This window comes from Ciconia boyciana, chromosome 4 (genome assembly GCF_034638445.1).
Source record: "Ciconia boyciana chromosome 4, ASM3463844v1, whole genome shotgun sequence".
Lineage (NCBI taxonomy): Eukaryota > Metazoa > Chordata > Aves > Ciconiiformes > Ciconiidae > Ciconia > Ciconia boyciana.
The window spans coordinates 4,303,987-4,376,075 of NC_132937.1; the positions used below are offsets into that span (position 1 = coordinate 4,303,987).

Genomic DNA, 72,089 nt, shown 5'->3' on the forward strand with positions numbered 1-72,089 from the left:
TCAGGGTTTTGCAGGATCACTGACTATTTTTTTCTTCTTAGATATTGGCCAAAGATTTACAAGATGTAAAACTTCCAGGGCAATCTGTACTGATATGTCAATTATTTACTTATAGCTAGTTCCAACTCCCACACATGCAAAATCGATACTCTAGCATTATTGACTGCATTGGCTGATAAAGGTCACAAAGTTTCTCCTTATAAACTCCAATTTTGTAAGTCAAAAGTGGAATATTTGTGATATATCTTAGAAGAAGGAACTCAACTTTTATCCCCAGATCGCATCCAAGCAATCTAAAATATTCCCCGGCCACAAACTAAAAAACAGATGTGAGCCTTTTTAGGAGCTGTGTAGACCATGGATTGCTGCTTTTGGAGAATTATTAAAGCCACTCCTCAATAGTATACATCAGGATCAAGCAGGAATATGAAGCACTTTGCCCCAGACTAAGTGCACAAGCAGGCAAATTAATTGCCATAACCGAAGCCTGTAAACTAAGCACAGGTAAATCAGTTAACATCTACACAGACTTGTAATATGCCTTCAGAGTGTGCCATGCCACAGGAAAAAATTTGGAAACAGAGAGGTTTTATAACCTCAGTGGGAACACACATTTCGAACAAAGAACAAAAGAACTCTTACAAGCACTCCTGCAACCCAAAGAAATAGCTGTAATACATCAACCAGCTCACCTCAAACCCACCTTTCCCCATACCAGAGGAAATGCTCTCACTGATGCAGCTGCCAAAGCCAGAGAAAGACAACCCTTGACCCCAACCTCACAATTGACTGCAAAAAAAATAATTGAAAATCTGACCTCCATCCAATTACCAAATATTTTCAAAAATCTCCCTGATGATGAAATACAACAATGGAAAACTATGGGAGCTCAACTCGATGAAGCAGGAATATGGCGGGTAGGGGAGCACAACCTTCCACTACTACCAAGGCAATATTACCTCCCAATAGCTCACCTAGAACACAGCCAGGGCCACTTTGGAACAACTGATCTGGCTCAAACCATCTTGAAAAGCTGGGGGGCTCTGGGGATCTATGTTGCTGCTAAACAAATTACCTCAGCTTGCCCAACCTGCCAAGCATTTAATAACGATCATAAAGCCTCCCTCAAGGCCCAAGGAGGAAAACCTTGGGCGAACTATCCCTTTCAAAGAATACATATAGACTTTGCAGAATTACCACCATCCCAGGGCTATCAATATATACTTGTAATAATAGATCAACTTTCTAACTGGCCAGAAGCAACTCCATCAAGAAAAGCAGACACAGCCAGCATAGTCACATTTTTGCTGAAAGAAATCATTCCTAGATTCAGACTCCCTACTCAAATTGATTCAGACAGAGGAAGCCACCTCACAAATTATACAAAACATTACGAAAACCTTAGGCATACACCAACACTTCCACACTCCATACCACCCACAATCAGCTGGTAAAATAGCAAGAATGAACTCATCTTGAAAAACACTTATAGGGAAAATTTGTTCCGAGACCAACCTCAGATGGCCAGATGCTCTACCACTAGCTTTAATGCACATTCGGCGGTGACCGTTACAGTCTACCAGACTATCACCTTATGAAATACTCTTTGGATGATCTATGCCTATGGCCACCAATCTGACGCCCATATGAGCCTATTAGCCAGGGATAAACAAGTAACACAATATACCCTAAATATTCAACAAACTATAAACCAAAATCAGAATCAGGCCCAATTGGCACAGCCAATACTGCTAGAGGGAACATTACATACCTTTTCTCCAGGGGATAAAGTATAAATAAAAATACATAAATGGAAAAATGGTTTGTCTCCAAAATGGGAAGAACCCTATCTTGTATTACTAACCTTTTTTTCTGCAATAAAGGTGGAGGGTAAAGAATCCTGGATTCATCACTCCCATGTAAAAAGGGACCAGATGGCAGAAACTGATCCTACAACAGAAACACCTAATTTGTAAAAATATGCCTTCACAAATAAGTTATTCAGAACTGATTGGCCTTAGATTACATTTTAGCAGCACAAGGTGGAGTATGTGCCCTAATTAATACTAGCTGCTACTTTTATGTCAATCAAAATCAATAGACAGACAGATATTGAACAAATTAAAACTCATTTGCGAGTCCTACATGAAGTAGGACAAAAACTTTTGATGCTTTAAGTTGTCTAATGTAATGGTTTCCTAATATTGCTCATTGGGCACAAAAGCTTATAATGATCTTAATATTATTCGCTTTTGTTGTCTTTCATGTGAGTATTAAATGCAATACAACTTGCTTAGAAGAACAAACACTACCTGAGACTATGAGTTTTTACCTCAGGATCGACATGACCTGAAGACCCAACCTAAGCTGGCTTCCACTGGCTGAGAACACCCCATACTGACGATAAAACAATAGGAGATTTGCCTTAGGAAACCAGGCGTATAACCACAGCCAGATCAGCAATCAACCAGAATCCAGTATAAAACCACTCCACTTGCACGGGACATCGGTTTAAAACAATGAAGATTAACACACCAATGACCATACATCCACACCACCTGCATGGGACAAGCACGCACTGAACCTGCACGGGACAAGCACATACTGATTACGTGAGCAATAGTAACTGATTAGCCCACCCCTTAACATGAGTGATTTGATTGGGCTACACAACTGTATTGTAACATATATAAACCCTGCTTTCCTCTATATTGGGGTCCTTCATGCATTAGGCTGGGGCACCACTATGCACATAGCTAATATGAGAGAACAAATTCCCTTGGTAATTCTATGCTAAGCATCCTTGTCTCCCTCCTTGGCCAGCGAAGAACTGACTTTTACACACTCTTACCCCTCACCACTTGATCCTGCTCCTTTCTGCCTCTTAATGTGTCTATAAAAGCATTTGGGCAAGCATGGAAACAAGATCAGGAAACTGGACTTGGCTGAAAAACAACCCAGCAAAAAACTATTTCTTTTTCAGACAAATTAGTTCCTTGATCCAACTCATCATATGGCTGCACAAATGCTTGTGCCAGTGCCAAACAGGAGGTTTAAGCCTGTTTTGCTCTTAGCAAATTGCTTGTGGAACTATGCCCTGAGTTTGAGGTAATCTCATTCATAAAACACAAATTCAATTGCCACCTCTATGTGGATAACTCACAGATCTTCCTTTCCCAAACCTTTCTCCATCACCTTAGGCACCCCCCTACAGAGCACTGTGTAATTAAAACAATGTTAGTCTCTTAAATTGCATATTGCTTATGAAAGGACCAATTCTGTGTAACGCTTCTAGCACTGTGGAGTCTGGCCTCATGTCTAGACCTCCTAGGCACTATAAAAGTATATAGTAATATGAAACTCCCTTACAAATGGATTCTGGTATGAACTACAGGACATACCTAATTGAAGCACTATAGCCTTTGTATTTGCCTATTTAAAATATCTTATATTACTCCATATGCATCTGTTGTTATTGGTAGACTTGCAGGGGATCCCTGTAGCATCTAACTGAATATTTTAACGAGGCCCTCGAAAACATCCTTTCACCTTCAAAATAGGAACATTCAGTCTTTTCAGTGTTCATAATCTAAGCTGAGAATATTGATTAAAAGGGATGAGAGGCTTTTATTATAGAGTGTTACTTCAGTGTGCTGTATCCTTTGGTGTTTTATCCACTCTTTTTTTTTCCTCCAAGTTTTGGTTTATTGTACCTTTAAGGGGGGGCGGGGGAGGTGTACACGCCCAGAACACACAGTATATACGTGTTTTCTGGCTTAATTAGATTTGCTCGGTGAGATCTTATCAAGGAGCCTTTCTGCCTACGGTCACAGAAAGACGGTGAGAAAAACTGATCTTCTCCACAGTTGCCTCGGAGAACCTTACTCAGGTTCAGACGTGACAGAACAGCTGCTGACCACGGCGAGGAAAGGCTCTTACCCACCTAAGGATGGGCAGAGCCCGAGCACGCCCTATGCACGACTCTTCCCCTCCCCTCTCTCCCTTAGCAGCAACAGGAGCAAAGGAGAAAGTTCTTGTGCACCTACGCGCCACTTCCCTCTCCCTCCCCACAGACGCGCGTGCCCATATAGCTCTCTCTCCTCTCCTCTCCCCTCCCCTCCCCCATTCCCCAGCACTGGCGCACGCATATTTTCACCTGGATCATTAACGTTAGGATTCCAGGAAAAGAGGGAGGAAGTTATAGCCTCCTCTCAACCTCACTTCCGTATTATCATGCCGAGGAGACCAATCAGCCTATCCTCTTCTCCTTTTCCCATCTTTTTTTTTTTTCCTTAATTTTTTTTCCTCCCCTCCTCCTTTGTCTTATTGTGGAGTTGTTTTCGTGTTTGTGTTCTTGTTCTTTAGATAAGGGGAAAGGGGGAGATACAGATACGGTAGCAGTGGCCTCGCTGGTGATAATGAGGATTGGAGTTCAAGGCACTGGGAGAAGAGAAGAGCTGCAGGCATTGCAGCTCTCCCGAGTTCTTTTGGAGTAGTGACCAGATGCTTCCCCTCCTACTTTCCAGACTGTTCTCCCTTGATGGCTGTAGGCTCTTGCTTACCTCTTTGAGGGCTCCAATTAGGCTGAGCGGCTGTTGGAGAGGTCTTCAGCAACAGCCCTGATTGCAGGAAGCAGACTAAGAAGACTTAGTTCCTCCTGCCAGGGCTGGTGTGGAGCAGCAGTACTGAGACGAATCGTCTCCTCCCTGCAGTCAGGCAGGCCCCTTGGTGTCTCTGCTAGTGGTTATACTTGTTTTGCCTCGGGTCTGTGGTCAGAGTCCTCCATCCAGAGATCATCAACCACAGGATCAAGTGTCCCTGCTGCCTCCGCCTAGGTTTGAGTGCACTGAGAGCCCATTCCCCAGGAAGTCTCTAGCCATGTATTTTCTCAGCGGTTGGCCCAAGAGGCTGTTATGTCATTTGGAGTCCATGGAGCAACCCCTTCACATCCAGGCAGATTCCCAAAAGGCTTTCTTTGCAGTGTGTGGGATAATGGCTGAGGTGACTTAAAAATTAGAACTTATATTCCCACTTTTAGGTAAGGCACAGCATTGAAGAAGCTCCCCAGGTGGAATGCGGCTGACATGTAAGGAATCCATTCCATGGGAGTTCCCTAGGCCTGCAACCTTAGATGTTGGTAACGCCAGGGGAACTTGGTGTGCTGACTCTAAGAGGCGCTGCCCGGAGGGTGGAGCGGTGTGGAGATGCCGCGGCCAGGCTCTGCAATAATAGGGGAACTTAAAGGTGTCATGGAACTGATAAGCTGCATATTTACTACCCTGGGCCAACAGCCTGCCACGTTTTTGACGAAATGCTGTCCTTTTGGTGAACCTTGCTCATTATAACATCATTATAATACCAAAACACACCTCCATCCCAAAAGCTACCTGTCTCCAAGGTGCGACCACCCCTCACTGAGCTTGCGCACTGAATTTTCCTAGTTTATACCTTTAAAAGCGAAGCGAGAAAACTTTACACCAATCCTAAACAAAGGTATGTATGACTAGAGTCACTCAAGCTCCACCGAAAAGGTGAAAGATAGTATAAAATGGTTTAAGAGAAAGAGAATGTTAGGGAAGACACCATCGCGTACCACTCTGACGTTTGGGATCAGTCGACGGGCTGAGCCTCTCTTCCCCCCCATCGGGACGCCTTTGGGTAAGAGTCAAACACTTGGTTATATCAAGTGCCTCCGCGGAAAACTTAGAAATCTCTCTCTATATATAGAGTCACTTTATTATCTTTAACGCATTTGTGTCCGGCCGTGTTACTCATATTCTTGATATATGCATTGTGTCCGGCTGTGTTATTCATACTCATATTCTTGGTATTTGCATGTGCTTTGCAGACAGTGAATTTATCACTGGTAATCCAAAGAATCTGTGTGTCTGTTGCTCTAATAAACTGCACTCTTCACTGCTCTGGCCGTGACAGTTCCTTCAACACGACCAGACTGGGGGGTATAAAAATTAATGCTGTCGCCTTAGCGAAAGCCCTGAACTAATGAGTGGCTATACACACAGTCCTTAGAAAATAAACCGTTGACCAAGTCTGAGACTAGGACTGGACCTAGCCGCACCTAGACTCCTCTCTGAGAAGGAGTTTAGAAAGCAAGGGGGTCCTGTCTGAACCTTGTGACTCAATGGGAGGGTTCCCCCCCCCAGCCACTCCTCAAATTCCTATTTGTATGCGACAGTAACTCTTAACGCAACACAGTGTTATTCCCTTCTCAGCTCAGCATCTGGTACAGCAGAGTACACAGTAGGATCCTACTGTGAACCTTCAAACCCTAGCCTCCTGGCCAAACCTAGCTTTGCACCAACCTTTCTTCTTTAAAATGTATTTATTCATTTCTGTCTCAGAAAGGGTTGTAAAGACCTAGGGCTAAATCTTATTAAGTACTCTATTATTTGGGAATCTTTCTTGTGAGTTGGATCTATTAAGTGAAGCTGTTTATTGATAGCTTCATACTATCATGCAAGTATGTAAAAATAGTCTCCTTGTAGTGAGCACCTTTTACTACTGAAAAAAGACTTCTAAACAACTTCTTCCACTTTGATGTGAAATAGTACATCAGCATGTTATAAAGGATGTTTGATAATAATCCTTCTCTTGTAAGCATGTCACATATCTAACGGTTGTGCATTTTGTGCTCAGTGGTTTTTGCACCTAAAATTTAGAATCTAAGGGTCTCACCAAACCGAACTGGTTAGGAACCAAATCTTCAGTCAAGTGTGTATTTGTCATTACTTTCAAGACTCAGGCTTTATTCAATGGTAGATATATAATACAAAAATTCCCAAGTCTCTTTTAGTTGTGAACCTATTTAACTGATTTGTAGCTATGGACATAAGAGTTAACATGTAATGAAATTGACTTTGTCAGGCTCTTGCATTTGAAATTGCTGCTCTAGCAACATCTAACATAAGAATATTTATGTAACTTGTATAAATACCTTGCACTAACTGTGGTATTGGGTTGAACTTTTGATACTGGATTTTTCTAAATACTACCTAAGTTAGACCCTACATCTGTCTTTAAATAACTGTATCCAGGTAAGTTATAGTGTACATCTCAAATTGCAGGAGGAAAACAAAGAAAGTAATTTTAGAAAAATGATATTCAGAGGTATCAAATGGCAGTCATAGCCTTAAAATCTTGCTTTAAGTTATGCTGAAATGTAATCACTTTACATTGATATGTTGTGCTCTGCATAGCTATCCATTAGCTGTGGAGTTCTTGTGCAGTCTCCCCTACCCCTTCCAAATAAAAATGTTTAATTATGGTATATTACTCCAGGCTCTATGTTGTATGAACATCATCACAGGGTCTCTGATCTTTTTAAGTTAATGTGTGCTTAAATATATTGTGTAGATTAGTCTAGGATTCTGTACATCTAGACTCAAAAGGACCTCTGGAGATCATCTAGTCAAACCTGCTATTCAAATGAGTTCTCACAAGTGCCAAATAGAGAGGAATACTCGGCATCTGGAGTATAGCATCCAGTGTTGGGCTCCCCAGTACAAGACAGCTGCTAACATACTGGAGCGAGTTCAGTGGAGGGCTGCCAAGATGGTCAGGGTAGCACATGATTTGAGGACAGGCTGAAAAAAATGGGTTTGTTTATCCTTAAGAAGAGAAGGCTTGAGGGATCTTATTGCTGTCTTTCTATGCCTGATGGGAGGGTGTGGAGAAGACAGTCACACTCTTCTTGGAGGTGTGCAGCAAAAGGGTGAGGGGCAAAGGTCAGAAGTTGCAACAAGGGAAATTCTGATTAGGAGTAAGGAAACACATTTTTCCCCAAGGGGGGTCAAACACTGGAAGAGGTTGCCCAGGGAGGCTGTGGAGCCTCCATCCTCGGAGGTATTCAAACCTCAGCTGGGAAAGGCCCTGAGCAGCAACCTGATCTAGTTGATCCTGCATTGTGCAGGGGACTAGAGATTGCCAGAGGTCCCTTTTGGCCTATATAATTCTATGATTCTATAATTGCATCCCTTGACCTCCAGGCTATGCTCTTGCTAATACAGTCCGACTAATGTGGACTGTGCTAATGTGGACTTGGTAATGTGGTTGACTGCCTCTGCTGCAAAGATGCATTGCTGGCTTGTGTTCGACTTATTGCCCACTAGAACTCCAAGGTCCTTTTCTACAAAGCTGCTTTCTTGCCAGTTGGTCCCCCAGTCTGGGGGGGGGGATTGTTCCATCCCAGGTGCAGTTGGTCCCCCAACCTGTTGGGAGGAGGTGGAGTTGTTCCATCCCAGGTGCAGGCTTTGCACTTGCATTTGTTGAACTTCATGAGGTTTTTGTTAGTTCATTTCTCCAGACTGTCGGCCCCTCTGAATAGCAGCCCTGCCCTCTGGCATGTTTACTGCCCCCCCCAATTTGGTATTGTCCACAAACTTGTATAGTCTGTTCCATCATCCAGGTTGTTAATGAAGTCATTAAGCAGTATTGTCCCTAGTATTAGGGTCAATAATAGTGGCATGACACTTAGGCATGCCACTAGTAACTGACTGCCTGTTGGACTTTGTATTGCTGACTACAACCTTTTGAGCCCAGTAGTCCAGTCAGTTTTCCAGCCACTTTATTGTGTACTTAACCAAATTGATGAGACATGGACTGGCTATAAGAATATTATGGGAGACTATCAAATGCCTCACTGCAGTCAAGGTAAACAATATCCACTGCCCTTCGCTTGTCCACAGGTCCAGTCATCTCATTGCAGAGAGATATTGGGTTGGTCAGGCATGATTTGCCCTTGGTAAAGCCATGTTGGCTGCTCCCAATCACCTTCTTGTCCTTCATGTGTCCAGACATGGCTTCCAGGAGGATTTGCTCCATCACCTTTCCAGTGATTGAGGTGAGGCTAACTGTTCCCTGGATCTTCCCTCTTGAAGATGGGAGTGACACTTGCTTTCTTCTAGTCCTCAGGAACCTCCCCTGATCGCCATGACTTTTCAAAGATGATAAAGAGCAGCCTTGCAATGATGTCAGCCACTTCCTTCAGCATCCTCAGATACGTCCCATCAGGTCCCATGGACTTATGTATATCTAATTGGCTTAACTGATCCCTAACTTGATCTTTCTACTGTGGGTACTGCTTCACTCTCACAGACTCTGCTAGTAGCATCAGGGACCTTGGAAGCCTGAGGGAAAAACTTACCAGTGAAAACTGAGGCAAAAAGGGAAATGCCAAGTTCTCCACCTGAGGAGGAATAACCTTATGCAGCAGTATAGGCTGAGGGCTAACAGCTGAAAAGCAGTTTTGCAGAAAAGGACCTGGGGGTCCTGGTGGACACCAAGTTGAACATAAGCCAGCAATGTGCTGTTGTGGCAAAGAAGGCCAACAAGGAAGGCCTGCATTGCTAGCAGGTCGAAGGAGGTGATTCTTCCTCTCTACTCAGCACTGGTGAGACCATATCTGGAGTACTGTGTTCAGTTCTGGGCTCCCCAGTACAAGCAAGACATGGACATACTGGAGCGAGTCCAGCAAGGGGGCATCAAGATGATTAAGGGATTGGAGCATCTGACATAGGAGGAGAGGCTGAGAGAGCTGGGACTGTTTAGCCTGGAGAAGCGAAGGCTCAGGGGGGATCTTATCAATGTGTCTAAATACCTGATAGGAGGCTGTAGAGAAGATGGAGCCAGATTCTTCTCACTGGTGCCCAGTGACAGGGTGAGAGGTGGTGGGCACAAACTGAAACACAGGAAATTCCACTAAAAACATAAGAAAACTTTTTTTACTGTGCGGGTGGTCAAACACTGGAATAAGTTGCCTAGAGAAGTTGTGGAGTCTACATCCTTGTAGATATTCAGAATCTGACTTGTCATAGCCCTGAGCAACTTGCTCTAGTTGACCCTTCTTTGAGCAGGGATGTTGGACTAAATAATCTTGAGAGGTCCCTTCCTCAATTATTCTGTGATTCTATGAAAAAAGGCATAGAGTACCTCAACCTTTTCTGTGTCCTTTGTCTCTAGGTCCCCTGCTCCATTGAGCAGCAAGCCCATGTTTTCCTTGGCCTTCCTTTTGCTGCTAAATGCTTATAGAAGCCTTTCTTGTTGTCTTTCACATCCCTTGTTTGACTGGAGACTCATTTCTGTCAGTGAACAGTGCCTAATTAATCTCCTTTTCTGGGTAAATACATAAAAGAGGCCAGAGTTGTAGAATACTTCTCAAGATACATCCTATTTTCTAAAATGCAATTTACTATATGGTTAATCCTTGTGGAATAGATTCACTAATTTATAATTTTGGACTTGTTTCAAAACATTAACTTTGTATAATTGGTCAGAGATGGAACACTAGTAGAGTTCATAGTTGATGCAGGAAGTTGAGCAGACTTGTAGATAATTTAAAACCTTTCTGTATGACACTTGAATTTCATTGTTTAATAGGTGTTTTTGAGGAAAAGGCTGACTGACAGCTTAAGACTGACCTTAAGCTAAAAGATATATTACAGGGTGTCATCATGTCCCACCTGATATTCAGCCTTTAACAAAACCATAGTATCCAGTTTCTGTTAAGTTCGGAGTGTTAGTTTTCCTTTTTAAGGAAATCATGTTATATTTATTCATACAGGAGGAAGAAAAGCAGACATGCACTTTTTATCCACTTTTGAAAGTAGTACTTAAATAATATGTTGGATTTTTTTGGAGGAACTAGATTTCTGACATTCTGTAAGATGTTTTCATTTGTTAAAAGTATCTTCCTTGGAACGAAATTGGTTCAACATGACTGAAACTTTGCTTTGTTTCCTGAAGTCAACCTCTAGGCTAATTTCTTTCTTGAGGTTTGCTTGTGTCCTTGAAGTAAAAAAGACTCTTCCGGTTTGGTTTTGACAACTCTTGGTTTTTAAAGCTGTGTTTCTATGTTCATGTGTTGTCAGTGACGCATCAAATTTAAGATGTTTTCACCTATGCATGTCTGTTATGCTCAGGTTGCTGCTCTCTCTATCAATGTATTTTTTGTATGGCTGTGCTTTAAGAGGAATGCCCCTTCTGATTCTTTTTTCCAAATGGGTTACTTCATGGATCTGTTAAAGAAAGTAATGGTGTAATCAGATGAATTGGCACAACTGGGGTTGGAAGAAATGAAAACATTTTAAATTGGATCTTCCTCTGACAGGATGAGGAATTATAGCCTAACAGTAGCATGTAATGAATGGAGGTGTTTGAGTTCCTTTTGGTATTCTAAGATAGCAGCTCATATTCTAGACTCAGTGGAAAATTCTTTAATAGTGTTACATTAATAAGTTGAATAGTAGCTTTGCACTTCAAAACATTCTGGACCTTTCTGTCTTATGGAGTCCTGTAGAAAGTTTCCTGATGTTCTAAAGTAAGTTTGTTTGAGTTACTGCTTGTGTTTCACACTTCGGTGTGACTGAGATTTTCAGCCACAAAAAAGTAGATGCTGAATTTTTGTCACCAGGATAGTCCGACAGGTTGAGAAGGCTGATTATTGATACTTGCCTCTCATTATCCCGTTTCTGGTATTGGAACTTTTGCATACTTCCTGTAAATGGCATGAGCAAGCTAAAATAATACTGTTCAATGTTTTTTCTTTTTGAGCCAAACATCACATAAATTTTTACTGTCTATATAGCTGTCTGCTGAGAGAAACTAAAAATATAGTTTTAAAGAATCTTACCAACTTAAAATTACAATTTTAACTCAAGTGTATCATTAGGACGAAGTAGAATCAGTAGATGTTTAAGACTAGTAAATACAAGACAAGGTCATACTTCACTTGTGCTCTGTAAAAGCAGTCTCAGTGTGCCCTCTGTTTTGTCACTTTCCAAGTCTGACACTCACATAGACAAAAGGAAGAAATATTTTAAAAATAGAAGGCATTTGAAGAACCAGAATATTTGGCAGTAGTGGCTCAGTAGTTAAAACCAAATGCAACTGAGTTTTTTGGGGTTTGTTTTTTTAATTTACTGGTTAACAAATTGTGGTTGTAATTTCTTTTTGTGTAAATCCTCAGAAGACCAGTGTAAGGATTTGAAATTACAATTGAGATGTGCCACACAGAAAGACCTCCATTCTTTGACAGTTTTAGATGCGGTGACCTTGAGGACTAAGTTAATGATTTAGTATCATTCTTGAAAAAAAGATCGATATCGAGTATCAGCCTTTCTTGCTGCTTTCTGATATCTTTGAAGTGTGTGTTGTGCCCCCTGCCCCCAGTCTTTCAGGAGAAACTTATGATTTGGATACTTCAGAAGATTCCTTTATATCTAAAGCTAATGAAACTGATGTCATTGACAACAATAGAAAACTTTTACATGTTTTTATTTTGTTTACATGAGATGCTAATCAGTGTAATCCCTATTAACAAAACTTCTCATTGTAATACACATATGAAGCACTGTTAAATTACACAGTTCTATAATTCTATTAGTATCACTGTTTTTATTAGGCAGTGCTTTGCACATGCTCACTATGCAGGGTTTTCTTGTTGCAAGTATCTGTAAATAATGCAGGGCAGCTGCTACCAAACAAACATGTACTAAGCTAAACAAAAATTAAAACAAAGTAGGTAATAGTCACCTGGTCCTTAGGTAATTGCTTTTACAGCTAAACAAGCTACAACAAAGCTCCAGACAGGTGAAGACAAGTCCAGATGAAGCCTGAGAAGTCCTGAAGCCTGTGGTGTTAGCCATACATAAAGCCTGCGGCCTGTGTTAAGCAATGGCTACGCCATATTTAATGGGTCATAAGGCTCCACTCTGCCAGTCAAAACCAGTTTTGTAAGCTCTCTAGGGCCAAGAGAGGAGCTTGTCTGAAGTGTTCACTTTGATATATGTCCCTTAATGACCTCACGTGTTTACCAACAGATGGCTTATATATATAGCCCTTGTTTTTTTACCTTCCTGATTTTTGTGTCAATCTCATGTTGAATTAAACCAAAATATATTTGTATGCTAAACAAACAAATCTAAAGGAAAGTGTACATATCAAAATCCTGAATTATTGAATAATTTAAATTTCAGAATTAACACTGAATTAGTTATGAGTTGTATGACTATAGACTTAATTTTCAGGCTTTAGCTATTGCAGTACCAAACATGAGATGAATATGCTCTTTAAATCTTAGCACAGAAAATAATTAAATAGGAATAAACAGAGAACTATACTTTAATTAGAAAAAGGATCTCTGAAAGCTTGAATTCTGGCACTCTCCAAAGCAAGGTAATTTGTGAAACTGCTGCTCATAGTCCATGTAATATATGACTGAATAAGTATTTTTGATGCCATTTTGTCCTTAGTGCTTTTGATGCTTACAGTGGCTATAATTACAGAAAATACTAATGATGCTTTCACTGCGTACTAATCAAGCATTGTATGTTCACCTCAGAACTGTAAGCAGAATGACTTGCTGAATTACTCTGTGTACTATTCCTAGGTAGGACTGAATATAATTCCTGTCATGTTTTATTTGAAACTTGGTGCAAAACGGACAACAATTGAATCAAAAATGTGTTGATTACATCTAAAATATATATACAAAAATGAAATCTTGGCTTTGATATCTGTGTAGTTTGCATATCATGAATGATGTGGCACAAATAGCATCAGTGCAGACTACCATATCTTGCTTCCTACCACTGTGTGTTCTTCTGAGTTTTATAGTCCCAGAGATGCTAATTGTGAATTTTGACTCATACCCATCAGTCACTAGACTGAGAGAACCTTTTATTCCCTATATAAGCTATCAAACAGACTGTGGGTTTGACCTGAACCAGTAAACTACAAATGACTATAATCTTTACTTCCTACTTGAGCTATACCTTTGTCATTGCCTCTGCTGTTTGTGTTAAATCTTCAAGTCTTAATAAGTGGATAATGTTTCAAAAAGTAACAGCTGTGCTATTCCTACTACTGTAATGATATATTTCTAGTTCTGTAACTAAGGAAATAACAGGAGAAGTATCCATTAGACTGATGGGATTAAAAATTGTCATTTTAATATTCAGTAGTCCTTAGCTGTGTCTTTCACCTTAGAATAGAATAGAATAGTTCAGTTGGAAGGGACCTACAACAATCATCTAGTCCAACTGCCTGACCAATTCAGGGCTGACCAAAAGTTAAAGCATATTAATAAGGGCATTGTCCAAATGCCTCTTAAACACTGACAAGCATGGGGCATCGACCACCTCTCTAGGAAGCCTGTTCCAGTGTTTGACCACACTCTCGGTAAAGAAATGCTTCCTAATGTCCAGTCTAAACCTCCCTTGGCGCAGCTTTGAGCCATTCCCATGCGTCCTGTCACTGGATACCAGGGAGAAGAGCTCAGCACCTCCCTCTCCACTTCCCCTCCTCAGGAAGCTGTAGAGAGCAATGAGGTCGCCCCTCAGCCTCCTTTTCTCCAAACTAGACAAACCCAGAGTCTTTAGCCGCTCCTCATAGGACATGCCTTCCAGCCCTTTCACCAGCTTTGTTGCCCTCCTCTGGACGCATTCAAGGACCTTAATATCCATCTTAAATTGTGGGGCCCAGAACTGCACACAGTACTCAAGGTGAGGCTGCACCAATGCTAAATACAAAGGGATAATGACCTCTTTTGACCGGCTGGTTCTGCTGTGTTTAATGCACCCCAGGATGCGGTTTGCCCTCTTGGCTGCCAGGGCACACTGCTGACTCCTCATATTGAGCCTACTGTCAACCAGCACAACTGTCAACCTTCTCCAATATCAAATAAATGACCCTTGTAATACCCCTCAATTGTCTGCCTTCAGGAAAAAAACATCTGTAATTGTGAGGCTTGACTGTCCAATCAATTGCACATGAACAAGATTGTCAGTGTGAGATGTATGCACTGGTTAAACATTATGTACATCTACACTTCATTACATGGAATTCCTTTCATTTTCAATGACAGTATTTGTTTAATCCTATTGCTCATAATCCATGGGGCTGAGTGTCATTAAAGCTCTAAAGAACTGTTGCCATTCTTATTGGCAACTTTTTTTGACAATAGATTAACTGAGAAATTTCAGCTGGGAGAGAAATATATCTGTCCTGGTTTCGGCTAGGATAGGGTTAATTTTCCTCCTAGTAGACGGTATAGTGCTGTGTTTTGGATTTAGCATGAGAATAATGTTGATAACACACTGATGTTTTAGTTGTTGCTGAGCAGTGTTTATACTAAGTCAAGGACTTTTCAGCTTCCCATACTCTGCCAGTGAGGAGGTGCACAAGAAGCTGGGAGGAAGCATAGCCAGGACAGCTGACCCAAACTGGCCAAAGGGCTATTCCATACCATATGACATCATACTCAGTATATAAACTGGGGGGAGTTGGCCGGGGGGCAGCGATCGCTGCTTAGGGACTGGCTGGGTGTCGGTCGGCAGGTGGTGAGTGGTTGCACCAATTGGGTTTTTTTACTGGGTTTTGTTCCTCTCTCTCTCTCTTGTTGTTTTCCTTTTCATTATGATTTTTTTATTATTATTATTGTTATTATTATTATTACTATTTTATTTTAATTATTAAATTGTTCTTATCTCAGCCCATCAGTTTTCTTACTTTTGCTCTTCCGATTCTCTCCCCCATCCCACTGGAGGGGGGAGGGTGAGTGAGCGGCTGTGTGGTGCATAGTTGCCGGCCGGGGTTAAACCACGACAGTCCTTTTTGGTGCCCAACAGGGGGCTCGAAGGGTTTGAGACAATAACAGATTAACCAGAGTGTATTAAGGAATTTAGATCTGTTAATAGTTGCGGGTCACAATATTAATTCATCTGTTCTCAATATTAGTTTACCTGATCTGCACCATGCTCTTTTTTTTGCTGTACACATTAAAGATCGGTGTTGGTTTTTGCAGTTTGCTGTGCTCTGTAGTGATTGGTGATGTTTTGCCTGCAAGATTTGTTATTAAAACACTGGCCTTGAGCTTAATCTGGTATTTGGGCTTTGTACTGAAGCCATTACTGTACTTCAGGTACCACCTCGTGGAGATGATTAGGAGACATACTTCTTCCTCTGAGAGGTTTTTTATGGAGGAAATACAAAATGGCACCTTGGCTACCTTCTTCTATGATGTTTCCTCCTTCATTACCATAACTTTTCAGTATCTTGAACATCCTTGGGTAGTTAAGATCCTTCTATTGGTATTGCTTGGGAATATTGTTTTGGTTTTGCCTAAGGTTAATAAGCAATTTCAGAATATCATCCAGAGATCTGCCCCAAGGCCGGATAGTTATGAGTGGCAGGGTGTGTGGGATAGCATGGGCAAATGCCTAGGACGGTGGGCACCTCCAGTGTTTTGGAACTTCACCCCTGAACAAGTGCAGAACCCTGAAAAATTAGTAGAATATTTGGGGAAAGTATGTTGTCACCCTGGCAACTCCAGAGAGACACAAATCACTGCAATGTGCTGGGGCCTGGCCCATGCCTACTGAGCCCTGTTCAACACTATTCAGAACCCACAAGGGGAAGAGAAGGTCTCTGGATCTGACGACAAAACGACAGGCACTGCGGCTACTCCAACCCCGACAACAGGCGCTGCGGCTGATTCAGAGAACCAACTTGTGTCGATATCAGTCGCCCCTATACACAAGAAGAAATATTGGAAGCAGAAGTCAGATCGTTTAGTAAGGGATGAAGAAGCTTCTTCGAAGAGGGAGCAGGAGGAAGAAGTGGACGAGGCACACTACTCCGAAGCAGGGCCATAATGAGAACAGGAACAGGAAGAGAGGTGGCCGCTGCTCGGGGAGGAGAAAGAGGAAAAACTCATAAACGAGGTGGTAACCACTCGATCGCTATCCCTGAGTGAGCTGCGAGATATGCGAAAAGATTTCAGCCGTCATCCAGGCGACCACATTGTCACCTGGCTGCTCCAATACTGTGATAATGGGGCCAGTAGCCTGGAATTAGAGGGTAAGGAAGCCAAACAGCTGGGATCCCTTTCTAGGGAAGGGGGCATTGACAAAGCGATTGGAAAAGGGACACAAGCCCTCAGCCTCTGGAGGCGACTCCTGTCAGCTGTGAAGGAAAGGTATCCCTTCAAGGTCGATGTTATATATTGCCCAGGCAAGTGGACCACAGTGGAGAGAGGTATCCAGTACCTGAGGGAATTAGCCATGCTGGAGGTGATTTATGATGATCTGGACAAAAAGCAGCTATCCAAAGATCCAGATGAAGTCAAGAGGATAGATCCTACTCCCTACCTGTACGAACCAGTATCTCAGCCATTAGGAGTCAGCGTTCTTCTGCTCAAGAGGGAGGATATAGAGGGTACACACCACGGGGCACCCTATGGTTTTACCTGTGTGACCATGGAGAGGACATGAGGAAGTGGGATGGAAAACCTACCTCAAACCTAGAGGCGCAGGTACGTGAGTTACAAGGAAAAACAATCACCAAAGGGGGTTCTTCCAGGAAAATTGCTGCTCTGGTTTCCAGTGGACAGTTCCCCAGACAGAGTCAAAGGGCTGATCTTACTCCTGATTTTAATGAAGGAACTCCTGACTCGTATATACAAAAAGTGGGTAATGAATACTATGACCAGGACTAGAGAGGCCCTGCCTCCAGCCAGGTGGGGGAAAGGGACAACCGGGTTTACTGGACTGTGTGGATTCAATGGCCTGACACATCAGACCCACAGGAGCATAAGGCTCTAGTGGACACCGGTGCACAGTGTACCCTAATGCCATCAAGCTATAAAGGGGCACAACCCATCTGTATTTCTGGAGTGACAGGGGGATCCCAACAGCTAACTGTACTGGAGGCTGAAGTGAGCCTAACTGGGAATGAGTGGCAAAAGCACCCCATTGTGACTGGCCCAGAGGCTCCGTGCATCCTTGGCATAGACTACCTCAGGAGAGGGTATTTCAAGGACCCAAAAGGGTACCGGTGGGCTTTTGGTATAGCTGCCTTGGAGACGGAGGAAATTAAACAGCTGTCCACCCTGCCTGGTCTCTCAGAGGACCCTTCTGTTGTGGGGTTGCTGAGGGTTGAAGAACAACAGGTGCCGATTGCTACTACAACAGTGCACCAGCAGCAATATCATACCAACTGAGACTCCCTGATTCCCATCCATAAAGTGATTCATTGACTGGAGAGCCAAGGAGTGATCAGTAAGACTCGCTCACCCTTTAAAAGTCCCATATGGCCAGTGCAAAAGTCTAATGGAGAGTGGAGACTGACAGTAGACTATCGTGGCCTGAATGAAGTCACACCGCTGCTGAGTGCTGCCGTGCCAGACATGCTGGAACTGCAATACGACCTGGAGTCAAAAGCAGCCAAATTGTATGCCACAACTGATATTGCTAATGCATTTTTTCTCAATCCCTTTGGCAGCAGAGTGCAGGCCACAGAACAGAACATCTGCAATACATTGATGACATCATCGTGTGGGGCAATAGAGCAGAAAAAGTTTTTGAGAAAGGGAAGAAAATAGTCTAAACCCTTCTGAAGGCCAGTTTTGCCATAAAACAAAGTAAGGTCAAGGGACCTGCACAGGAGATCCAGTTTTTAGGAATAAAATGGCAAGATGGACATCGTCAGATCCCAATGGATGTGATCAACAAAATAACAGCCATGTCCCCACCAACTAGCAAAAAGCAAACACAAGCTTTCTTAGGCGTTGTGGGTTTTTGGAGAAGGCATATTCCAAATTACAGTCTGATCGTAAGCCCTCTCTATCAAGTGACCTGGAAGAAGAACAGTTTCAAATGGGGCCCTGAGCAACAACAAGCCTTTGAAAAAATTAAATGGGAGATAGTTCATGCAGTAGCCCTTGGGCCAGTCCAGGCAGGGCAGGATGTAAAGAATGTGCTCTACACCGCAGCCGGGGAGAATGGTCCTACCTGGAGCCTCTGGCAGAAAGCACCAGGGGAGACTTGAGGTCGACCCCTAGGGTTTTGGAGTTGGGGATACAGAGAATCCGAGGCCCGCTATACTCCAACTGAAAAAGATATATTGGCAGCATACCAAATATATGCTACAGCCCAGAACACTGTCCTGGGCCTTGAAAAGCAAGTCCTATGGCGACATGGCACCCCAGAAAGAATTGAGTCAGACAACGGGACTCATTTTTGAAAAAACCTCATAGACACCTGGGCCAAAGAGCATGGCATTGAGTGGGTATATCACATCCCCTATCATGCACCAGCCTCTGGGAAAATTGAACGATACAATGGACTGTTAAAGACTCTGCTGAGAGCAATGGGTGGTGGGATGTTCAAACAATACACATTTAGCAAAGGCCACCTGGTTAGTTAACATTAGAGGATCTGTGAATCAAGCTGGCTCTGCACAACCAAACCTTTTACGTACTGTAGAAGGGGATAAAGTCCCTGTAGTGCACATAAAAAATATGCTGGGGAAGACAGTCTGGGTTACTCCTGCCTCGGGCAAAGGCAAGCCCATTCATGGGATTGCTTTTGCTCAAGGACCTGGGTGCACTTGGTGGGTAATGCGAAAGGATGGGGAAGTCAGTTGTGTACCTCAGGGGGATTTGATTTTGGGTGAGAATAGCCAATGAACTAAATGGTATGATGTTAATTGCTATATAATACTGTATGTCATCACTTTTATGGTTACTATACACCATATCAATGGTATTGCAGTAAGAATCACCCAGATTAATGAAGAATGACCTTTGATGAAACCGAGCAAAGTGCAGCAGAGATGGAACCAGAACTGGCTTCAGCATGCAACAGTCCAACACCACACACCATCTCTCCTGCCCAGAAGGACTATTATGACAGATGGAGCCCAAAGTCATGGACTAAATGAACTCAATGGACATTTTAGAGGAATGGCCCATAGACCAAGGGAATGATATCTGTGTGTATATGTCAAAAGACAGGAAAAGTGGTGGTGATTAACTGAAATATAGTGGAAAGGGTGGAACCTGGGCATGACATAGATGGTATAGAATAAGGGGTGGATACTGTCCTGGTTTCGGCTGGGATAGAGTTAATTTTCCTCCTAGTAGCTGGTATAGTGCTGTGTTTTGGATTTAGCATGAGAATAATGTTGATAAGACACTGATGTTTTAGTTGTTGCTAAGTAATGTTTACACTGCTCAAGGACTTTTCAGCTTCCCATAGTCTGCCAGTGCGGAGGCGCACAAGAAGCTGGGAGGGGGCACAGCCAAGATAGTTGATCCAAACTGGCCAAAGGGCTATTCCATACCATATGGCATCATGCTCAGTATATAAACTGGGGGGAGTTGGCCAGGGAGGAGCGATCGCTGCTCGGGTACTGGCTGAGTGTCGGTCAGCAGGTGGTAAATGGTTGCATCACTTGTTTTTCCAGGATTTTGTTCTTCTCTCTTTCTTGTTGTTTTCCTTTTCATTACATTTATTATTATCATTATTTTATTTTATTTCAATTATTAAACTGTTCTTATCTCAACCCATGAGTTTTATTACTTGTGCTCTTCAGTTTCTCTCCCCCATCCCACCAGGGGTGGGGGGAGGGTGAGCGAGCGGCTGTGTGGTGCTTTGTTGCTGGCTGGGATTAAACCATGACAGTATCTAATGCTTCAGGTGTACTAAATAATTTTAATGTACTTTTAGAAGTTCTCCACTATAGCTTATACTGAATTTGGTATGTTTTGGAGCATTTTTTTGAGCGGCATATGGAGTGTTTGTTGGACAGCTACTATGTTTCACCTCACTTGATAATGAACTTTTTGCTGGTTTAAGACTTTAAATTAAAGCTGTGATATTTTTATAAATATTTCTAGTGTTGGAAATTGTCTTACCACCAACAATATCTGCTTTAATGACAGCAGTGGCATTTTATGGTCTCTATCAGCATGTCCTTTTGTTGATCCATACTAATAATTTTTTCCATTCCTTAAGCTTGCATGTTTTTCTTATTTTTTCTCATCTCATGTTGTTTCCTTTATTCAAACTTTGCATTTCATTACTTTATAACCCTACAAATTTTCATCCTTAACAGTTGAAGACAGGCCTTTAATGATAAAAAAAAAAGCATAGTATCACCAAGTTAATCTGTGGTGATCTTTTATTCTGTTTTCTCCCATCTTGCGTGCATTACCTGGACTGTAAGCTAATTAGAGTGGTGTCAATATCACTGCAGCCTAATTCACTGTTGTGGTATTTCTCCTTGTCCTGTAAAACTAAGTAGAAAATCATTTAGGCTATTCATTTGTTTGTGATGGAAATTACCTTCCAATTCTGAATGAGATTAAGTGCCAATGTCTAAAATACAGAAATGATAGTGAGTGAGAATACTAATCTTAGAATTCTGACAGACAGCTATGTCCCTGCAAGCCCCTGTGTTAACATTCCAGTAAAAAACTACATGGCACTGTGTTCTCAGCTGCTAATATTTCCTTTTTTTAATTATTTGCTCTCAGTAAATGTATATCAGCTTAAGTCCATTCTTCCTATAGATAACAACTGTAAAAAGGCAAGTTCCAGGTGTTTGATGTTTGACAGCCCTAATTAAATGGAAATAATTCTTTGGCAAGTTCATCAGTAGTAGTAAATTTTCATGCTGTGAATCTTGTCTGAGGGGAATGAGAGACAGAATCCATGGTTCCTAAAAATGGCATTAAGGACTGTGGCAGTGTGCTCCCCCCTGCTCCCTGCACAAGCAGTAACCATCAGTGGGAGTCATCCTGATAGCTGCATCCAGCTTATGCTGGACCTTGAGGACCAATGGCAACAAAGTAGCCAAGGGCTGCCTGAAGCAGGGATCTAAACATCTTGCTGATATGCAAATATGACCATAAGTCAATCATCTTACTCCTTAAATAGTGGACAGCCCAGGGCCCTTTGAGCTCTCCTGCACAGCAGTGGACTGCACGCCAGGATCTCCCCTTGAGCAGGGACGCCTCTCAAGGTTACTCCTCGAGGTTGAGAGATTCCTTGCCACAATAGATCCTTGGTAAGTGACTAATAGCATGCTAAACTTTGAAATCTTAGCTTAGTGAAATAAAGGATCGATTGCGCACATATAATCCTTTAGACATAAACCGCTGACCAATTCTGGGACTAGGGCTGGATCCAGCCGCACCTAGACTCCTCTCTGAGAAGGAGTTTAGAAAGCAGGGGGATCCTTTTCCGAACCTCATGACTCAACGGGAGGGTCTCCCTGACAGTTTTGTCTGACCCTGTCCTCTATGCAGTAAATAATCAAGTGTACCTTGCCATCGAATCTTGTTAAAACACTGTTGCATTGAACTTTGTTAACTCCCTTTTCTGGATCAATAAACTATATTTTTACTTCTCTCTTAGGAGTGAAGTGCACTCTCACTCCATCTGCAACGAGGGCGAGAAACTAAACCTTCTAAGAAAGAAAGAAATCCAAATATAAGTATCTTAAGGACTTTGCAATTTACTTGCATTGAACATTTGAGTTTGGATTTGTATTAATAAAATAAAACAAAAAACCTGCAAAATAACAATTTCCCCAATTTTAAAACACAATAATCCTTAAATGGATATATATAGTAGGCAAAACAGTAAGAACTTCAGAATGTTATTGGGTATGAAAATTTTTCTTTAGAAATAACTGGATTCTGTGCAACTCATATAGTACTTAGTATTTTGAAATACTTATTCAGCTTGCTTTTTTTTGTAGTATATACTCAGTAAGCTTTTACATATGACTGTTTTGATATATAGGCTGTTTAATGATATCCTTAGAATTTAGGTAAGCATTTGATGTTGCTGTTCATTTTTTAGTTCAGATAGAAGAACTTTGTATTGTATGGCACCAAGAGGAAGGCTCCTGGCCCACCTAAGGGCTTACAACTGCAAAATAGTTTCACCGCCTTCGAAGCTGAAGAGGAGACAGATGTGCCTACAAGCAAAGAACCTGGTCCACCTAACCCTAAACCATGCAAGACTACTAGGAAGAAATGGCGAGTCATTGTAATGGGTGACTACCTGCTGCAGGGGACAGAGGCACCCATCTGTCAACTTGACCAATGATATCGAGAGGTTTACTGTGTGCTGGAGGCCAGGATCTGGGATGTTGTGGAGAGATTACCGAAGCTCATTCGGCCCTCTGACTACTGCCTCTTCCTGTTATTCCATGTGGGCACAAATGATACTGTCAGGGGAAACCTGGACAGTATCAAAAGTTGCTACAGAGCTCTGGGGGCAGGAGTCAAGGGCATGGGGGACCAGGTGGTGTTTTCCTCAATCTTGCCAGTGAGGGGAAAGGGTGTGAGGCGGAGGGCATTAATAGGACAAGTCAATAATTGGCTGTGGAACTGGTGTTGGCGACAGGGTTTTGGGTTCTATGACCATGGGACCCTGTTCGCAGATCAGCATCTGCGTGGGACAGACGGGATCTACCTCACTAAGTGGAGCAAAGCTATTCTTGCCAAAAGAATCATAGAATGGTTTGGATCGAAAGGGACCTTTAAAAATCATCTAGTCCAACTCCCCTGCCATGGGCAGGAATATCTTTCACTAGATCAGGTTGCTCAAAGACCTGTCCAACACGACATTGAATGACCTGACCGTCCAGTGATGGGGCATCCACAACTTTTCTGGGCAACCTTTTTTCCAGTGACTCACCACCCTCATCGTAAATAATTTCTTCCTTATATCCAATCTAAATCTAACCTCTTTCAGTTTAAAACTGTTGCCTCTTGTCCTGTCACTACAGGCCCTGGTAAAAAGGTCTCTCTCCGTCTTTCTTAGAAACCCCCTTTAAGTATTGAAAGGTTGCAATAAGGTCTCCCCAGAGCCTTCTCTTCTCCAGGCTGAACAACCCCAACTCTCTCAGCCTTCCTTCATAGGAGAGGTGTTCCAGCCCTCTGACTGTTTCTGTGGCCCTCCTCTGGACCCGCTCTAACAGGTCCATGTCTTTCTTGTACTGGGGACCCCAGAGCTGGATGCAATACTCCAGGTGGGGTCTCCTGAGAGCAGAGTAGAGGGGGAGAATCGCCTCCCTCGACCTGCTGGCCATGCTTCTTTTTCTGCAGCCCAGGATACACTTGGCTTTCTGGGCTGTGAGCGCACATTGCTGGCTCATGTCCAATTTTTCATCCACCAGTATATTCCCAAGTCCTTCCCTGCAGGGCTGCTCTCAATCCCTTCATCCCCAACCTGTATTGATATGGGGGTGTCGTGGTTTAGCCCCAGCTGGCAACTAAGCACCACGCAGCCGCTTGCTCACTCCCCCCCGGTGGGATGGGGGAGAGAATCGGAAGAGCAAAAGTAAGAAAACTCATGGGTTGAGATAAGAACAGTTTAATAATTGGAACAAAATAATAGTAATAATAATGAATTGTAATGAAAAGGAAAACAACGAGAGAGAGAGAGAGAGGAACAAAACCCAAGGGAGGGGAAAAAAAAGGAAAAAAAATTAAAAAAATTTAAAAAATTATACAACCACTCACCACCTGCTGACCGACGCCCAGCCAGTCCCCGAGCAGCAATCGCTACCCCCCGGCCAACTCCCCCAGTTTATATACTGGGCATGACATCATATGGTATGGAATAGCCCTTTGGTCAGTTTGGATCAACTATCCTGACTGTGCCCCCTCCCATTTCTTGGGCACCTGGCAGAGCATGGGGAGCTGAAGAAAAAAAGTCCTTGACCAATGTAAACACCACTTAGCGACAGCCAAAACATCAGCGTGTTTGGTGTCATCTGCAAACTTGCTGAGGGTGCACTCAGTCCCACTGTCTATGTTGTTGATGAAGATATTAAATAGTATAGGTCCCAGTACAGAACCTTGAGGGACACCACTCGTCACTGCTTTCTACTTGGACATTGAGCCGTTGACTATAACTCTTTGGATGTGGCCATCCAGCCAGTTCCTTATCCATCTAACAGTCTATCCATGAAACCCACATCTCTCCAATTTAGAGGCAAGAATGTTGTGGGGGACCATGTCACAGATATTACAGAAGTCCAGGTAGATGACTGTGCTGGTTTTGGCTGGGATGGAGTTGATTTTCTTAATAGTAGCTAGTATGGGGCTATGGTTTGGATTTGTGCTGAAAACAGTGTTGATAACACACTGATGTTTTAGTTGTTGCTAAGTAGTGCTTACACTAGTCAAGGACTTTTCAGCTTCCCATGCTCTGCCAGGTGCAGAAGATGTTGGGAGGGGACACAGCTGGGACAGCTGTCCCCAGCTGACCAAAGGGATATTCCATACCATATGATGTCATGCTCAGTATATAAAGCTGGAGAAGCAGAAGGAAGGGGGGGACATTCGGAGTGATGGTGTTTGTCTTCCCAAGTAACCATTATGCGTGAGGGAGCCCTGCTTTCCTGGAGATGGCTGAACACCTGCCTGCCAATGGGAAGTAGTGAATGAGTTCCTTGTTTTGCTTTGCCTGCGCACATGGCTTTTGCTTTCCCTATTAAACTGTTTTTATCTCAACCCACGAGTTTTCTCACTTTTGCTCTTCCGATTCTCTCCCCCATCCCACCAGGGGGGAGTGAGTGAGCGGCTGTGTGGTGCTTAGTTGCTGGCTGAGGTTAAACCATGACAATGACATCCATAGCTCTTCCTTTGTCCACTGATGCAGTCACTCCATCATAGAAGGCCACCATATTAGTGAGGCACGATTTGCCCTTGGTGAAGCCATGTTGGCTGTCTCTAATCACCTCCCTCTCTTCCATATGCTTCGACATATCTTCCAGGAGGATCTGTTTCATGATCTTACTGGGCATGGAGGTGCGGCTGACTGGTCGGTAGTTCCCAGGATCCTCCTTTTTTACCCTTTTTAGAAATTGGCATGATGTTTCCCTTTTTCCAGTCACTGGGGACTTTGCCTGACTGCCATGACTTTTCAAATATGATGGAGAGTGTCTTGGCAATTACATTAGCCACTTCCCTCAGGACTCTGGGATGCATCTTATCAGGTCCCATGAGTCCAGTCTCCTTCATCTCATGAGTTACTTGTGTCACTCAGCTCAAGGTTGAATTCAGGCTTACCTTCCCCTTGCGTAACCTTAAGGCAGGGCTGTCGCTCAGCCTGGGACAGTGCACAATACCACGTATAGATCTCCCACTCACAGTCCCAGATACTGTGCTTCCTGTTGAGCTCCTCTTGTAACATAGCTACTTGTTTGAAGAGTTCTAGCTGGGCACACTCACAGCTGTGACATCCACCACTGCCTTCAGGCACTAGGGGGACTTACAGGTGCTGGAGCTCTATGCAACCTAAGGTCTTGGGAGGTCTGTTTGGGTGGCGGTATCAGCGTAGGTAGGCTGTAGTGCTTCTATTTGGGTTTCAGCCTCAGCCTTGAAGTTGCAGTGGGTAGACACCATTGTCTTTCAGCAGGACACAGTCTCCTTATAGTTCTCAGAAAAAAAAATGGCCCACTTATTTATAAAATGGTAATTCTTTTGAAAGATGTCATCCTTCTAATTCTAATTCTCTGGAAACCTCAAGCTTGTGGGTAGGCTTGCACAGCCACCAGTTAGTTGGGTTGACTGTTGGGGCTGCAGCCTAAGCCTACTGGTGAGCAGTGCAGGCCTGATAACTGGCAGAATGCACTGCCCTTCTCCCGTGCCCTTCTGCATGAAATGCTGACGCCGCTCCCTGTTTGCACGCCCTTGTCGCGGTGCTCCTGATCGCTGGTACTCCCTAGGGGTTGGTTATATCTGGCTTCCCGCAGTTTCAACAGGCCGTGGGGACAACTGGCACCGCCCAACTCTTGCCCACCTCTGTCGTGAGACCTGTAGCCTGCTGGCCAGTCCCTACGCACACACAGCCCAAGGGTGTCGGGGCCCAGCAACCGCCTCAGACATCCCCCAGGGACCTCACAAGCCTCACACTCTTCTCAGCACACAGAAACAACTGCTGCTACTGCTGCTGCTAGCATCAGCTTCCCACGGCTAAACTGGCCACGGGGACCAGCGGCACTGCCCATCTCTCGCCCGCCCCTCTCATGAGACCTGTCACCTGCAAACACCCCCTGGGGACCTCACAAGCCTCGCATTCCTCTCAGCACATGGCAACAACAGCTGCTGTCGCTGGCACTGCTGCTGCTGCTAGCACCATTGGCTTCCCGTGGTTTGACCAGGATGGCTTGAATAGGATGACTGGCCTCATAAGGAGGACTTTAAACTAAGGATGATGGGGGAGGGAGAGAGTAACCAGCAGTCCTGTGAGGGAGTGACAGACAGGATTGCTGAGCAAAGGGCATGGGACAATGTGACAGGAAGGGATCACAAAATTAAAAAAAAAAAGGGGGCTTAAGCAGAGCCTTCTCCAGCACTTCAATGTAAGCAGCTGCTGTAGTTTAACCCCACTAGGCAGCTAAGCACCACGCAGCCACTCACTCACTCCCCCTCCAGTGGGATGGGGGAGAGAATCGGAAGAGTAAAAGTGAGAAAACTCGTGGGTTGAGATAAAAACAGTTTAAGAGGTAAAGCAAAAGCCATGCACACAAGCAAAGCAAAGTAAGGAATTCATTCACTACTTCCCATCAACAGGCAGGTGTTCAGCCATTCCCAGGAAAGCAGGGCTCCATCACGCGTAATGGTTACTTGGGAAGACAAACGCCATCACTCCGAATGTCCCCCCCTTCCTTCTTTTTCCCCCAGCTTTTATTGCTGAGCATGACATCATATGGTAAGGAACACCATACACCAGGTCCTGCACGTGGGTCATAACAACCCCATGCAATGCTACAGGCTTGGGAAAGAGTGGCTAGACAGCTGCCTGGCGGTAAAGGACCTGGGGGTGTTGGTTGATAGCCAGCTGAATGAGCCGGCAGTGTGCCCAGGTGGCCAAGAAGGCCAATGGCATCCTGGCTTGTATCAGAAATAGTGTGGCCAGCAAGACTAGGGAAGTGATCGTCCCTTTGTACTCGGCACTGGTGAGGCCGCACCTTGAATACTGTGTTTGGTTTTGGGCCCCTCACTACAAGAAAGACATTGAGGTGCTGGAGTGTGTCCAGAGAAGGGCAACGAAGCTGGTGAAGGGTCTAGAGCATAAGTCTTATGCGGAGTGGCTGAGGGAACTGGGGTTGTTTAGCCTGGAGAAAAGGAGGCTGAGGGGAGACCTTATTGCTCTCTACAACTACCTGAAAGGAGGTCTCTTCTCCCAGGTAACAAGTTATAGGACAAGAAGAAATGCCCTCAAGTTGCACCAGGGGAGGTTTAGACTGGATATTAGGAGAAATGTCTTCACCGAAAGGGTTGTCAAGCATTGGAACAGGCTGCCCAGGGAAATGGTTGAGTCACCATCCCTGGAGATATTTAAAAGACATGTAGATGTGGCACTTAGGGACATGGTTTAGTGGTGGACTTGGCAGTGTTAGGTTTATGTTGGACTCAATGATCTTAAAGGTCTTTTCCAACCTAAACAATTCTATGATTCTATGAATATGTCTTTGGTCAGTTGGGGTCAGCTGTCCCAGCTGTGTCCCCTCCCAGATGCTTGTGCACTCCCAGCCTACTAACTGGCGGGGCAGCGTGAGAAGCAGAAAAAGCCTTGATGCTGTGTCAGCACTGCTCAGCAATAACTAAAACATCCCTGTATTATCAACACTGTTTTCAGCACAAATCCAAAACCTAGACCCATACGAGCTACTATGAAGAAATTTAACTCAATCTCAGCCAAAAGCAGTACAGCAAGGAAGTGCCTACAAGGTACCATTATGGAGAAAACCCCCAAACCCTATCCAGGAGCTCAACAGGCTGGGGTGCCTCTGTAAAGTGCCTGTACACTAATGCACGCACTATGGGGAATAAACATGATGCGCCAGAGATCTGTGTACAATCGCAGGATGACAATCTTGTTGGAATCACAGAGACGTGGTGGGATGTCTGTCGTGGTTTAACCCCAGTCAGCAACTAAGCACCAGGAACCTGCTTGCTCACCCTGCCTCCTCCCGGTGGGATGGGGGAGAGAATCTGAAAAGCACAAGTAAGATAACTCGTGGGCTGAGATAAGAACAGTTTAATAATAATAATAATAATAATAGTAATGAAAAGGAAAATAACAAGAGAGGGAGAGAGAGAGGAACAAAACCCAGGGAAAAACAAACAAAAAAGCCCCCAAGTGATGCAACCGCTCACCACCTGCCGACTGACGCCCAGCCAGTCCACGAGCAGCGATTGCTACCCCCCGGCCAACTCCCCCCAGTTTATATACTGGGCATGACGTCATATGGTATGGAATAGCCCTTTGGCCAGTTTGGATCAACTATCTTGGCTGTGCCCCCTCCCAGCTTCTTCTGCACCTGGCAGAGCATGGGAAGCTGAAAAGTCCTTGAGCAGTGTAAACACCACTTAGCAACAGCCAAAACATCAGTGTGTTATCAATATTATTCTCATACTAAAATCCAAAACACAGCGCTATACCAGCTACTAGGAGGAAAATTAACTCTATCCCAGCTGAAAGCAGGACAGTCATCACCCCTTATTCTATACCATCTATGTCATGCCGAGGTTCCACCCTTTCTAATACATTCCAATTAATCACCACCACTTTCCCTGTCCTTTGATATATATATACACACAGATATCATTCCCTTGGTCTATGGGCCATCCCTCTAAAATGTGCGTTGGTTTCATTTAGTCCATGACTTTGGGCTCCATCTGTCATAATAGTCCTTCAGGGCAGAAGAGATGGTGTGTGGTGTTGGACTGTTGCATGCTGAAGCCAGTTCGGGTTCCATCACTGCTGCACTTTGCTCGGTTTCATCAAAGGTCATTCTTCATTAATCTGGGTGATTCTTACTGCAATACCATTGATATGGTGTATAGTAACCATAAAAGTGATGACATACAGTATTATATAGCAATTAACATCATACCATTTAGTTCATTGGCTATTCTCACCCAAAATCAAATCCCCCTGAGGTACACAACTGACTTCCCCATCCTTTCGCATTACCCACCAAGTGCACCCAGGTCCTTGAGCAAAAGCAATCCCACGAATGGGCTTGCCTTTGCCCGAGGCAGGAGTAACCCAGACTGTCTTCCCCAGCATGTTTTTTATGTGCACTACAGGGACTTTATCCCCCTCCACAGTACATAAAAGGTTTGGTTGTGCAGAGCCAGCTTGATTCACAGATCCTCTAATGTTAACTAACCAGGTGGCCTTTGCTAAATGTGTATCCCAATGTTTGAATGTCCCACCACCCATTGCTCTCAGCGTAGTCTTTAACAGTCCATTGTATCGTTCGATTTTCCCAGAGGCTGGTGCATGATAGGGGATGTGATATACCCACTCAATGCCATGCTCTTTGGTCCAGGTGTCTATGAGGTTTTTTCAAAAATGAGTCCCGTTGTCTGACTCAATTCTTTCTGGGGTACCATGTCGCCATAGGACTTGCTTTTCAAGGCCCAGGATAGTGTTCCAGGCGGTGGCATGGGGCACGGGATATGTTTACAGCCATCCGGTGGTTGCTTCCACCATTGTAAGCACGTAGCGCTTGCCTTGGCGGGTTTGTGGGAGTGTGATATAATCAGTCTGCCAGGCCTCCCCATATTTATATTTCAGCCATCGCCCTCCATACCACAGAGGCTTTAACCGCTTGGCTTGTTTAATTGCAGTGCATGTTTCACATTTGTGGATATACTGTGCAATAGTGTCCATGGTCAAGTCCACCCCTCGATCACGAGCCCGTCTACATGTTGCATCTCTTCCTTGATGGCCTGAGGTGTCATGGGCCCACCTAGCTATAAATAATTCACCCTTATGCTGCCAGTCCAGATCCACCTGAGGCACTTCAATCTTAGCAGCCTGATCCACCTGCTGGTTGTTTTGATGTTCCTCAGTGGCCTGACTCTTGGGTACATGAGCATCTACATGACGTACTTTTACAACCAGGTTCTCTACCCGGGCAGCAATATCTTGCCACAGTGCTGCAGCCCAGAGGGGTTTGCCTCTGTGCTGCCAGTTGCTCTACTTCCATTGCTGTAACCACCCCCACAGGGCATTTGCCACCATCCATGAGTCAGTATAGACATTGAGCACTGGCCACTTTTCTTGTTCAGCAATGTCTAAAGCCAGCTGAATGGCTTTTAGTTCTGCAAATTGGCTCGATTCACCATCTCCTTCAGCAGTTTCTACCACTTGTCGTATAGGACTCCATACAGCAGCTTTCCATCTCCGATGCTTTCCTACAAGATGACAGGACCCATCAGTGAACAGGGCATATTGCTTCTCATTTTCTGGTAATTTATTGTACAGTGGGGCCTCCTCAGCATGTGTCACCTCCTCCTCTGGTGATATTCTGAAATCTTTGCCTTCTGGCCAGTCCATAATTACTTCCAAGATTCCTGGGCGATTGGGGTTTCCTATCCGAGCCCGTTGTGTGATCAGTGAAACCCACTACTCCACATAGCATCAGTTGCATGATGTGTAGAGGGGACACTCCCTTTGAACATCCAGCCCAGCACCAGCAGCCGGGGTGCCAGGAGGAGCTGTGCTTCAGTACCAACCACTTCTGAAGCAGCTCGAACCCCTTCATATGCTGCCAATATCTCTTTTTCAGTTGGAGTATAGCGGGCCTCGGATCCTCTGTATCCCCGACTCCAAAACCCTAGGGGTCGACCTCGAGTCTCCCCTGGTGCTTTCTGCCAGAGGCTCCAGGTAGGGCCATTCTGCCCGGCTGCAGTGTAGAGCACGTTTCACATCTTGCCCTGCCCGGACTGGCCCAAGGGCTACTGCATGAACTATCTCCCGTTTAATTTGTTCAAAGGCTTGTTGTTGCTCAGGGCCCCATTTGAAATCGTTCTTCTTCCAGGTCACTTGATAGAGAGGGCTTACGATCAGACTGTGATTTGGAATATGCATTCTCCAAAAACCCACAACGCCTAAGAAAGCTTGTGTTTCCTTTTTGATAGTTGGTGGGGACATGGCTGTTATTTTGTTAATCACATCCATTGGGATCTGACGGCATCCATCTTGCCATTTTATTCCTAAAAACTGGATCTCCTGTGCAGGTCCCTTGACCTTACTTTGTTTTATGGCAAAACTGGCTTTCAGGAGCATTTGGACTATTTTCTTCCCTTTCTCAAAAACTTCTTCTGCTGCATTGCCCCACATGATAATGTCATCAATGTATTGCAGATGTTCAGGGTCTTCACCCTGTTCCAGTGCAGTCTGGATCAGTCCATGACAAATGGTAGGGCTGTGTTTCCACCCCGGGGGCAATCGATTCCAGGCGTACTGAATGTGATGGCGTACTCCAAGTGAAAGCAAACTATGGCCTGCACTCTGCTGTCAAAGAGATTGATAAGAACGCATTAGTGATATCATTTGTGGCATACCATTTGGCTGCTTTGACTCCAGTTCGTATTGCAGTTCCAGCATGTCCGGCATGGCAGCACTCAGGGGCGGTGTGACTTCATTCAGGCCACGATAGTCTACTGTTAGTCTTCACTCTCCATTAGACTTTTGCACTGGCCATATAGGACTGTTAAAAGGTGAACAAGTCTTGCTGATCACTCCTTGGCTTTCCAGTCAACGAATCAGCTTATGGATGGGAATCAGGGAATCTCGTTTGGTGCGATATTGCCTCCGGTGTACTGTTGTGGTAGAATTGGCACCTGTTGTTCTTCGACCCTCAGCAACCCCACAACAGAAGGGTCCTCTGAGAGACCAGGCAAGGTAGATAGCTGCTTAATTTCCTCCGTCTCCAAGGCAGCTATACCAAAAGCCCACCGGTACCCTTTTGGGTCCTTGAAATACCCTCTCCTGAGGTAGTCTATGCCAAGGATGCACAGAGCCTCTGGGCCATTCACAGTGGGGTGTTTTTGCCACTCATTCCCAGTTAGGCTCACTTCGGCCTCCAATACAGTTAGCTGTTGGGATCCCCCTGTCACTCCAGAAATACACATGGGTTCTGCCCTAGGGTTCAGACCCAGGGTTCAGATGGGTTCAGACCCAGATGGGTCTGATGTGCCAGGCCATCGAATCCACACAGTCCAGTAAACCCGGTTGTCCCTTTCCTCCACCTGGCTGGAGGCAGGGCTCATCTAGTTCTGGTCATAATATTCATTACCCACTTCTTGTACATACGAGTCAGGAGTCCCTTCATTAAAATCAGGAGTAAGATCAGCCCTTTGACTCTGTCTGGGGAACTGTCCACTGGAAACCGGAGCAGCAATTTTCCTGGAAGAACCCCCTTTGGTGATTGTTTTTCCTTGCAGCTCACATACCCATGCCTCTAGGGTTGAGGTAGGTTTTCCATCCCACTTCCTCATGTCCTCTCCATGGTCACACAGGTAAAACCATAGGGTGCCCTGTGGTGTGTACCCTCTATATCCTCTCTCTTGAGCAGAAGAACGCTGACTCCTAATAGCTGAGATGGTGGTCTGTACAGGTGGAAAGTAGGACCTATCCTCTTTGAGTCGCTGGACCTTCCGGGACAGTTTCTCCACAGCTGAGACAAGGGAGGAAGAGATACTTTCTTTGTATTCCTGGAGCTGGCTAGCCGCTTCATCCACTGTTGGACCCTCTCCGTCTTTCCAGGTCATTACTGCTGTTGAGTTGTCATACAACGCTGGTGTGCTCCGTACCAAGTTCCACCACATGGGTCATGTGCACTGGACCTCATCTGGATCTTTGGGTAACCGCTCATCATTCAGGTCACCATAAACCACCTCCAGCATGGCTAATTCCCTCAGGTACTGGATACCTCTCTCCATGGTGGTCCATTTCCCGGGGCGATATATAACATCTTCCTTGAAGGGATATCTTTCCTTCACGCCTGACAGGAGTTGCCTCCAGAGGCTGAGGGCTGGTGCCCCTTTTCCAATCACTTTGTCAATGGCCCCTTCCCTAGAAAGGGATCCCAGCTCTTTGGCTTCCTTACCCTCTAATTCCAGGCTACTGGCCCCATTATCCCAGCATCAGAACAGCCAGGTGACAATATGCTTGCCTGGACGACGGCTGAAATCTTTTTGCATATGTTGCAGCTCACTCAGGGATAGGGATCGGGTAGTTTCCGTCTCATCCACAAGTTCTTCCTCTTCCTCTCCTTGTGATGGCCCTGGTCTTTCATCTTCCCTTTTATAAATGAGCTGACTTTCACTTCCAGGATTTCTTCTTGTGCATAGGGGCAACTGATACTGACACGGGTTTGTTCCCTGGTTGAACCTCATTATCTGTTGCAGGGGGGCTGGAGTGACCACAGTGCCTGTCACAGGGAGGCTGGAATGACCACAGTGCCTGTCACAGGGGGGGCTGGAGTAGCTGCAGTGCCTGTCGCAGGTGGGGCTGGAATAGCCGCAGTGCCTGTCGCAGGTGGGGCTGGAGTGACCACAGTGCCTGTCGCCGAGGGGGCTGGAATAGCTGCAGTGCCTGTCACAGAGGGGGCTGGAGTGACCGCAGTGCCTGTCGCAGAGGGGTATGGAGAAGCTGCAGTGCCTGTCGCAGGGGGGGCCAGAGTAGCCACAGTGCCTGTTGTTTTGTCACCAGATCCTTGAGGGTTCTGAATAGCGTTGAACAGGGCTCGGTAGGCATGGGCCAGGCCCCAGCACATTACAGTGATTTGTGTCTCTCGAGTTGCCAGGGTGACAACATACTTTTTCCAAATACTTTACTAGTTTTTCAGGATTCTGCACTTGTTCAGGAGTGAAGTTCCAAAACACTGGAGGTGCCCACTGTCCTAGGCGTTTGCCCATGCTATCCCACACACCCTTCCACTCATAACTATCCGGCCTTGGGGCAGATCTCTGGATGATATTCTTAAATTGCTTATTAACCTTAGACAAAACCAAAACAATATTATATACCAATAGATGTATCTTAACTACCCAAGGATGTTCAAGATACTGAAAAGTTATTGTAACGAAGGAGGAAACATTGTAGAAGAAAGTAGCGAAGGTGCCATTTTGTATTTCCTCCATAAAAAACCTCTCAGAGGAAGAGGTATAATTGCTAATTGTCTCCATAAGGTGGTACCTGAAGTACAGCAATGGCTTCAGTAAGGCACTTAGATACCAAAATAAACCCAAGGTCACTGTTTTCATAACAAATCTTGCAGGCATAATCTTGCATAACAAATCACTGCAGAGCACAGCAAACTGCAAAAACCAACACCAATCTTTAACATGTACAGCAAAAAAAAGAGCATGGTGCAGATCAGGTAAACCAATATCAACAACAGATGAATCAATATCGTGACCCGCAACTACTAACAGATCTAAATTCCTTAATATGCTCTGGTTAATCTGTTATTATCTCAAATCCTTCGAGCCCCCTGTTGGGCGCCAAAAAGGACTGTCGTGGTTTAGCCCCAGTTGGCAATTAAGTACCACTCAGCCGCTCGCTCACCCTCCGCCCCCAGTGGGATGGGGGAGAGAATCGGAAGAGCAAAAGTAAGAAAACTCATGGGTTGAGATAAGAACGGTTTAATAATTGGAACAAAATAATAATAGGAACAAAATAATAATAATAGTAATGAGAAGGAAAACAACAAGAGAGCGGGAGAGGAACAAAACCCAGGGGGAAAAACACAACACCACAACACAAATCCAAAACACAGCACTATACCAGCTACTAGGAAGAAAATTAACTCTATCCCAGCTGAAACCAAGACAAAGATGCAATAGTAATAGTAATTATCACCAGTAGTAATTGGCTTTTAAATTATGCCAGAGGAATCTGCAGTTCTGTTCCATCATTTTTTTTAATCTTTGTTCCATTTCAGATCAGACTTGGAACAGCATCAGTACTGGCTACAAGCCCACATTTTGGTATCCTCAAGTGAACACAAACACATTGTCTTGGAAACTGGGCTTCTAATAGTATAGGCACATGAACAAGCAAACACAAGATAAACTAGGTATTAAATTTTCAGCATATAAACCAGAATATAGATGTTAGCTGACGTTGCTGTATGCAACTGATTAATGTATTAATGCCCTGCTCTTCTTGGCACTTTGTCCTGGTTTCGGCTGGGATAGAGTTAATTTTCTTCCTAGTAGCTGGTATAGTGCGGTGCTTTGGATTTTAGTATGAGAATAATATTGATAACACGCTGATGTTTTGGCTGTCGCTAAGCGGTGTTTACATTGGTCAAGGACTTTTTTTTCCTTCAGCTCCCCATGCTCTGCCAGGTGCCCAAGAAATGGGAGGGGGCACAGCCAGGATAGTTGATCCAAACTGACCAAAGGGCTATTCCATACCATATGATGTCATGCCCAGTATATAAACTGGGGGAGTTGGCCGGGGGGTAGCGATCATTGCTCGGGGACTGGCTGGGCGTTGGTCGGCGGGTGGTGAGCGGTTGTATAATTTTTTTTAAAAATTATTATTGTTATAATTTTTTTCCCCCCTTTTTTCCCTCCCTTGGGTTTTGTTCCTCTCTCTCTCTCTTGTTGTTTTCCTTCTCATTATAATTCATTATTATTATTATTATTATTTTGTTCCAATTATTAAACTGTTCTTATCTCAACCCACGAGTTTTCTTACTTTTGCTCTTCCGATTCTCTTCCCCATCCCACCAGGGGGGAATGAGCGAGCAGCTGCGTGGTGCTTAGCTGCCGGCTGGGGCTAAACTACGACACACTTTCCTAAACTTTTTTCTTTCCTTCTCTTTTAGTAAAATTGTTTATAGTCATCATAAATTACTTTATCAATGGGAAGGGGTGAGGTTTTTTTAAAGTATTAAAAGTATAATTTAAAGTATTTAAAACTTATACAACTATTTACCAATTCAGTATGTCAAGACCAGAAATGATTCACCATAAATTGTTGAAATATTTGGTTGCCCCCCATATTTTAAATTTAAAGAAACCAATGTGATATATCAAGAATTAATTCTAGAACAATTTTGTGTTTTGGTGACAGATACTTTTCTCTGTTTCATGGCTGTATATTAAGAGATGTTTGATTGTAGTAGGGACTTGGCTGGCAAAGCGGCCAAAAGAAGCTTATAGAAGTTGGAAGTGATGATTGATTAGAAATTTTTTCAGCCGTGTCTTCTAGGGGTAGATGTTTTGATTCAGTGCAGTAACCCACTAGTAGCTTTTTTATGATGTTAGGGTAGATACTCAGAAAAAAATTCCAAACAGGAAACTAGTCCATACATTTGTGTTTTAACAGAATTTTAATCTAAAAGGAGTAATACATTAGTTCAGTACTTGAGTTCCATGGTTAGAGTATATTGTCATTACATTGATGGTGATTCTGCTAGGCACAACTAAGCTAGCTTTAAATATATTTAATGTGCAGAAATATTTGTGCAGCTGCATTAGCAGATACCTCAGTGAAAGATACACAATTCCTCTGTCAGATTGGGTAAATGTTCAAGTGGCAGCCCATGCTAAACTCCAAGCTTCTGTATCTGTATTGGTACCGACTGATCAACCTAACCTAGCCAGTGTAAAGCTAGAGGAGGAATGTCTGCATGTGTCTCCCTCTTTCCTTTTGACTGCAACATAGACTATTCTTGGTTACCATATAGTTGGCAAGGCAGATAGATAGTTTCAGTATAGAGAACTCTCTTATTGTTTTAGCAGAACAGAACAATAAAGTTTTTAATTGCTAGATACTTTCAGGAAGATTCAATATGTTTCTTAGAGGCAGCAGTTAGAAGACCTGCTTTACCACCTACCCTCTATTTAATATTTTTGAAAAGCTATAGGATACTGGTCTAGTTGATTGATGGCTTTTCATAGCCTGCACACACTGCACAGTTTCCAGTACATGAAGAGGAGTAACAAAAGATCTTGCAAAACAAAGATGTTGAGATTTTGTGGTTTTTTATTTAAAGACAGATTATCAGTCGCAACCTGCTAAGTGTGAATTTTGGCTTAAAAATAGGTTTTGCAGTACTTCTTGCAAAAGTAACTTTAATGTTTGTGAAAACTCATTGTGTCGTAGGTCACGTTATACAGTTTGTTGCAGATAGTCACTAGTCACAGATTTCTGATTTCCATTACTTTGAAATTTGGAAAGGTAGCTTCTGTCAGAAAAAAATATTCAAAATTAGTGAACTAAATGGTTGATCACAATTTTAAATGTAGCAGTTGCAGCTGGCATACTTGCAAAGGGGTGAGTTTGTAAAATAAAAAAGCACTTCATTGGCAGGGGGGAATTTGCATGATAGAGTAAAGATGGACAACATTGAGAGATGATCTACCTTAAAAATAGTATGTGTCTAATTTAAACTACTCTGCTTATGCAGCTATTTAAAATTTATCATTGTGAACAACTGAATGACATTTTAAATCATTGTCTTTGTACAACAAACAAATACGTCAGCTTATTTAATTTTTTATCTGTTGTAAACCTTTAAACAGTGCTGCACACAATCCTTTCTCTTGCAAAGGCAAGGTATTTACAAAAATTAATGTGGTATAGGAAAAGTAAGGTATTTCTCAGTTGGGAAGCTGTCTGTCATCAAAAAAGCTGATTAAGTAAGCTGATTTCATTAGTAGATTAGGAAACTTTATGGCTACTTTTGAAAAATCTCTTCATATGTAGTTATATCAATGGGATAGCAAAGGAAAGCAACAGACTTTTCTTAACTTGATTGAAGGTTGATCGAGGGAAAATCAGTCATCAGACCTTGAAATAATCTCTGGAAGCCTTAAACTATTTTATTTTCTGTCTACATACAATTAGAAATAATATAGTGGAGTTTATTTGGTTTTCAATTGTGAATCCAAAAGTTCTATGTATTTTACTAGAAACAGAAGATGGTTCTTTTTTCTTTCTAATCATGTGCATAAATACTAATGGACTGTATAGTAAATCGTTCAAAAATTCTAAAATTGTCGCAACTTAAAAGATAGAATTGTTTTTGGTAAAAGTATACACCATAAATTTTACAAGCTTGCTACCTTTCTGACCTAAATAAAGTAATAAAAAGGAAAAAAATCTATTAAGTTAGCACTGTATACTCACAAATTATTTCTTCAATAGATCCTGAAATATAGGTCAAGCACTGAAAGGAAGTCATGAAGAGAACTCAGATTTCCTTGCTGTAATGCTTCCATTTTCTCCACCCCTAAAATAGGTAGCAGTGGTGATTATTCAGCTAACAGAGGGTTTCAGTCACATGTGGTTTGCATAATCCTTAACTTTATATAGAGGGATCTGAACCTACACTGTAATTAGAACTTACTATCAGTATGCTTTCTTTTTCCCAGTTGTGTTTTCTGGATCCTTTAGGCATAATCCATAGTTGAAAACATAAAGTATCTAGGGGGTTTAAAATCTGTTTATAGGTAGCACTATTGGTCGCAAACTGTTATGAAGTACTTTGTGTAACTTCAAGATTTGAAATTGATATATTTTCAATTTGCTCAGTGTCCCTAGCTGTGTAAAGGCACTTGGTTTAAGAATGTATTATTTTTGGTGAAATATCTTAAAGTTGCATTTTGGAGAAAATGTTTATAAGGGTGGGAGTTATCTTGCCTAACTTCTAAGTGTTTAAAAATCATCCTGATGCTCTTTTAATGGTCAATGTAGAGAAACAGACCTTTCCAGAACACAGTCCATATGACCTATTATGTGCCTATTTTTAGGATGAGGTGTTGGGTATGGTACCCCCTTGAGGCGAATTAAACACATATTTGTGCTTAAATATAAAAGAAAAATTTAATGAACAATGCATTGGGCAGAGTCCTACCACAATAAGCAGTTCTACGTGGAGTCTGCAAAGATGCGTCACAAGCAGATTCCTTATATACACTTGCACCAGCACCAATCCCGAGAGTGGTTGCATGGGGCACCTCAGCCTGGCTGTGGGTCCATCCCCCAGCCCAGCTCTGCTGCCCAAAGGTGGCCCCTGAGCTTGGGCCCCCGAGCGCTCCAATTCCTGGATGGCTATAAGACAATGCTGAGGCTGTTTCTTATCTCATCACCCAGGGAAACTTCACTCCCTTGCAAGGAGTCATACAGTCTCTGGCATTCCTACTTCCAGCCAGTTTAACTCCTTCTTGCAGTTGGACCTCCTTGCCCTCTGTGCCAGATCATTCCTCTGTCACAAATTACCACTGCTGAGCAGTTACAATTAGAATTTCCCCTTCATAAGTCTTCCTTTAAAGATATCTGTTCTTTCTGTTAACTATAAAGGAAGTTTAAGTTGTTTAATGTAAACTTAAGAGTCAAGTTAGATGCTGTGGTTATGTCGTCAATCAGATTCAGTGTTATACAGGTATACGTGGAAGGTCGGTCTGATCTAAATTTTTAGATGTGAGAAGTATACTAGAGCTGGTTGAAAGCCAGGACTTACGTAAAGTTGATAAGAGGGATTCAGACTGGAATGTGGAACGTCTAATCAGAATTATTGTCCTTGGGAGTGAAACACATCCTGGAGAAATATGTAAGCTAATTAAGATGTTTTGGGAACAATCTGAAACTACTAGTAGAAGTGGCCACCCTAGTGGCCACCCTAATGCACATATATGAGTACTTCTCTGCATATAGATGAAATACAGCAATGCATATGTTAAACATGTGCTGCTTAATGAAGTGCAGTATTGCATAATCAGATGGTTTCTTGAGAGATACCCTAAAATGGATTTTCACATAATCTACATCTTAAAATCCTTTCAATATTTTAAAAAGTACAAATATAAATTACACAGCACTATACCAGCTACTAGGAAGAAAATTAACTCTGTCCCAGCCGAAACCAGGACATTATGTTATTGTGTAGTGGGAAAAAATAGGTACAATTTACACTTAAAATCTTTTTGTGTCTTCCTTTTTTGTTTTTTAAAGCAGGTAATGTCTGGAGTGATCTCCAAGTACTTTATTTAAATATAGACTTGATATTGCCTGCCATTTGAAAAGAAAAAAATAAATTATAATGGGCTGCAGCTCATAGTAGTAAGAGTTGACAGTGCATTATGAAAAATTTATCTTAATCTACTGCATAATTTTGGAGCTAATTATTTTAGAAATGCATTAAAAAGGAGAATATTCAATAAATATTTTTAAAACAGCTTGATAACAGAGCAGGTTACCTCTTAGATATTCATATTTATGGCATTGGGGAAAGGACTTAAGATGTAATACCGGACTATATAGTCTCTCTTTTTTATCAAAATGAGAATGGGATAGATTTTTCTTTCCTAGATAATACTAAATGTGCTGTTAGTTGATTATCTTTGATAGTTGAGAAATCTTGAACACATACACGTGAAAGTAGAGAAACACAAGTTTCATCTTTTCATACACTTTTTGTTTAGTAAATAGTCACATAAGAATCTAAGCAACAATCCCATGCCACTGGTCACTGTTTCTTATAAGGCAGGTCTACACTCCCTGTGAGGAGAATTTTTCATATTTAAGAAATTTTATCTCATTATTGATAGAAGTGCTTCTTGTGGCATCCCATTCCCTGCTGTTTGTACGTATACCCTGTGTTTCCCATCCTCCCTCACCAAAACCAGCAGAAAGTTACTTTATCTGTTGTTTGAATATTTCTAAGTGACAGAGAGAAACTTTTGGTGTTTTTAAGGCAAAAAATCTATTTTGTCTTTCCTGACATTTATTTATAAATATAAAAATTCTTACAACTTCTCTTTTCTTATGCAAAGTATTAAGTTATTGCTGCTCCCACTAATCATCATGTCCTGAAAACTAAGAAAAGGAAATCTAATTAAAAGAATACAGATTTTATAAAACTACCTGGAATCTTTTGTAAGACTACTTTGGAAAGCTCAGTAGACATTTGAGAGAACAGCTTTTGCATTAAATGCTTATTGTGTGTAGGAGGCTGGTATGTTTCTAAACTAAAGGGCAACAAATCTCTGTGTTCTCACCTCATGTCTTCTAAAATCTCTGGTCTTTAATCAAGGAGAGCCACCCAGAGACCGGCTGCCTCAGGGTGTGTTTCAGTATCCCAAAAGTTGTCTCCTCTTATGCCAGGACAACACCAGATTCCACAAACCCAAGAATAAGACAACTGTGTTAATTAGTAGTATTAAGCAGCTCACATAAGGGTGAACAAGGATCTTGGGAGCCTGAGCAATAAAACCACCCACATCAATCCCAGTTAGGAAGAAGGAGGTGTATTCCCTCATCCTCTCCACAAGACAGCTCCCCCAGCACAGTAAGGGCATCAATGTCAGGGCAAAGCACATAGCCATTGTTTGTATTGGCATGTTCCCAAATAAAGAGATAAGCAGTGCAGCCAGGAAACTCCATGACCCACACAGAAGCTTGCAACTTCATAGCTATTATAACTATAGCACACTCAATTAAAATCTGCCATTGTCTTGAGTCCCATGTTGGGCACCACAAAGGACTGTGGTGGGTTAACCTTGGCTGGCCACCAGGTGCCCACCAAGCTGCTCTATCACTCCCCTCCTCAGTGGGACGGGGGAGAAAATAAGATGAAAAACGCGTGGGTCAAGATAAAGGCAGTTCAATAAAGAAAAGAAAAGGCCTTGCACGGAAGCAAAGGAAACAAACAAACAAACAAAATATTTATTCTCTACTTCCCATCAGCAGGCAATGTCCAGCCACTTCCTGGGAAGTAGGGCCTCAGTACCAGTAGCAGATGCTTCGAAGGCAAATGCCTTAATAACGAATGCCACCCCCTTCCTCCTTAGCTTTTATTGCTGAGCATGATGTCATATGGTATGGAATATCTCTTTGATCAGATTGGGTCAGCTGTTCTGGCTATGTCCCCTCCCAACCTCTTGCCCACCCCCCACCCTACTGGCCTTTGGGGGCAGAGGGGATGTTGGAGAGACAGCCTTGATGCTGTGTGAGCACTGCTCAGCAGTAGCCAAAACACTGGTGTGTTATCAACACCTTTCTAGCTACCAATACAAAGCACAGCACTGAGGGCTGCTATGGGCAAAGTTAACTCCATCCCAGCCAGACCCAATACAAATGTCTATGTTTTTCTTCAGAAAAAGAGACTTATGTGAGGAGAAACACCTTTTTCTACCTGTTCTACCTTTTTCTCCCCAAAGGAATAAAAAGCTGCGTATGTTATATACACGCTATACTTATATATGTACTATATATATGTATCTGTGTGTATGGATGTATGCACATGTACAAACATGCATTCACATATAGTTAAATAAAGACTGAGGCAGTATTTTAACCCAGATTATTTCATCAACACACATGCAGTGGCTGAATGATGCTATATTTTGGCCTTTGAACTCTGGATTTTTGTAGTGAAGAATCTTGAATGCACCCACTTGGGGCTGTGCATTCTGACAGAATTTGTATAACTCCACTGTGGTTAAAAATGCATTTATTCACTTCCCTGCATTCACTGTTGTGTAGTTTGATGGAATATTTTTCATCTAGCTTGATATTTTACACTGAAGATACAATTGTCTTATTTTTGGTTTGATATAACTTCTGTAAATTCTTATAAGTATGTAAAATTTGCATTTAAGCTTTGGTTTAATTTTTCCTCTTATGCAAATGCATCTGCTTACTATAGTACATCCCAGTTTTGTATAGACTGACAAAGGAATGTTCCATAGCTTGTGATGTTACATACAATCACTGTTATAGACAGCCTTTGTATATTGTAAATGGACTTCTGTTACGATCCTTGCCTTACACACATGATCCAAAATGCTTGTATGGGGTATGTCATCACTGTGGGAATACAGATTTGAATTTCTTGTTTGGAAATTTTCAAGTATCATATAAGAATTATGGAATTTTTTTATTTGTGAGGAACAGAAGTTTCAAATATATATATATATACTTAGAATAATGTGTCATTTATAGATATGGATATTTAATAAGAAACCCTTCAACTGAATCCCATGTGTTTCTTAACCTTTCTTCACTCTGTTTTTCCTAAGCTATTCTGAATTTACTAACCTCTGTATTAATTTTTCTGTTTGTGTCCATTTCCTTTTAAACATTCACAGTGCTTTGGCTGTTTACAGCAGTGATTGTGTTGATGATGGTGTCTCTTGGTAGTTTGAATGGCATAGATTAAGAAAGAATCTGAAACTCATGTGGGTTTCTAGACTTGGTTTTGTTCCTCTATAATCTGTGTTTGTTATGTGTCACTTACTTTGGTTTTTGTGTAATCTAGTGGTTATTAATTCAGTAATTCAGTTGATATTGATTTTTTTTTTCAATTTGTTATGTACTGCAAAGTTCATTAAAAGAAACTATATTAGTCACTTGGGACATGTTAGTTACATGTATGTTATTGATAAATCTGTGGATAGCTGGATTAATAACAGTTTGATAGAGCTATTTAATGGATAAAGGTTGAATGCAGGTAGTATAAATTAACAATAAAAATAAAACTTTGTCTTTGACAAGTTAAACTTGTGATGTATCTGTTCTTCTATTGAAAATATAATAATTGAATTAATTGTACTAGCTATTTGTATTACATAACTTGTTAATCGCAATATAAAATATCAAATAATTAAAAGACTGATAAAAGGGGAACAACCTGCCCTAGAAGGCATTGAAGACTGGGGGAGTGCCGAAGAAACATGAAGTCAGAAAAAAACTGCAGTAACTAGGTGTTATCCCACAAGCGTGGGGCCATTTACCCAGTGTGCGAGACGCCACTATACACACAGGGCAGAGGTATTTTATTTCATGTATGCACAGAGATGGGTGCTAGGTGGTAGCTCCACAAAGCTAGCACAAACTTCAGTCATACAGGTACAGTATTTATACAGTCTAGTTATGCATATGCATAAGTAATTACACAAAAGAGTTTTCTATTGGTCTACATTTCTCTTGTTTCAACTTAAAGCTACAGTGCTACTTTAATATTCTGCGCATGCTTGAAGGAAGTGGGGGGGTAGCTTTCTTTGGTCTTTAATTGAGTCGGTGGTCGTGATCTCCCCCTGCCGCCTTTACCTTTTCCCTAGTTTCTGTAAATCTTGTTGACTTCATGTAGTGCCGTATCCTCCCAGCCTGGCAATCTCCCTTATAACAAGATGTTTCCTTTATCAGTCCTTGAAGTTCCTCGTCTTAGTTTCTTCTTCAAAGGTTAGTGATTAACGAGGCCTGCATATTCCCCTTTTATCAGTCTCTTAGTTTTTCTTCAAGGGCACAGTCATTAGCAAGGCATGTGTTGTTTATACAAAAAGTGTCTTGTTTCATAAGGCCTCTATGGCCCTTACATCAGTATTTCTTACATTATGATGACCCAGCTGTTCTTGAGTTTGGAAATAAAATGTTCTCTTATATTTAACTATTTCTCTTCATCATTCTCTGCTTGAGAGAACAACTCCAAATGTCTTTCATAGATCGTAATTACTGAATATTTAATGCATGTTAATGACACAGATTCTGCAGTAGAGGCCATTGTGATCTTTTAGTCTGATCACTTTCAGAAGATAATAATTTGATTTTCTGATATGTAAATTATTTATGCTCAAATGGAAGTATATTTTTTTCCAAAAAATGCCCCATTTAAAAAATTAAACTGTATTTAAAAATGGATCCTTTACTGTTGGTAAATTGTTAACTAATTACTTTGTGTTAGACTTGCACTCTCATTGTAGATGAATGCATCCAATTATGGCTGCAAGCTATTGACTTTTATTGTATCTGCTATTAAGTTTCATTCTATGTGTAGACTGTGATCAAGTCACCTCTTAAACTCCTAATTTTTTAATTTTTATGGATTTCAATATTGTAAAATTTCTTGTGCCTTTTCTGTAACTATCCTCTAATTTTCTATACATCTTTCTTGATCTGTGGACATGAGATCTTAGGCAGAAATATAAAATCTCTGAAACAGGACTTAATTAATCAAGAACTAAGAGGGTAATTCATGTCCACTAGTATGGGGTTATGAAAAAATAAATCTTGTCTAACTTGATGTTTAGGGGATATTAGAACTGATTGTTAAAGATAACATTGTGCAGCACCAAGCAAATTCTTTTTAAAGGTCTACCAATACTTTGACTATTCAACCGGAACAATATAAAAATTGCATTACATGGATTAAAACTTGGTCAGATATCAATATAGTTACGTAATGCAATTATAAACAAAGAATCATTGCTGAGTGATTGTTTCTAATGGGCCCTGAAGAGATCAGTATTTGCCCTTAGTGGCGTGTTTTTGTCAATGAGTAGATCATTATTGACTGTTTGCAATTGTTTGACAGTGACTAAAGGAGAGTAGTAAATGAGGATGACATGTCATTGATACAAAGCTGTCTCATTTGGGTGCGGGGAAAATAATGCCTTTCCATATAAGGCAAATATAAGGTCATACATTTGTAAAAGAAAAAAGGTACAAGGCATAATTGCAGAATGGGAGACTTAACTTGTAGGGAGCAGTGACTTAAAAAAATAATTGGAGATTAGGTAAATGATGAATTGCCACTTTAGTAATCTGGTCAAAATGATTAACGTGAACCTTGCATATATAAATAGGTAATAAGTTTTTGGATAAAATAGATTTAAAACAATCTGGTGTAACCTTTAATTTCAATAGCCTGTTTGGTTTTCCTCTAGCAGCATCCTTCCCTGTATATATTTTGGAGCTCTCTTAATAATTTTGTACCATTTTCCTACACATTCACCCCATTTTCAGAGCCTGCTTCAAGAGTCTTTCAGCCTTTCTACCTCTACTCAAATAAACACAAACTGTTTCTTGCCACTCTGGCACATTCCAGTCCACTAATCAAATGGGATGTCTCAAATAAGTAGAAGCTCATTTCACAAGTTACTGAAATGCTTTGAACTGCTCCTCAAGGTTCTTAAGTAAAAATCTTCATTAAGCTGGGTAATCATCTGATCTGTGAAAAGTGTTTCCCCTGGTCTGTATAGATAATAGAAATTAATCTGAGTATATTTTTAATAAAGCAAAAAAAATCACTAATATAGCAGCATATTTTCCATAATTATCTGTCTAAGATATTGACCCTCTAGATTAGAACAGTAATGGCTACTGCAGTTTGGTATTATGCCATTGTATGGAAATTTTCAACAACTGTCTTTTACTATAGTGTGGTATAATGCATGTAGTTCCTTTGGTTAGTTTGTTCAAATATCTAAAAAACTTGTTTTATTCCAAAAAGCACTTTTTTTTAACTACAACCAGTGTGATTTCACAGTATGTAATATTACTGTTTTGTTGAGACCTGAGTCATACTTATAAAAAAAGGAAGTAATTCTCTTATTTACCTTTCCCCCACTATTTTAAATTTTTTATTACTCTTTTTGAATCTGTACCACCAGTTTCAACAGTATGGTAACTGTATTTAATAACACACCCCCCTTTTTTTTCCTCTTTCAGAACATTGCTACATATAAACCTCTTGGCTCCTTTACCTATGGTTCTGTTGTGGGTAAAACCAATCACTAAGGACTACATTATGAACCCACATTTGGGCAAAGAGAGTGTACCTTTGTAAGATTCCCTTTAAAAATTCTTTCTGGAGTACTGAGGATAAAACCTTAAGTCTAAGTAGTGCCCCGTAAAAGTCATAGCAACATGGAAAACTTAAAATTGTGGCTGTGAATATCATCTGTCATGAAAAGTACTGTAGAAGTTCCAACTGAGCTGTAAAGGGCTTCTGTTATTTAGGAAGAATGAGAATTAGTCGCAGAGTGTTGAATCTGATTAAGGATGGTAAGGCAGTGGTTCCCAAAGAGCTGCTATCTTCTGGCATCTCTCTGTCAGAGTTCTGTGTTGTTCTTCCTAGTGACAGACCACTTCATTGCCAGCTTCTAATACTTTACATCTTACTTACTGGTGTAAAGGGAAAAGGGATTTCACTGAAGACAATTGAGATAGATAGATACATTGGTATGAGAACTGACCTAAGGTTCTTAGTAGTATGAGACTTGTCTTAAAATGTATGTGTAGATTAAGTGCATATGAAATTCGATAGCTAAAATATTTAAAAGCATAAAAAGGGAAAGAATTTTCAGGAAGAACTGTATCTGAAATCAATATTGTATAAGTAGCATAGGTGACTGTCATTGTCACTTTATTAACCTAAGTAATTCAAAATAGTAGTATAGAGTTGAAACTGATGTGACTGGCTGTCACTTTTATTGCTTTCTAGGTCTAAATGATGCTTCTAAGATAACTGTGATCACTGAGCTATTATGTAAAACATTGCAAATATATAATTTTTGTGTTTCCATTTTACTCTTCAGTTAATGAGAGTTGTGCTATAGCAATGTATCTAAGGCAGCTGAAGTACACATTTGGTATCTAGAACTATATATCTCAAAACTTGGAATTATCTGAAAGAACTTGCTTTTTAGTGTCCTGTCTTCATTACTCAGAATTCAACCATTTAAGAGTTGTTCTTGTTTGCAGACAAATGGGTACTAATTTGGATCTAATGCTGTAATAGGGCTACCAAGAAGTAGCAGTAAAGAGAACGGGGGGGGAAAGTGAATATTACTTGCACACGAACTCCATAACTGTGGATTGTGTGTAAGTATTTTTAACAATATGCTTAAAGATTTATTTACAAACAAATAACTCTGTAGTGGTAGGTGACCCTTGGAAAACAACATTACCCTTTTTATCCACAGAATGTCAGAAGATACGTTTGACACCATGCGGTTGTGGATTATAATCCTGTTGTGTGCTTTATGGTTGGCTATGATGCGCAGTCACTTACAGGCCTATCTGAATTTAGCCCAGAAATATATGGATCAGATGAAAAAGGAAGCTGGCAGAATAAGTACAACTGATTTACAAAAAATGGTAAGTATAATGGCACTAAGGTTACATATATTTGGAGTGCTCTGTCTGTGCAAATTTTTTTCATAGAAAAACATAAACATCTGGTTTGTTGTCTTCCATGGCACCAGAACTGAAATTTGAATGAAGCTTCCTAAACTATATCCCTTATAAAAATAGCACAATTGCAGCAAAATTCTGCAAACCAAAATATGCAAAGATGCATCATCCATATTATTCAGATAGTTTGTCTTAAGTTGTTCCTCCGTTGTTCTAAGAGATCCCATCATGAAGTCTTCTTTACAAATATCTTGGGAAGCCTTATGTTTATCTTGATGAGTGTTTCTGTTCAGCATGAATAGAACCTGGGGAGTGTATAGGGTAAGTGGTGATTTGTTAGTTACAGCAACAAAAAAAAGTCAGATTTAGATAGAAGGGCAAAATATTGTTGCCTAATCCCAACTGTGATTTTTAAATTAGGGCAAAATTTAAGATAGGATGGCTATATTTTGGGATAAAATAAGACATGTTTAGTTCTGTAAGACCACTCTCAAATGCAGTAGCCCAGATATAAAACCATCTGCCCATCTTGTTACTGTGACAAGTGATAAAAGGGAAAGATTTCCTTGAGGGCTTTTTTTACAGAAAATTAAAAAACCATCAACAAACAGAGGAGATAGATAGAAATTTGTAAGCTTGGTATAGAGTGGTGTTGAATGTTTCCTGCAAAATGAACTTATTTCTAGTGTTACATGATAGTGCTGCCTGATAATCTTGCTGAGTCAGGGCATATTCCAGAAGGAGTATTGAAGTATGCCATAAGACAAAGCTTCCTCTTTGTTTTTAAATTGTCACTACTATAATCTTGTCTTTGTCTCACAAATATCTTAAGGTTGTAAATGGGCTGTACAGTAGTTATTTCAAATATTTAGTTACAAAACAAGTGACTTGCTTTGGACTTCAGGAAAAAGGTTAGGAAATATAACTAGCAACAATTGTTTACCACAGAACTGTTCTAGTTGTTGTGAATGCATAATTTTAGTTTTGGAAGCTTTCATCTTATTGATAAAATAATAATGCCCTCTGTATGTGGTGTTTCCTAATCCGTTTATCCAGTACCTCAAAGACCTTATCTTTAAGAAGCCCAGGGCCACTACATATAGTCCTATCTGGTTTTACTAGTCTTGCCTGCTTTCACTTCTGGTGCTTTTGCCAGTAAAATCTTTCCTATCTGTCTTCCTACACTGATCATTACTTTTTTTATTTGCTCTTTTTATCATACCCCATCAATTATCCTAAAATATTTTGTCTCATGCTTTTTCTTCTGTCAATGTTTTACTGCTTTTTTTCTCATGTTAATTTTTTGATGCTTGATCATCTCAAAGCCCTTTGAGGTTTTAAAGCTATTTCGAAAAATGTCAGGGCTGCCTTGATCTTTTTTGCCACCCTGTATTCTGTTCTCCTCTAAAATCCAGTTAACTTTATTTTACTGCTTGCTTGCTATTGATTTTATGACTTTTTTTCCTTCTTCATTTGATCTAGTCTTTAAGGTCAACAGTTTATGTAAAATATGTAACGTAACAATCTTGAGAAAGCTGGAACAACGGATTGGGAGCAGGGGGAGGGATAAATCTGAGTGGATTTCAATGAACCATAATGTGTACCTGAAATAAAGATCATTTAAATGCTTTGTTATGATGAACTGCTAATGAAAATTCCTCTTGTCATTGTTTTTAAAGTACTAGTGTTTACCATTTGGATATCTTACAAATATCTCACTTTGAAAAGGGACTGCAATATTAACCAAAGATTCATTGTGGCCGTGTGCTCCCCCGCTGCTCCCTGCACAAGCAGTAACCATCAGTGGGAGTCATCCTGATAGCTGCATCCAGCTTATGCTGGACCTTGAGGACCAATGGCAACAAAGTAGCCAAAGGCTGCCTGAAGCAGGGATCTAAACCTCTTGCTGATATGCAAATATGACCATAAGTCAATCATCTTACTCCTTAAATAGTGGACAGCCCAGGGCCCTTTGAGCTCTCCTGCACGGCAGCGGGCTGCACGCCAGGATCTCCCCTTGAGCAGGATCTCCCCTTGAACGCCTCTCAAGGTTACTCCTCAGGTTGAGAGATTCCTTGCCGCAACAGATCCTCGGTATGAAAGGGTTAAATCCCTGACAATCCCTGACTAAGACCTTACTGTGATACATAGACTTGCATTTTTTTAGTTTCGCTTGCATCCTTGTTCTCTTTTGTTTTCTTCCCCTGCAAAGATAGTTTTAGTTACCTGCTGAGCAGAGTTGATGATAGGACATTTCCTGTAACTTCTTACCTGATAGGACTAAACAGGCCTTGAGCAAGCTCGTTAGGCTTCCTAATTAAATCACTGATAACAGGAACTCAGGACCTTTGTGCCGAAGATAAGCACCAAAGAACTAGTTTAAATCAACCCCCTTGTAACATTCCGAGGCCGAAGGACTGATGAGCTAACTCAATGACTATATATGGACAAAGGAAGCCCAAAGTTCAACTAACGGACAACGTGAGGAAGACTATGGAAGACCACCGGGAGGGTGAAAAGACCCTAACCCTAATTTTACTGCGCATGCTTGGACTATGTAAATGAATTCTGGGAACTCATCACCATAAAACTGCCCTTTTCAGGAAATCTGATGAATATGTATGATTTTTCTGTATATGGACTGATGTGTTGTGCTAACCTGGCAGAGCACTTGTGGCGGAGCGATCCCCAGTGCTGCCCAGTGCTGCAATAAAGAATACCTGCTTAATAGTCATCCCGACTATTGAGTCCTGATTTCGGCTTTTCACGGCAACAGGTAAGTGACTAATAGCATGCTAAACTTTGAAATCTTAGCTAAGTGATATAAAGGATTGATTGCACACATATAATCCTTTAGACATAAACCATTGACCAATTCTGGGACTAGGATTGGATCTAGCTGCACCTAGACTCCTCTCTGAGAAGGAGTTCAGAAAGCAAGGGGATCCTTTTCTGAACCTCATGACTCAACGGGAGGGTCTCCCTGACAGTTTTGTCTGACCCTGTCCTCTATGCAGTAAATAATCAAGTGTACCTTGCCATCGAATCTTGTTAAAACACTGTCGCATTGAACTTTGTTAACTCCCTATTCTGTATCAATAAACTATATTTTTACTTCTCTCTTGCGAGTGAAGTGCACGATCACTCCATCCACGACATTAATTTACTTTTATCAGGCTTTGGACTGTTTATACAGTCATGGTACTTCATTTTTGAAATGGGATTTAGTTTGTAAATCACTTGGTATAACCATATATTTAGCTTTGAGGTAGCTTACAAAATTCTAGTGTGTTCAAATACGATTATTTGAATGATAGCATTCAGTTTGCATAAGCAAAATTAATTTTGTTTGTGTTAACAGAACTGCTACTTTTAATTATTTTCTTTCAGTGATTCCTCTCAGGGTTGTAAGTGTCCTGAAACTAGAATTCATTATAGGGATCACTTCTTCATTAGGTCTTTTGAAGACAATATTTCACATACCAAAACACGCTATAAAACTATTAAAATAACTTTTTTGCATAAGAATTGAGTTTCTTTTTTTTAAATAAATTTCTTGTTTTTACCATAAAGGTAAAACACCATAAAGGTTTGCTTTGGTCACCCAGAACTCATGAATTACTCTTTTCTATTTTCCCAGGTGGCTCGGGTATTCTATTATCTTTGTGTAATTGCACTGCAGTATGTTGCACCATTTGTAATGGTCCTTCACACAACTCTGCTTTTGAAAACACTAGGTAGGCAAAATGTGATGAACAAAACTGTGCTCTATTCTATATAGGGCATTTATATTTTCAGTCTACTAAAGAACATTAGAACATATGGGTACTCATAGCACAGAAATACGTTGTAGTTTCCTGCCATTTAAAACTTACAAAATCACAGAATTGTTAAAGGTGGAAGGGACCTCATGAGATCATCTAGTCCAACCCCCCCTGCTCAAGTAGGGTCAACTAGAGCAGGTTGCCCAGAACCGTGTCCAGTCAGGTTTTGAGTACCTCCAAGGATGGAGACTCCACAACCTCTCTGGGCAATCTGTTCCAGTGTTTGACCACCCTCACAGTAAAAAAGCGTTTTCTTGTATTCAGATGGAATTTCTTGTGTTTTAATTTGTGCCCATTGCCTCTTGTCCCATCACTGGGCACTACTGAGATGAGCCTGGCTCCCTCTTCTTCATTCCCTCCCATTAAGTATTTATACTCAGTAATAAGATCCTCTCTGAGCCTTCTCTTCTCCAGGCTAAAGAAGCCCAGCTCTCTCAGCGTCTCCTCATATGAAAGATGCTCCAGTGCCTTAATCATCTTTGTGGCCCTGCACTGGGCTCACTCCAGTATGTCCATGTCTCTCTTGTACTGCGGAGCCCAGAACTGGACACAGGACTCCAGGTGTGGCCTCATCAGTGCTGAGTAGAGAGGAAGGCTCACCTCCCTCAATCTGCTGGAAAACAGCTGATAAACAGCTTTTAAGCTGTGCTCTTCTCTTGCTGCTTTTGACATCTTTCAACAATGAGCTGTATTGTTGATTTAGCCTTATTAGTATCTGGTTTTTTTTTTTCAATATTTCAAACTTCAGTGGACTTTTTGAAAAGAAATTGTAAGATGTGGGGTTTATTTCATTATTGGGAGATCTGATGTCACTGTTTTTCTTCTTTCTTGTGAGGGATGTCTTTCACAGTCTACCATGCAGTGGTGGCATTCATTTTGACAAATGTGAACAGAAAGAAATAGGCATTATTAGTCTGTGATTCATTCCATCCTAAAACAGACATTTACATCTGATGAGATGAATCATACCCAGCACTGACAGGGGTCCCAAGGCAACTGACTCACATGTAAAAGTTAGGATGTCAAAAGGTAAGGTGAATCCTACCCTGATAGCTTACTAGTATGATCAGGAAGCCATGTGGGTGGACACAGCTAGCATTTACTAATTTATAAGTAAAATTTTGCAATTTTTTAATTTGAAAAATATATATAAGATGATCTATAGAGTTGCTAGAAATAACAGAACTAATCTAATTCTACAAATATCTTATAAGTTACTCTTTTTTAACAGGTAATTATTCTTGGGGCATCTATCCAGAATCTAATTCTGACACTCCAGTAGAAAACAATCTGCTTCCCAGTTCAGTTTACTATGAGTCTCCATCTGCTGATGGAAAGATGAAAGCAACTGTAGTGCAAATAACAATGGCTTTGGGAAGCCTAAAGAATATTTTCACTCCTCTCCTATTCCAGGAATGCTTGTCTTTCCTCACCTGGTAGATTGCTGCTTGCCTCTTTTCCACAAGCCTTTTTGGGCTTTTCTATCACCCGTACCTGACTGTGGCATAAACAGATCAACTGACAAAGCAAGTATGAGGTCAAATTCTAGATACAAACCCAAGTACTCAAGAGATGAAGAAAAAAGGACATATGAAGAAAAAACATATCAGCATTTATTCTTAAACACTTATTCTGTGTTCTCAGGGTGAATATTCTTATAATATTTAAAATTACAACTGGATTTGTCACTTTTTTAACTGAAATGATAGGTAACTAATTGAATTATGGTACTGGGATTGACTGACATTATTGTGTAGCAGGTATTGGTGGACATATTGAAAAGATAGCACCTCAGAGTATCTTTGTTTCCATTAAACAGCAAGCCATGCTCAAAATTTTGTATTTTAAGAATCAAGAGTCAGTGACTGAACTATGTTAGTAGGGTATTAGATATGCTAATGGTGGCTGCCTAGTAAGTAAAATCTTGAAACTGAGCCATACAATGGAAGAGTAGGGGGATATAAAAAAATTGTTGGCTAGCTATTGATCACTTTTCTCCATGAAAAATGAAATAATCCAACAGGGCAAAAGAGATACTGTATATTACAGTAAAGAAAATTGTATAAAATTTAAATTTAACATAGGAATAGATATGTGGGCCTGGCAGGTATTGCTGGCTATGCATGAAACATATGCATGAATGCTTGTGCAGTAAGAAGAGTATTATAAATATGATTTCAGTCCCTGCAGTCATTTTGAAGTAATGGCCATGTAGGACTTTTGGGTCTTTTACATTTCTTCTTTTCAGGTAATGGATAAATTCCATTGAATTTACAAAATACTTGAAGTAGATTAGTGACACCAATCAAACATTTTAAATCAAAACAGTTTAATCCTGCTGACTGAGTGTATGTATCTGTGTAATGTACATATAAATATATATTATATATTAAATACATAATATATATGAAATCTATAAAATATTGAATCTTTATTTTAAATTGCTGAATGTATGTTACAAGGCAGTGGGACAGGGATATATGTGTATCTAGTAATTTCAAGATCCCTTTTGAAACAAAAATTAAATTTTTTTGAAAGTTCAGTTGAAAGGGCTATTTGTTTTTGGTGCCTCTATAAAGGTACTTACCTATACTAAAGAACCTTTGCTATTTTGGAAGGAAAGAACTACTTAAACTGTTAATCTTGAAGTTTATGCTCTGTCAGATCATAATCTTTTGCCAGTCTACACAATTACACAATTCATATAATCAGAAAACAGGAATGGGAATTTGTATGCAGTAGCTTTTTTTAAAAGTTAATATTACACTGTAAAGAGAGTTCTCAGTGTTTAACTAATATTAGCTATTTTTATCTTACTGGTTTTTTACTCTTGAATTTCTGTAAAGCTTTGGCATATAATAAGCATTTATAAATGGAAAAGCTTAACAAATATTGAATCCATTGCAAACTACCATATGGGAAAGCAAACTGTTAGTGAATGCAGAAAATTAAAGATTTAAGCTGGTGATAAACTGTCTTGCTACATTGAATGTTTTTAAAGTTATTTATTAGTTTTTTAAATTACACTTACAGATATGAGGAAAAGATGTATGTACATGAGCTTGTACCTTCTGCATACATTTGGGATATCTGAGAACACCTTGCATGATTCTAGCAGTTTCATTGCAGTATAGTATTTCAGTGCTACTGGTACTGTAAGCTTCATTTTTTCACACCACCTTTTTGTAACTAATGGTGACAAATGCTCAGCTGTGTGAATTGGCCTAAAGAATATTTGATTTCATAGATTCAGATCTTGAAACTGTCGTGGTTTAGCCCCAGCCGGCAACTAAGCACCACACAGCTGCTCGCTCACTCCCCCTCGGTGGGATGGGGGAGAGAATCAGAAGAGCAAAAGTAAGAAAAATCGAGGGTTGAGATAAAGACAGTTTAATAGGGAAAGCAAAAGCCGCGCACGCAAGCAAAGCAAAGCAAGGAATTCCTTCGCTACTTCCCATGGGCAGGCAGGTGTTCAGCCATCTCCAGGAAAGCAGGGCTCCATCACACATAATGGTTACTTGGGAAGACAAATGCCATCACTCCAAATGTCCCCCCTTCCTTCTTCTTCCCCAGCTTTATATACTGAGCATGATGTCATATGGTATGGAATAGCCCTTTGGTCAGTTTGGATCAACTATCCTGGCTGTGTTCCCTCCCAGCTTCTTCTGCACCTGGCAGAGCACGGGAAGCTGAAAAGTCCTTGACTAGTGCAGCAACAACTAAAACATCTCTGTATTATCAATCAACACTGTTTTCAGCACAAATCCAAAACATAGCCCCACACCAGCCACTCTAAAGAAAATTAACTCTATCTCAGCTGAAACCAGGACAGAAACATTCCTAGGAAATGTCATTCAGACCAATAGAATGTCAAAATATGACAGGTCCAGGAATACTGGACCCACTTTCTGTTAGTTTGAGATATGTGATTAGTAATGGAATTAATAAGGCCAGCTTTTTAAGTTACAGTTAAGTAATAGTTAGATATCCAAGGTTAATGTTTCATAGAGGAAAATAGTAAAACAACATAGTGCAGTTTCTTGTGAACTTGGCCCAAGAAGCTCATTAGATAGATTAGCTATAACCTATTATTGCAGTCTGAAGGATAGAAATGAACCTTAGATACTGGAGAAAGCTTCAAAATAGTGCTAAATGACAGTTTCTGTTGCCATAGATGTTTATTTTGAAAGTTCATAACTGAAAGTGAGCTATAGTTATATAAAATTTAATTCAGCAAAGGTAATTGATTGTGCATGTGGTTGAGCTTCACAGAGCTATTGATAAGTATATACGCTGTCTTATTCTTCAGAGGTCACACAAACTGTTGCTGACATTAAGATCAATGCTTCTGGCCATTGCTGCTTCATTGTTCCACAGAACTGAACAGTTGACCTTCTGGTCAGCAGTTTGATCTGAGTGGGAAATGGTCTTTCTTTGGATTCATTTAATCCTTACATGAGTCCAGGAGGCTTAATTAAAAACTAAAATATAGCAGTAAATGCCTTTGAAATGTGAGGTGGCACAGGAACTAAAGAGAGCATATTGTTATGGTGGTGAGCATTTTTTTGTGCAACTACTTGATATACTCAAAAGTGACTTGTAAAGAAAAATAGCAGGCTTCATAGTCCTGACTTCCACATATATTATGCAAGCTTCAAAGAAGTATCTGCTCACTTGTTCCTTTAAAGCAGCAACTAGAAAATGCTCTTTTTTTCTTGGAGAGCTTTATCAGCACTAGGAAAACAAAGTAGCTCACATAAATAGAAAAGCAGGTAAAACCTGACTGAGAGGTTACTAGTTTTTATTCAGGATTCTTAAATGTTTGTCTTGCTTTTTCCTCAGTACTTACTTAATTTCTGAGAATTTTTAGAAGAAAAGATGCCTTTGACAAAGAATCAACATTTCTGTCTGTCTGTCTTTCTGTCTTCCTCCATTTCACCCTCCTTTTCTCACTCTAGTAATGTGACTTGTTATCCTGATGTTTTTCCTATCCACAGCTTTTTCCTGAAGTTAAGAACTAATGTGTTTAGAACTGACCCAGCTAAATTAGTTCAGGCTTGGGGTTTTTTTTGTTTTTCATTGTTTTGATTTAAATTAATTTGTCTGTGAAGGATTAGTTCCTTTAAATAGTTTAAATAACTTTGAATTCCAGCTGAAATATGAACAAACTTGTTCTTGGTTGTTTAAGCACTGCACTTTTATTATAGAAGTCTCTTTAAACAAAGTATCAGGATAGTGATAAATCCAAGTCTTCCAGCACGATTCAGGGAAGTCCAACTATAACACTTTGGCTATTTCTGAGCTTAGAGAAGTTGGTTAGGAAAAGGAGAAGGGATTGTAACAAGCCTATTTTCCACTTTGCAGGCAATATTCTCAGGCAGCACTTGTCCTCTTTTGATACCTTACCAAGCTTTAGGATTTCCCAGGTGTTGAAGGGACTGTGGTAATTTCAGCTGCAATTTTTTTCTCCTTCTGACTTCTCTTGCATAAGAATCAACAAGTAAAGTAACAAGAAAAACAGGTAGTATCAGTACAAGAGAACATCCTTGTACAGAAGGCCATGCTTTAGAAAATTCATTTCTATGGCAGTTGTTCTTCAGCTTCTTTTGGTCACAAATACTGGAAGACATGTGAGCAGAGATGCATGTTTCCCTGGACTGTAAAGTCAAACTCACCTATGAACAAAAATGCCATCAAAATACATCAACACTGCAATTAGCTAGCATAACTTCAGTGTATATGTAATATGGTTAGTTAGTACAGAAATTCCAACTAACCTCAAAGAAACAATTTAACATTTTGCATTTTGTCACAGTAACTACAGCTAACTGGTAATAGAGGTCTTGGATTTAATGCATAGAAAATATAAAAGTATTGAATCCTGAAACCTATTATTTAAGTCACATAGAAATGTTGGAAGGCTCTACAAGATAGGCCTTATAACTATTAATTCTCCAAGGCCCCTTGTTTTTCCTGATAAGTTTTTGAACAGTTTTGAAATGCTATCCTTCATGTTTTGGCATAATATGATGCAATTTGTGCATTTATTTGTTAGCCAGAAAAACTCTAAATTTAACCCACAGTTCATTTTGTCCCTACAAAGTTGCTAGAATGTTTTGCCTAAGATTGAAGAATTAAGCGCACAGTGAAAATAGAAAATCTTGAATGAAAATGAGGCCCAAAAAATTGTATATTCTGTTGGGGAAATCTTTCTATTATGGCTGAGTAAAATCTTAATAGCAGAAGGCAACAGCAGATGCTTGTATCCAAAATCATATATTAAAGGTGAATATTTACCATAATGAGTAAGACTCTCATTTTCAGCATCTGCAGCCTAAGTCTTAAATCCCAAATGATAAATTAAGAGCAATATTTTGACCTTACTGATATTTACTCTAAAGAGCATATAGGCAACAAGTATTGTAGCCAAATGCTAGATCTAGTTAAGCAAGCTGATATAGAGTAGTCAGTCTATACTTCAGAGTGACATTTGAGCAATTTTTACTTTAGAGAGATCTGCCATGCTTTGTGGTTTTGGCAATGCATGTACTGAAATTGATGGCATATCTAATCTTCATCCTGATACTAGACTGAAAAGTTTTATTCCTCCATGGGAGAGATGGTGAGGCCAAGATGTTACTCCAATGCTGCTTTTACTGAAATCTGTATATACTGCACTTAACTTTTTGAAGTCTCCCATTTTTGACTGCCAGGAGATTAATGCTGCACTGGACATCATTGTTTTGCATGCCAGTGTATATATATTTTTATACCTTTGGTTTCAGTGGCATGTTTAAAAGAAAATTATTTTTAATCCTGATATCATGGATTACCTTTTCTTTTTTTAGTTAATATCAGTGCCTGCAACCATAAGACAAATATTTCTACACGCAGATTTTTTTAAAAACTTGATATTCAGGTTGCCATATTAAAAAGTATGCATTTTTATATTGAAGTGTGAAATCAACCTGTAAATACTTTTTTCAGATCACACACCAGTCAAGAATAAAGGAGGAAGTTCAGATTTGGAGCATTTCTTTCAACAACATGCTATCCTTATGACTCTGCTATTTAAAGAACTGTAGTGTTTTCAGAGTAGCTTTTTTCAAACTACTTAGTAGTTGGCCATTTTTATTTATTTTATGATGCTGCTAAGTATTTTTAAAGACTGACTTAAAATATCATGTGCTTAAAATCAACCTTTGTTCTCTTTTCCTCTCTTCTTTGTAACTTTGCTTCCCTTGTGTTCTAAGTTTCAAGAATGCATATTTATAGTATTTTTGATTAAAAGCTAGGATGAAGAAAAATGCACCAAAATTTCTATTTTGTAAATGCAGTTCATACCCATGTCATGATATGCCAACAAATAGTTTTTGTTTTTCCTGTTTTCACTCATGTCTTTTTCCATTATTAATGATCTTGCATGTTTTCAGGATGTAGGGGTTTTAGGAAGAATACACCTGGGGAAACAGTCTGTAATAGCAATAGTAGGAAATTTTATCTAATGTTTCAGTTTTCCCATTTATATGAGCAAATATTAATGTAAACATTAGTTTAACCCTAAAATTTCTCTTAAGGTAGACTTGTTATAATTGCACAGGGAACATCCTCTGGGTTGTTTTACTTTAAATATGTCTCTGTTGCTGGGAACATGCATAAATTCAATGTTGTTTTTCTGTTAATGTTTTTTTGTCTTTTTAAGCAAAGAGAACATAACACGTCCCATTCTACAACAAACCTAAGAACAAAGGACTCCCCTCCCTTCATTTCCATATTTGCCAAATGGGAAAGACTCTGATTTTATTTATGTATGACTCCATCATCTCCCAAACAGAACAAGTTCACAGAAATGGGGAGGGGGTTATAGGGAGCATGGCAAAGTTGTATATCAAGGAATTCAGACTATACAGAATGGAGGACATGGAAAGTGGTTAATCTGGAAAGGGATTTAATGACTGCAGGAAAGTACAATGTGGTAATAGGCAGTTCCCTACATGCTGCTAGAACAACAATCTGGGAGGTGGGGGAGTGAATGTGACTCACAGATTCAGGAACAAAAGTGATGAGTTGAGGTTTGTTCTGTGTAATCCGGGATAAGTGGGACCAAACACTATAAAACTGCAGGGGTGAATGTTTGTGGATTTTTGTTGGTTTTGTTTTTCATATGAAAAGCTGTGGAGGATTTAAGGACTAGAAAAATTACTTATAGAGGGAAACATAAAAAGAACTCTTCACAGCGTCAAGAGAAGATTCAGACGTTAAAATACCTTAATGTGGAATAAAAACTGTGTAGGGAAGGACTCTCATCCTAGAGGAAGACAGAACAGGAACCAGTGACTAGAACCCAAAACTAGATAAATTACAATAGTGGAAAATACATCATTTTAACAGAGTGAGTAACTAATTAAATTACAACCTGAAGTGGTGAATTCTTCACTGGGTTGTTTTCAGACATACTTTTTATAAGGTGCTATTGGTAAGCAAATTACTGGTCTCAGTAAAAGGATAATCAGTGAAAATGTACATGAACTTATGGGTCACTATTCTATGATATTCTTTTGGATTTCAGCCCTGAGGAAGAACCCAGCCAGCCTTTCATATTCCACCAAGGAATTTAAATCTCCTCAAGTCCCCAGTGACTGAAAAAAGGGAAATATGACACCCATTTTTAAAAAGGGTAAAAAGGAGGACCCTGGGAACTACCGACCAGTCAGCCTCACCTCCATGCCCAGTAAGATCATGGAACAGATCCTCCTGGAGACACAGGAGGGACAGTCTGGACAACCTGGTGAGAAGAACTTTAAGTTATGAATGATGGGGCGAGGGGGTGATGACTGTCCTGGTTTCGGCTGGGATAGAGTTAATTTTCCTCCTAGTAGCTGGTATAGTGCTGTGTTTTGGATTTTAGTATGAGAATAATATTGATAACACACTGATGTTTTAGTTGTTGCTAAGTAGTGCTTACACTAGTCAGGGACTTTTCAGCTTCCCCTGCTCTGCCAGGTGCACAAGAAGCTGGGAGGGGGCACAGCCAGGACAGCTGACCCAAACTGGCCAAAGGGCTATTCCATACCATATGACATCATGCTCAGTATATAAACTGGGGGGAGTTGGACAGGGGGCAGCAATCGATGCTTGGGGACTGGCTGGGCGTCGGTTGGCAGGTGGTGTGGGATTGCATCACTTGTTTTTTTTTTCCCCTGGGTTTTGTTCCTCTCTCTCTCTCTTGTTGTTTTCCTTTTCATTACAATTTATTATTATTATTATTATTTTGTTCCAATTATTAAACTGTTCTTACCTCAACCCACAAGTTTTCTTACTTTTGCTCTTCCAATTCTCTCCCCCATCCCACTGTGGGGGGAGGGTGAGCGAGCGGCTGTGTGGTGCTCAGTTGCCGACTGAAGCTAAACCACAACAATATGGAAGAGAGGGAGGTGATTAGAGACAACCAAGAAGGCTTCACCAAGGACAAATTGTGCCTGACTAATCTAGTGGCCTTCTACGATGGAGCGACTGCATCAGTGGACAAGGGAAGAGCTACGGATGTCATCTACCTGGACTTGATATGGTCTCCCATAACAGTCTTGCCTCTAAATTGGAGAGATATGGGTTTGACGGATAGATTTTAGGTGGATAAGGAACTGGCTGGATGACTGCATCCAAAGAATTACAGTCAATGGCTCAATGTCCAAGTGGAAAGCAGTGACGAGTGGTGTCCCTCAAGGGTCTGTACTGGGACCTATACTATTTAATATCTTCATCAACAACATAGACAGTGGGACTGAGTGCACCCTCAGCAAGTTTGCAGATGACACCAAGCTGAGTGGTGCAGTTGATTCACTAGAGGGAAGGGATGCCATCCAGAGGGACCTTGACAGGCTTGAAGGAGTGGGCCCATGTGAACCTCATGAGGTTCAACGAGGCCAAGTGCAAGGTCCTGCACCTGGGTCAGGGCAATCCCCCATATCAATACAGACTGGGGGATTAAGGGATTGAGAGCAGCTCTGCAGAGAAGGACTTGGGGGTACTGGTGGATGAAAAAGTGGACATGAGCCAGCAATGTGCACTCACAGCCCAGAAAGCCAAGTGCATCCTGGGCTGCAGAAAAGGAAGCGTGGCCAGCAGGTTGAGGGAGGTGATTCTCCCCCTCTACTCCACTCTCGTGAGACCCCACCTAGAATACTGCATCCAGCTCTGGGGTCCCCAGTACGAGACGAGTACATGGACCTGTTAGAGTGGGTCCAGAGGAGGGCCATGAAAATGTTCAGAGGGCTGGAACACCTCTCCTATGAAGAAAGGCTGAGAGAGTTGGGGTTGTTCAGCCTGGAGAAGAGAAGGCTCTGGGGAGACCTTATTGCAACCTTTCAATACTTAAAGGGAGTTTCTAAGAAAGACGGAGAGACACTTTTTACCAGGGCCTGTAGTGACAGGGCAAGGGGCAACAGTTTTAAACTGAAAGAGGTTAGATTTGGATTGGACATAAGGAAGAAATTCTTTACAATGAGGGTGGTGAGACACTGGAACAGGTTGCCCAGAGAAGTTGTGGATGCCTCATCATTGGAAGTGTTCAATGTCATGTTGGACAGGTCTTTGAGCAACCTGATCTAGTGAAAGATGTCCCTGCCCATGGCAGAAGTGTTGGACTAGATGATCTTTAAAGGTCCCTTCCAACCCAAATCATTCTGTGATTCTATGATTCTGTATTTCCCCATCTTCAGCCCCACAAAACTTCTTTTCCTGCATGAGGTTTTTGGAGTTGATCGATAATTGTGTGGTGACACTATCAGCCAGTGCAGTAGGTACTCAAGTGAATTTCATCAAACGCACCTGATTAAATGCATGTAACCTCTCTTAATATTCTTTAGTCTTTTTTTTCTATATTCTGGCCTTTGTGACAAAATGAAACAAAAAAGTTAAGGAGCATTCCAGCAGCTTTTTGTTTGTTTCATTTCCCTATTAAGTAATAGACTGCTATTCATCTTTCCTTTTTTCCTTTTGACATTTTTAGCTTTCTTGGGTTTGTTCCTATCTGCATGTTGTAGCTTTTATATGCTTCCTCTTAATTATGTGCTGATTTTTGGCTGTTTTTATTCTAAGTTTGATTATGAAAGAATTCCATCTTTGTTTCTTACTCTAATTCCTTTTTTTTCTTACATGGTAGCATAATTTATGATCTCTTTACTCTTACTAGAGAAATCGGTTTTCTTGTACCTTTTAGAGAAGAGAGCTATTGCAGGAGTTGAAACATGCTTAAGTCACCCTGCAGCATAAATTTATCCTTTGGGGAATAGTGTGTGAAGTCAAGTTTGTTGCCATTCATAAAAGCCTCCAATCTCTCTCAGTTCCACAAGTTCCTGATGTTTGCATCTATGCAAAACAAAGACTATTCTAGGCTCAAAAACAGCAAACAAACAAAAATGTATTACAGAATCAATAGTTACTTTCAGTGGAATGGTCTTTATTTTGACAATATTTTGAATAATATGATGCTTTCAATCAGTGTTCTGTGTTTTTGTGTTTCAACAACACAAAAAGTTAAAGATATTTTTCTCTCCATTGCAGAGCTTTAACAAAGAAGGAAGTAGCCTTCTGTGGAAGGCATTAAATAGGAGTAAATATGCCCAAAGTTAGCTGTTAATGCTTCTGATGCTGTCCTATGTTAAGCAGATCAGCAGCTCTTCAGCAGGACAGGAAGAAGTGCCCTGAAATTTGGTGGAGGACTTATCAGCTGCAGGCTATGACAGAGAAGGGTTGTGCACTAAACACTCACTCTTTGTGGTGGGTTGACCTTGGCTGACTGCCAGGTGCCCACCAAGCCACTCTGCCACTCCCCCTCCTCAAATGGACAGGGGGAGAGAGATACAATGAAAAGCTCATGGGTTGAAATAAGGACAGGGAGATCACTCACCAATTACTGTCATGGGCAAAATAGACTTGACTTGGGGAAATTAATTTAATTTATTACCAATTAAACAGAGTAGGATAATGAGAAATAAGAACAAAACTAAAAACACCTTCCCCCCACCCCTCCCTTCTTCCTGGGCTCAACTTCACTCCCAATTTTTCTACCTCTTCCCCCTGAGCAGCACAGGGGGATAGGGAATGGGGGTTGTGGTCAGTTCATAATGCTTTGTCTCTGCCGCTCCTTCCTCCTCACACTCTTCCCCTGCTCCAGCATGGGGTCTCAGTCACGGGAGACAGTCCTTCATGAACTTCTCCAATGTGGGTCCTTCCCACGGACTGCTGTTCTTCACAAACTGCTCCAGCGTGGGTCCTTTCCACGGGGTGCAGTCCTTCAGGAACAGACTGCTCCAGCGTGCATCACCCACAGGGTCACAAGTCCTACCAGCAAACTTGCTCCAGCATGGGCTCCTCTCTCCACGGGGTCACAGGTCCTGCCAGGAGCCTGCTCCAATGTGGGCTCTCCACAGGGTCACAGCCTCCTTCAGGCACATCCACCTGCTCCAGCATGGGGTCCTCCACAGGCTGCAGGTGGATATCTGCTCCACCGTTAACCTCCATGGGCTGCAGGGGAACAGCCTGCCTCACCATGGTCTTCACCATGGGATGCAGGGGAATCTCTGCTCCAACACCTGGAGCACCTCCTCCCCCTCCTTCTTCATTGACCTTGGTGTCTGCAGAGTTGTTTCTCTCACATATTCTCACTCCCCTCTTCCAGGTGCTGTTGTGCAGCAGTTTTGTTACCCTTTCTTAAATATGTTATCACAGAGGTGCTACAACCGTCACTGATTGGCTCAACCTTGGTCAGCAGCAGGTCCGTCTTGGAGCTGGCTGGCATTGGCTCTATCGGACATGGGGGAAGCTTCTAGTAACTTCTCACAGAAGCCACCCCTGCAGCCCCCCTGCTACCAAATCCTTGCCACTCAAACCCCAAACACTCTTGTATTTCTCCATTATGCTTTTGTCCTCTATCCTGAAAAGTTGATTTAGTAATATTTCTGCTTTTTAACATTCAAATTAGATTATGTTTAAATCCCTCCAAAATACTGAGAAATAAGTTTTGAAGTGGTCAGGGCATGTGCTGCTTACATAAAATATCTTTCTTCAAATTGTATTTAGTTTCTAGAATCCTGCTTTTCCTTCTACTGTTTCTTGATATTCAACTGCATAAAAGTGTAAATGGTTACATTTTGCAACCCCTTTGCTGTGAGAGGGCTATTATATCTGAGAAAATGACTACGGTAAACATTTCACATACAAATGTTTCATATACTTAATAAAAAATGAAATTGTCAAAACACTGTCGGCCAGTGCTTATGCGTTTCAAAGCATGTTCTTTTGTATATGAAAGTGTAACTGGTAGACACTGAACATATTTATTTACTAATGATTTCATCATTCTATATTCAAATAAAAATGCCACGTGACAACGTCAGTGTGAAAATACTGGGTTTTAGAAGTAGAATCAAGCAAACATGTTTTGCTGGTTCCTGTGAAATATAATAAAATCAAAGGCTGAAGAATACAATTGCATTGACGAAAGGGTAAGTTACTGATGAAGTGAAGAGTATAAGGAAGGTAGGCTTAAACGTAGCCACATGCTGAAGTAGCTCCCTGAACAAAGACAGCTCCTTACACACTGCCTTCAACCATAACCATAGTGTCTTGTTTTTTGCAACAAAGAATTTTGTGGTGTGAGTAATGGTCAATACACTTCATGTTAGGAGGCAATCCCCACAGACAGTATCACATCGTAGCTAAGCATGCAGCTTGGTTCATGAGCTTGTGATTATGAAAGTGGCCTCTGGAAAAATAATACAAAAATTACAAGTATTTATGTTCTGATTTAATTCTATGTGTATAGAATTGTCTTCTTGTCTCGAAAGAATTTCCTGATTGAGTGTGTGTAATACATAAAAAAAATTTTCATCACTGTTTCATCTCCATGTTTACTGACAAGGGAATGAATTTGCTATATAACACTGTAGTTAAATAAACCTTTACAGCAGGAAGTAAAGGAGTATGTAGGCAAATGGGGCTTCAGGCAAAACTAGGCTAGAACAGAAGTATTCGGTATGGGATTGTGGAAGTAGAAATGCTAAGGCCTTTCGACTGAACTCTCACCCTGTCTCCTGAAACAATAATCACTGTGTAACCTTCGTGATAAATTAGTCCCTGTGCTAAAGAAAGCAAACTCGACTGGCCTTGAGCAGTTCTGTGGTCTTGTGTATGTAACAGATATGTATAACTCACATCCTGTTGTCTGTCTTTTGCATGGCGTCTCTAAGTGTATATAAACCTTGTATCCACTTTACAGGGACAGCAAAGTGTTTCTCTGCTGCTCTGTGTTCTCTCCTATAGCTATAGTAAATAAACTCCTGTTCTGACCTGATCTAAATTGTATTCTGCTTTTTCCATTATAGGATTTAGCCCTAATAGTCTAGCTATCCACATTCTGACAGAAAACAAATGATTTTTAAGTACTTAGGACAAGAGCAAATCTTACCAGGACACTTGACTCCAGGCCAATGTACTTCCTTTCCCCCACCCATGTGGGACTTGCCTCCCTGCCCTCCACAAGGCTTTTAATAGACCTTCTCCCCAAAAGTTAAGCAAGCCTAGCTCAGGGGGTGCTTGGCAGTCTAGAGCCACTGTGCCTTTTTGCCATGCTGTCATCACAGGACACAGCCAAGACTTACAGTGGCATGAGACTGCTCATGAATAATACATCTGAATTTCCAGGTATTCATTGCTTGTTTTCTTTCTGCCCAAGAAGGTTTTTTCCTGGATGTTGACAGAGAAAGCCCTATTGCTGTCATTGAATGATTAAAGAGAAGTCATTTGACTGCATATTAGCAGTTTATTGCAGGTTTATCTTGCCCCCCCGCCCCCCTTTCTGTGCCATAATCGGTTTTGAGGAGCTTATGTGGTTTCACAGTGAGAGCAAGAGTAAAAAAGATAAATCTGTGGAATTCTCAAGTATAAAATCTGAGACTTTTAAACCCCAGTTAAAATTACTTGACTAGATTTCATGGTTACAAAGTCTCTTAAGTCTGTCTGCTACCTAGCATAAAATTAAATGTGGAAGAATGCAAGGGAAGAGGGGAACAGTAGAAGCTGACTGCTGAAAAATGGCTAGTGCTCTTGCACGTGAAAAATTATCACTATAAAAATGACCTTTCCTTAGGAAATTTTAAAATAATGAAATAACTTTCATATACTTCTAGCAGGTCATTCAATTTAAAAGGTTTTAAAATTAAGTTTCCTCTGCCGAAAACAAAATTGCAATGCATCTGAATTAGCAATGTATAGTTTGTTTTGCAGGTAAATATTAGACCAGCGTGGAGTTAGAAACATGAAGAGGGAGATTTATAGGCCAAGATTTTCAAATCTGTCCACCTCAGGTTAAGCTCTTAAATCTGTACGGAGGCCCTAGTCTTCTTTTTCCTGTACTGCTGACTTTTAAACTTGGGCAAAAGTGAATTTAGGCATAACAGTGTTGGGCCCAATCCACCTTATGATTTGGGTTCTCACCAGCTGGGTGAAGAACTGGCTGAACGGCAGGGCTCAAAGGCTTGTAGAGAATGGTGCTACATCTGGCTGGCGACCAGTCACCAGTGGTGTTTCTCAGGACTCAGTTTTAGGGCCAGTTCTGTTCAATATTTTTATCAGTGATCTAGATTCAGGAGTTGAAAGCACCATTAGTAAGCTTGCTGATGATACTAAACTGGGAGGTGCTGTTGACTCTCTCGAGGGACTAGAGGCCTTGCAGAGGGATCTAGATAGATTGAAGCATTGGGCTATGATTAATGGCATTAAATTTAACAAGTCCAAATGCTGGATTCTGCACCTGGGATGGAGTAACGCTGGGCACAAGTATAAATTGGGAGAGGTGTGGCTGGAGAGCAGACCTGCAGAAAGGGATCTGGGGGTGCTGGTTGACAGCAGGCTCAATATGAGTCAGCAGTGTGCCCTGGCAGCCAAGAGGGTAAACCGCATCCTGGGGTGCATTAAACACAGTATAACCAGCCGGTCAAGAGAGGTGATTATCCCGCTATGTTTAGCATTGGTGCGGCCTCACCATGAGTACTGTGTGCAGTTCTGGGCCCCATAATTTAAGAAGGATGTTGAGGTCCTAAATGTGTCCAGAGGAGGGCAACAAAGCTGGTGAAAGGGCTGGAAGGCATGTCCTATGAGGAGCGGCTAAGGACTCTGGGTTTGTCTAGTTTGGAGAAAAAGGAGGCTGTTTAGACTGGACATTAGGAAGCATTTCTTTACTGAGAGGGTGGTCAAACACTGGAACAGGCTTCCTAGAGAGGTGGTTGATGCCCCATCCCTGTTAGTGTTTAAGAGGCATTTGGACGATGCCCTTAATAACATGCTTTAACTTTTGGTCAGCCCTGAATTGGTCAGGCAGTTGGACTAGATGATCGTTGTAAGTCCCTTCCAACTGGAGCTATTCTATTCTATTCTATTCTATTCTATTCTATTCTATTCTATTCTCCACTTCCCCCCCCCCCCTTGTGATTTTAAGACACCATTGCCTCTGTTAAGCACTGAGCATTGCCCTGAGGATGAGGGGCAGTCCAGGATATATCAGATTCCCCTCCTATGTCACAGATAGAGATGGGGGTCTTGGAATGAGATACATTGTATTTGTATTAGAATTATTTCAGTTTTCATAATTCCTGGAATACATGTCATTTCCTTTCACAATACTGTTTAAACTCTTGAGATACCTTGTTGTGGTTTAACCCTGGCCAGCAGCTAAATACCACACAGTGGGATGTGGGAGAGAATCAGAAGGGTAAAAGAGTGAAAACTCATGGGTTGAGATGAAGACAGTTTAATAATAATAAGAAAAAAAAATAAAACAAAAAACAATAAAAACAAATTATGCAAAAAAACCCAATTGCTCACCACCAGCTGACTGATGCCCAGCCAGCCCTCAAGCAATGGCAACCCCTGCAAACTTCCCCCTCCACCCCAGCTTTTATTGCTGAGCATGATGTCACGTGGTATGGAATATCCCTTTGGTCAGTTGGGGTCAGCTGTCCCAGCTGTGTCCCCTCCCAACTTCTTGTGCACCCCTAGCCTACTCGCTGGCAGGGCAGTACGAGAAGCAGAAAAGGCCTTGATGCTGTGCAAGCACTGTTCAGCAGTGCTAAAACATCCCTGTGTTATCAACACTGTTTTGGTCACAAATCCAAAACATAGCCCCATACAAGCTACTATGAAGAAAATTAACTCTATCCCAGCCAAAACCAGTACATGCCTGAAGAATATTATTTGTTTAGCCTTGCTTGTATTGTTTCTTTAGGCAATATTCTGCAGGATTCCACTTTTGGTCCTGCTTTGTCTTGTATGTCAGGGCAGGCCCAAGACAAGAGACAGAGACATAAGATTCAAAGGCTCTAGTAGGCAGTAGCTCAGAGAGGCTGAGTTCTGCCTGCTAGCCAGTTTTATTAGCTCTCCTGATAACACAACAATGGCAGCTGAATACTTAATATTTACAGAAGATCATCTCCTTTGAATGGATACCTATGTAACCCTGGCACTATCATCTCTCCCCTTCACCCAGGGTGTGCTCCCACATCCTCCAGTGGACCCAGCTTAGCAAGATAATGGGAATAAAAAGCCCAAACCTTAGTTGGGGGCATGCACCTCTGATGCAGGTGCCCAGGAACCTCCAGGCCATACCCTGCCCAGTCAATCAAATACTGCAGGGTACCCCAGGATATCCTGGAATCCAAAATAGCCCAGACATGATATTCTTTCTGGCCCTGGACCATAACTGGAGGCAGAGGTAGAGGTTGCCACTGGAAGGGATTTGGGTGAACAGGTTTTAACAGGGAGATGTGAACAATGGGTGAATCTTGAGAGCACATAGAAGGTGCAGACAAAACGCAACTGGATTTTATACAGGCCAAGGTAATGGTGGTCTGACATAGAAGAAGGATAAACAGAACAACCAAACATAGTCCCCAACCACAAAGTCCAGTGCTGGTCAACGACATCTATCTGCATAGTCTTTGTAAGCAGCCTTTGCTTTTTCCAGCTGCTCTTGAAGAAACAAATGCATATGCTGCAACCGCTCAAGGGAGTCCTCAGGAGAATACCCCTGGACAGCCACTGGAGTAGCTGGGTGGTCACGGGGATGAAAACTGTACTGTGTTTAAAAAGGGGTCTGCTACATGAAAGAGTTGACACTGCTGTTATGTGCAAATTCTGCCAACGGTAACAGAGACTCAGTCATCTTGACATTAATTGATATAACAGTGGAGATACTGCTCCAGGATCTGGTTTACCTGCTCCATCTGACCATTAGACTGTGAGTGATAAAGGGTGGAAAGACGGAGTTGGACCCCCAGCAGGCCCATAAGCTGCCTCAAGAACTGGGCATTAAACTGGGCCCCTTCATCCATCACCATGCTATCCGGCAGACCATGACAGTGAAGCAATAGCTGCAAAAACAAGTGCGCAGTCTGAGGGGCCATGGGCAGCCTCTTTAGTGGAACAAGAATAGCCACCTTCGTAAACAAGTCCACCACCACAAGCACCGCTTGCTGTATGCCCCTGAGACACAGGCAAGTCCACAGTAAAATCCATTGAAATAATTTGCCATGGCCACTCAGGAGTTTGTAGGGGTTGTAATAGTCCCCGTAGCCTCTACATCAGTCTCTTGGCCCTGGCGTGGACATCACAAGCCTGAACATAGCTTGCAACATCAACATGCACCATAGACCACCAGTAGCTCTGTGTGACTTGATGCAGTCCTCTGATGACCACCATGCCCTGCTGTCAGTGCATCATGACAGCACTGAAGGACCTGTATGCGCAGTGGGTCGGCAGGGATATACAGCCACTCATCACGATACAGATAACCATCCTTCTCCTGTAGATTCTGTGAAGTATCCCCTGCCTGAAACTGCGTGGCCAAAAGATCACTGACCATTGCCTGATGCACAGAACCAAGGTATTGGCTGGCACAGCTGCAAAAAAATTTTGCAGAGAGAAAAATTACGGGGGAGTGGATCTGCCTCAGCATCTCCCGCTGAGGCTTCCTGATGTGACAGGGCATCTGCCAAGCCATTTTGTTTACCTAGCCTGTAGGTGACAGTAAATGGAAACTGAGAGCGAAAAGTTGCCCAACAAGGCAACTGGGGGAGAGGCACTTCAGGTTTCTAAAATATTCCAGATTTCAACAGTCAGTCAGAACCAAAGTGGGCTCAGCAGGACCCACAAGAAGGTGCCTCCACTCAGCACACGCCTCCCTGATGGCCAACAGTTCTTCATCCCAGGCATCGTAATTCCTCTCTGCAGCAATCAACTGGCAGGAGAAATAGGCACAAGGATGAAGCTGTCCATCCAATGAACCACACTGAGAAAGTACTGCCCTGATGGCATGGGTAGAAGCATCTGCCTCCAACACAAAAGGATGACTGGTATCCATGTGGGCCAAAACCGGGACTGTTGTAAATGCCTGCTTCAAGTCATCAAAGGCCCCCTGAACCTCATCTGTCCACTGAAAAGGGACACCCTTATGAGTCAGTGCTGTGAGCAGAGCAACCTTTTGAGCAAAATTCCAAATAAAACACCAATAAAAATTAGCAAAGGCCAAAAAAGCGCTGCACACCATACACCATCAAGAGAACCTGCCAACAAAGAAAGGCGTCAATCTTTTTCACGTCCATGTTCATGCCCTCAGGGCCAATTGAGTAACCCAGGAAGTCTATAC

At 41.5% G+C, this 72,089-nt stretch overlaps 1 protein-coding gene across 1 annotated transcript; it reads left to right on the forward strand.

The window, feature by feature from the left end:
• The first annotated feature begins 17,078 nt into the window (after positions 1-17,078).
• LOC140650759 (transmembrane protein 161B-like) lies at positions 17,079-53,899 on the forward strand. The gene is given in 5 exon segments (XM_072859489.1): positions 17,079-17,167; positions 47,100-47,213; positions 48,356-48,530; positions 52,207-52,303; positions 53,622-53,899. Coding segments are annotated over 5 exon segments (753 nt in total).
• The last annotated feature ends 18,190 nt before the right edge of the window (positions 53,900-72,089 follow it).